We start from the raw sequence: 72,089 nt of genomic DNA, 5'->3' as shown, positions 1-72,089 counted from the left end.
CTGTGTCCCTGACCCAATTTGCTTTTTCGTTAATCACTTGAATGATTGTGTCTTTTGCATTATCTTGCATTTGCTGCTTGACTATTTCTTTGAAAGCAATTTCTTTATTTTCAATATTTTCTTTCCACTTCTTAATTTCCTGGATACTGTCCCCACCTAAGTTTTCTTCGATCTTTTGTGTCAATTCTTGTAATTTGTTGTTCACTTCCTGCTTTAGATTTTCGCTATTGTTATTATCATTAGTTTTCTTCTTTTCATTATCATTCTTCAGTTCATTTATGTCTCTTTTCATTTCTTTAATTTCGTTTGTAAGGTCCAAGTTAGTTTTTCTTAGGTCAGAAATTTCAAGATTAGCCTTAGTTATACAATCTATTAACCCAATGACCTCTTTTCTTAAGTCCATGATTTCATTTTCCCACCGAGTCCTATTTTTGCTCATCTCTCTCTCTCTCTCTAATAATCTACTTAAGTTCTTTCTTTCGTACTTACCAAACCCTATGAAGTCATTGTCGTAACACGTGTTTAGTTGTTTGTTTACATCGCGGTTCAGTGGATTGCCGCCAGATGGCTCTGATTCGCAACTGGCTTTCGAGTCGTTTTCATTCATTTTTGCTAATTTCGAGTTAATACAATTAACTAGCACTGCAGAGATACCATTTCGGGCACTCACGTTCACTCCCCACCCCTACAATACAAACCAGGTTTTCCTTTTTCGTCGTAAATCCTCTTCTTCTTGGTTGCGCGACGACAGCGACGACGGGCGGTGTTGCTTCGACGAGTGTGTGCTAGTGTCCTTGTGCTAATTTACTTCTGTGCTAGTGTATTTATGTGCTAGTGTGTACCAAGTGTTGCCCTGGCTGTTCAACTTATACATGGATGGGGTGGTGCTAGAGGTGAATGCAAGGGCAGTGGGCCAGGGATTGGAGATGGTTAAAGAAAATGGAGAAAAGTGGGAGATAAGCCAGCTGTTTGCTGATGACACTGCGCTTGTAGCAGGATCAGAGGAGGAATTGTGGAAGTTAGTGGCAGAGTTTGGGAAAGTATGCAAAAGAAGGAAGTTGAAGATAAATGTGGGTAAAAGTAAGGTAATGAGATGTCCAATGGGAGAAAGTGGCAGCAGACTGGAAGTGAGCATTAAGGGAGAGCGACTGGAGGAAGTGGATAGTTTTAGATACTTGGGTGCAAATGTGGCAGGAAAAGGTGGAGTGAAGGTGGAATGTAAGTTGGGAGAAGTGATAGTCCAAGAGCTGGGGGCCATTTATTTTCTGGAGAGTACCAAATTTCTTATGGGTGTTTTTGGAAAGGGTCTACCTTAGGACATCTGAAAATGCGGTTCTTAGATTTGGCCAGTGGTGGGTCTGGGTTTTATTAACCCTTTATGCTCGAAAATGGACTTGCCAAATGTACCGAAAAAATGGGGGTAGGGGATACGAAAAGGGCCCTTACACAATTACCTCCTGGTGGTATGGTAACAAACTATATATCAAATTAAAGGTCTTTAAATGCTCTTTAAGATGATATATGACATATGCAAATTAAGTCCATATCTGGGTCACCAGGGGTCAAAAGGCTATGGACAATGCTCAAAGTCCGTCAATTTGGAATGGTTTCATATTTTGGCTAATTATCAGCCCCAGATCAGTAAATAGCCACTAGCTACACTTGAAATGTGAATATTAGATATCTAGGCAGTTTTTAAAACTGATATGATGCCAATAATGCCAATATATGCAATGCAATAGGGCTTTGTATTGATCACTTAATTTCAGCGTCACCACATCAAGTTCAACATTTCGCCACCAGATGGCTATATATGGGTCATGCAATTAATTACCACACAGCAGAATCAATTGAGACTGAAGTTGCCGCTAAATTTGTAGAAGAGGGGCAGCTCCTGCCTGATATGCTGCTACCTCAACAGGGTTTATCCACTGGCTTTGCCTGGGATAATTATGACGAACTGACAGAAACACTGTCTGGGAAAGATACCCTCCATGATACGGTGGGTATCTGTTACCAAAACAGGCCTGTATCTCTTCCATCCTCACAAACCATACCCACTGTGAGCTCAACTCGAGGTGTCAAAAGGAGGCGACAGTTTGAAGCTCCTGAGCGACACATTGTGCCCTACAAAAGACGACCATCGCTCTCTAAGTTCAGCTTTGAGCTTTACTCAAGAGACCCACCAGCTAGCCTTGAGACAGCAAGGAAAATGGACCTCATCTGGATAATCTTTTGCCATTTGACCAAAACTTCCATGTGGCGTGGATGGAATTCACAGGTCACTAAAGACAGTCTTCCACTGCAGCAAATTGGTTATATGGAGAATATTGAACTCCCTCCCACCAGGTTGGATGTGGTCAAAGAAACCTTAGTCAGGTCTCAGAAGGTTGCCTCTGATTGTGGTGAGACATACGCAATCGTCACATATGATCTTGCTATAGCAAAGCCAGCACTTCAGATTCAAGCTCAAGAATCTCCAGCATTCGACAATGTTTTTGTCTGCTTTGGCACTTTTCATATTGCAATGGCATTTTTCAGTGCCATAGGTTATATTTTGGAGTCTTCTGGTTGCACTGAGGTTTTGTGTTCAGCTGATGTCTTGGCACATGGTTCTGTGCGTGGCTTCCTTGGAGGAAAGCATTACAATAGGTGTAAGCGGATCCACCCTCTCTTTGCAGCTGCCATGCAGATTCTGCACTTCAGGCAGTTTCTCGAGTCTTCTGATGGAATTCCTGAGGATTGCATTGCCCTGCTTAACTCATTCAGAACGTCACCTTCAGCTAGTAGTCTCTCCACTCTTCTGGAGTCTGAACCAATTTGTGGTCTTCTTGCGAGGTATGACAAGTATTGTGAAGAGACGCGTCGGGGAGATCATGGGGTTACAGCTAAGTTTTGGTTCATGTACATAGACCTAGTGCACATCTTTCTGCTGTTTGACAGGGCCTGCCGAACAAATGATGTAGCCCTCTTCATCTATGCTTTGGGGTTAATGTGTCCAATGTTTTTCTCAACCCACAAGCCTAACTATGCTCGTTGGATGTCACTTTACTATTTGAATCTTCTCAACATGGAGACAACACATCCTGGAATCACTGCTAGTTTTGAGGGAGGAACACTCTCGGTTCGAAGGTCTAGGCACCCCTTCTCTAGAAGCGCTGTTGACATCACACTGGAACAAACAATAAACCGTGATGCAGCATCTAGGCATGGTGGTATTGCTTCTTTCACGCAAAATGTCAGTGCCCGCAAGAGGTGGACAGTAACAAGATCTTTCAGAGGGGCAGTCGTAAGCTGTCTGCTGGAGAAAGCAGGTATCATCCTGACTGATGATTCCGTGCAAGAGATGAAGCCATCCAGGATCAATAGGGATGATGGTGACCTTAGAAACACAATTCACCAAATAGAAGACACCCTGAACCCTTTCAGCATTGATGACGATTCCCTCTACTGTCTCAGTACAGGGAAAGCAGCCTCCAACAGTGTAAAAGATGATCTTCTTCACTGCGTTGACAAGGGAACCGCCTTGCACAATGAGTTTGTTGATGCCTGCAAAACAGATGGTGGGCGATTTGAACGCCCCATAAAACGCCAAAAGGTGAAAAACTTCAGCCAAGATGCCGTCAAATTCAAAGTGACCACCAAGGACAAACAAATCAAAGAAGCCAAGTGTACACGCGATCTTTTTGGACGTATGTTGTACCTGGCAGTTTCTCAGAAACTCAACCTTGCCTATGTCCTTTCTTACCCCCTGACCCCTGTTCCACTGTCTTTGTGCCATATCACGAGCGATATGAACAAGACATCCAAGAGCAATCTCTGGGCGAAGCTAGAGGCAACCGGGACATCAGATGCTACACCACCAGATGAACCTGATGCGTATATAATAGACTTCATGTTTTGGCTGAGAACCCTTAGCATGCCACCAACCTTTGCAGGTATGGCCAGGACAATTCTGCAACAAGCCTGCAAAAATGCAGCTGTGGTGCATATTGTGGCTGACACGTACCCCGAGGGTCCTAACATCAAAGATGTTGAACATGATTTGCGGGAAGAAAATGCGTCACCTAGTTGTTCTTCATATTGCATAGGGCCATCTCAAAAGAGACCAGCTGACCTGAAAAGTGCTTGGCGTTCTCCTCAATTCAAGAAAGGCCTCTTCATCTTTTTGAGAGACGAATGGATGTCTCAGGCGTATGCACCAATCATTGCAGGGCATCAGCTCTACTTTGCCCTTGAGAATGAGTGTTACCTATACACATCTGATGGGAAAGTCATAAGTAGGACCCAAGTGCGCCCACTTGAGAGTGGTCACACTGAAGCTGACACCCAAGTTATATTTCATGCCCAATTTGTTGCACAAGTACATGACAAGCCCCCTGTGATTGTCATTCGCAGTGATGACACAGACGTCTTCATTCTTCTTGTTTACCATTGCAGGTTCATCTCGTTTCACCTTTTGATGGACGCAGGAGTGGACTCTAAGAATACTAGGCGGATGATAGATGTGTCACATCTTGCAAACATACTCACATCTAGAGTATGCGATACCCTCCCCAGCTTCCACGCGCTGACGGGGTGTGATTATACTGCATCCTTCATGAGAAAGGCAAAATGGAGACCATTTGAAATAACGAAAAAGAGTGAAAAATTCACTGCTGCTATTAGCAAACTTGGGGAAACTGATGTGATTGACCAAGATGTCTCAGCAGTTGTAGAAGAGTACCTGTGCTCAGTATATGGGGCTCGTAACGTCAGTGGTGTCAATGAAGCAAGGCTTCAACTATTCAATAAATTGTATGCACCTAAACGTACCAATGACCCCCTTGAGAAGCTTAAAACTAGCGATCCTTGCTGCATGCCACCTTGTGAGAAGGTTCTTCAGCAAAAGCTCCGAAGAACCAATTTTGTAGCGTTTGTCTGGAAGAATGCTAGAGAGGCTAAACCAGTGGCATTTGGTCCTGAGGGCCATGGATGGGAAGTTGAGAAAGGCAGAATGAAACTTCTGTGGTTTTCAGGTCCAAGTGTCCCGGCAAACATAGAAATTGAAAGTTCTGACTTGCTATCGGAGGAAGATAATGAAGAGGAAATTGACATCCAGGAGTCATATTCCTCCGACGAAGAAGAAGACCCGGACTTTTAGGTAGCTGCTAACATTCTTGCAGAATCATAATGTAGCAGTGCCAACCTGACAAAAATATGTTCATGAAACTCAGGCTTATACATTGTCAATGACTGCTGTTTGGATAGATTTTCTTTATTGAATTCATTTATACAGGATACATGTAGTGTAGAACATGTTTAGGTCTGGGTTTGTGATGGCAAATAAATAATATTCATCAAAAATAAAGCTTATTTGCATGAAAAAAATGTTTCCCTAACGTATAGCCATCTGGTGGCGAAATGTTGAACTTGATGTGGTGGCGCTGAAATTAAGTGATCAATACAAGGCCCTATTACATTGCATATATTGGCATTATTGGCATCATATCAGTATTAAAAACTGCCTAGATATCTAATATTCACATTTCAAGTGTAGCTAGTGGCTATTTACTGATCTGGGGCTGATAATTAGCCAACATATGGAACCATTTCAAATTGACGGACTTTGATCATTGTCCATGACCTTTTGACCCCTGGTGACCCAGATATGGACTTAATTTGCATATGTTGTATATCATCTTAAAGAGCATTTAAAGACCTTTAATTTGATATATAGTTTGTTACCATACCACCAGGAGGTAATTGTGTAAGGGCCCTTTTCGTATCCCCCTACCCCCATTTTTTCGGTACATTTGGCAAGTCCATTTTCGAGCATAAAGGGTTAATAAAACCCAGACCCACCACTGGCCAAATCTAAGAACCGCATTTTCAGATGTCCTAAGGTAGACCCTCTCCAAAAACACCCATAAGAAATTTGGTACTCTCCAGAAAATAAATGGCCCCCAGCTCTTGGACTATGAGTAAATGCCTTGGTGGATTAAAAAGTGTAATGAGAAATAGACATTTGGGAATGGATGCTAAGATGAGACTGTATGAAGGAGTGATTGTGCTGACAGCACTGTACAGGGCAGAGACATGGAACATAAGAGAGGAGTTTGAATGTGTTTGAGATGAAATGTCCAAGAAGTATGATAGGGGTTACTAGGTTGAATAGTGAGAAATGAGGAAGTGAGGAGAACAGGGGTGGAAAGGGAGCTAGGAGATAGAGTTGATGAAAGAGTATTGTGATGGTTTGGACACATGGAAAGAATGAGTGAAGAAAGATTAGTAAAAGAAGTGTGGAAGGCAGAGGTGGAAGGAGTGAATATGAGGAGGCGAGCTAGGATGAGATGGATGGATAGATGGGGTAAAAGGGGCATTGGGAACGAGGGGAATGACTGTTGAGGAAGGATGGGAGAGGACAGAGGATAAGAGTGAATGGAGAAGGGTTGTGTATGGATGATGCTGCGGTGCATGAAGGGGAGTGGGTGGGGGATGGGGGTGAGGGAGTATGTACGAGAAATAAATTGATGCAGCCTGAAGGGATTTCTCCCAGTCTTCTCCTTTTCTGCACAAGGGGACAGAGAGGGGGGGTCATCAAATTAATGAGGCGGCCTTGCTGTGGATGTGTTGTGTCTTGTGTAAGGGGGAAAAAAGCCTTTGGTATATGTGTACTAGTGTGCTAATGTACTAGTGGTAGTATATTAATGTACTTGTGTATTAGTGTAGTACACTATTTGAGTGCATTTGTAAAATACCAGTAGAGTACTAGTACTAGCATGCTAGTATTAGTAAATTTGTGTACTAGTGAGCTACTGCTAGTGTAGTATTAATATTATCATAGTACTGGTGTGCTAGTACTAGTGTATTAATACTAGTGTAGTACATGTATTAGTGTACTAGTAGTATACTAGTGTATTAGTAGTCTGCTAGTACTATTGTACTTCGACTTACCATCTGACCAACAGGTCAAGCTTCCTCTGCATGAGGGCTTTGATGGCCGTAGTCTGCCGACACAGGCGGATAGATAGATAGTCTTTATTTGGCAAAGAATCAATATACATAAAGTGCAGACAATGACAAGAACACATACAGGCACTCCTCGTTTAACGACCTACTCGGTTAACGACAACGTGGAGTAACGACGGGCTTTATGACAGACCAATATTCGTTTAACGTAAATCTCCCGAAGTTACGACGTCGTGTACGATAATTAAGTTGGCTGAGGCAAATTTGTATGATGTTATAAATGAACTTGTACTGTGGATATTAGCTGTGAGGTAAAGTGTTCTGAAGCTTAGGTCTACATTACCATCCTGCAAGCTGGAAAAACTACCTGGGGTACAATATATACCGGTAGTGGTAAATTTTTAGTTTCGACCAAGAGCGCAATATAGCAATAGAAAATTAATTATTAATTTTGTAAATTATAATGTATCAACGTAATATGCAATTTTGTGAGCGGAAATAAAAAAAAAGGTGTTAAAACAAATTTCGTAAGTAACGAAGTCATGTCGGATGAATGGTTTGTTATGATAGATGCCGATGTCGAGGAAATGAAAGGATGATAAATTTGCCTAACCTAACCTGTTTGATAAATCATTACCTGCAAATTAAATGTCATCCAGCTCATCCTCGTTGTCGTCGTCGTAAGAGACGTTGGCAGACGACAAGATGGCATCCCGATCCTATGCTACCGACTTCGTTCATTAGCATATTTTCTTGTAACATGGTATTTTTTACTTTCATTTCCGCCCACAAAATTGCATATTACATTGATACATTTTAATTTACAAAATTAATAATTAATTTTCTATTTCTATATTGCGCCCATGGTTGAAACTAAAAAAAATACCCCGGTATTCAATATGGAATGTCAGCATACGCGGATTTGGTCATATACGGTAATTTTGGGAACATAACCACTGTAAATAAACAGTAAATAAAGCTTTAATGTACTGTATAAAAGAGGGAAATACACGAAAATAAAGATACATGTATTACTGGACATGGTACATACAGTACATGTACGTATATACACTTTCGCTTAACGACCAATTCGGTTAACGACGGTGCGCTGGTCCCAATTGTCGTCGTTAAACGAGGAGTGGTTGTAATTTGAAATAATAATTGAAAATTGCCGAGGATACCACAAAAAAGCATGTATGTTAAAAAAATCACACGGCACCATGCAACCACAATGTTCCTGAACACCGCCTGTTTTTGGTTGTTTTTCTTTCTTTGTAAATAAAAAGTCACTTGTTCAAAGTGAGAAAGCACTATGACATCTCACTACTAAGCAAATCCTGTAGCCTGTGGAATGAAAATGGGAGAGAAAAAAAAAAGGACGGACGCTAACATGCACCATATCACCGGTTGGCAATTTTCAAATGTCACAATTCGAGAGTTCTGCATACACAATACACGGAAAACATGAAATATCCCACCGCTGCCACCAAATGTTCTGGGTGGCTAAATGAATGCGCGAATAAATTGTCAGTTTATATTTGGATATACACTATCAACAAACGCGTGCACTTGCTACAAGATGTCTTCGAAAACTGATGCACCAAGCTTACCTTGCGCGCGAAAAATGTGCATCGCATTTGCGATATCTCACACAAATAAATTCCATACATAATATAAATATTACAACAAATAATAAAATAATACAATATAATTTTACTACACATCATGCCAACACATTGTGGTCCTCATTAGATTGTTATTCTACACTAAGTCACACACGTAGGGGGTTAAGGGGATCAGAGACAATCATGAGTAATACCAGTCAGTACACATATGAGACATAAACATTGTTATAGTTTTGCTAATATTACTAAAATGTTCGTAACACATAGGATATTGAGACCAAAAATTGAGCACCATCACAATAAGGAATATTGCATTAAGCAAAGGAACAACAAAATAATGTTAAATTGTAACAAAACAGTATGAGTGAGTACCATATCAGAGTAGTGCCATTAATGATATACTACATTATTCTACAGCTGCATCAACATGTTGTTATAGTGAATGCTACATTGCAGCTAGGGTCACCTATTAATTCTAAAATCTTGTCTGTATCTCAGGAAGGAGTGGGCAATTAGTATGAGCACTAGGAAGTAGTACATTATAACCTGAAGCACCAGAAGTAGGGTACAGGGGACCAGTACTCGTATGAATAAAACAACAAGGAGAACGAGGAAAAAGTCCAATTACCTCGTTGCCTGGTGCCCTGATTCACCAGACTTGTATTATGGTCAAATCATAACTGTTCTCGGACCCTACCTGAGACATATACCGTACTATGACTAGCAAAACAAAGGTGGAAACCAATTTGTAACATCATTGTTGTACTAAACTAAACTTCTGAAGGACAAAAAAAAAGGGGGGGGGGAGGTCAGAACAGTTATGAGTGAACGCAGATTTGGATGGTATTACTCATGGAGTCAGGTATCCCTCACTAAGCTAGTAGTACATAAAATATCTACTCTTGGTTATTGGAAGTAGCGAGGGAGCCATTGTTGAGGATCAAGAGAATATGAAACCATTATACTGGAGACTTTTTTTTCTAATTTCTGCCTTTGCCAAGATAAGAAGGAGGGAGGGAGGAAGGGGGGTGGATGAGAGTGGAGTATGTGGGGATGGAATGGGTGGAAGTGAATTTTATGCCTTTGTTTTTTTGCCGCCTCCCTTGTAAGGGGGAAAAAGCTTTGGCATATATTTTTATGTACGTTCAATTTTTTTTATTTATTTTTTTTTTAATCAATAGAAGGCAATCTTTTTTGCTCTATTGGCTGCAAGTCAATCTAGGTTCCACTGGTGGACTATGTGTTGCGATGTAGTTAGTAAGGCTCCTTTTCTGGGATTGACAAGGCAACAGCTGTTCATTACACATGAGCTGTAATGCCAACAGATGCAAAGAAGCACATTGACGAGCTTTAGATAAACAGGACACTGGCAGCATCTATCGTAAGAGTGAGAGGGCAATCAAACCAGTTGCATTTATATATATCAAATGATGTTCATACATGGCCCCTATCCTGCACTTGCCAATGCCTACAGGATCAAGTTGCCTTCATCTTAGGGGGGAATGATAAAATAGGATGAGAGAGAGTCCACATGTACATGACTATTTACAAATACAAAAGGTCACCCACCCCCCTAGCCTCTCTTTTTCCCTACTTGCATCAACTACAATATGAAAGTCCCAATTCCACTGGCACACATTTTACAATTCAATCTTTCCCATTCTTGGGGGGTGGGCAGAGGGGAGGGGGGAAGGGGCACAACACTTATCATCAAATGTTTGACACCTACAACACAGCCCACCCACTTCCTCTTCAGGTTTGCTGCAGCTGCCCTGACATATGCAGTGACAACTAAGAAGCCAACTGTAGGAGGCAGACAGCTGGCCTCTGGAGATGGGTAACGCGCCTACACCATCGGTTTGGCATCATCAAATTTGAACCAGTACCCGCACTCGCAGCGTTTGGCCTCTCCCGTGTGCAGCCACATCCAGTTGACGCAGGTCGCATCCTCCTCACAGATGCAGCCCACCAGTCGCAAGGCATAGAAGGAGGGCACCATTGTTTGGTTGGAGGAATCGCCACTCACACACTTGTACACACGCATATCGAAGGGGTTCTGCTGCCGGATATGAAAGGCAGCATTAGTTCCAAAAGGAGAATCCCCACCATTAGTAGTACAGTGAGTCCTCCTTATACGGTAATTCTTTATCCGATAAATTCACAATTACGGTATTTGGTAATTACTACCCTCGATGCTATTTACGATAAGAAAAATTCACAGATATGGTATCCACTAGATATTTTGAAGAGGAAAGAGCAGTGAGAAGGTAGGTCTGCCATATCCTGTTATTACATGTTATAATGGGTTCAGTATGCAGTAATTTAAATTTGTGGTAAGTTTTTCAGGAACGCATATGTACCATATAATGAGGACTTACTGTACAATATTGTGGACATGTGGCCCTGCTACAAAATAAAGTGTTAAAGGGTATGAAGATGGTAGGCTGAAACATTTGTATTAAAAATTAAATTTTATTTATTCTTTCATATACCATGGGCTTTCCCCCCTCTTACCAGGGAGGTTGCCAAAGTCAAAAGTCGTATACCTACTCCCATCCATTCCACTTCCTCTCATCTTAGCCCACTGCCCTGGGTCAGTGGTCTAGGCAGCAAGACACTACAAGGCCAGGTCACTTGTTCAGTGACCTCCCCTCATGCAGAAAAGGGGAAGCTAGGGAGAATTCCCTTCCAGCTGTGTCAAGATATCATTCACACACACAACTACTTCTTAATGCCCCCATCCCCCACCACCTCCCTTCCTTCCTTGTATCACAGTATCATCCACACACAGCCATTTTCCACTCGCCCCTATCTCCTTGATCCTTGTTCAAGGAAGGACATTGCACAAAGTCAAATCTATACATCTACACACCAAGGGCTTTATCTCACTTACATGGGAGGTAGCATAGTCAAAAGACATATTCACACCCACTCCCAACCATTCCCTTCCTATCCAACATCCTTCTCTTTCTCTCATCTTTGGGTCTCATGGATGAGAGAGAGAGAGAGAGAGATAAGGAGAAATCCCTTTGGAATGCCTTGATTGAGAGGACTTACTAAAGTGGGACAGAGGAAAAACAAGAGGAAATGCAATGAAACTCAAAAAAGATAACTACAGAAGAGACCTGAAAAAGTACAGCTTCCCACACAGAGTGATAGATATATGGAACAAACTGGATAAAGAAATAGTGTGTGCTAACACAATACAAGAAAACAAACTTGATCTTGCAAGATACAAAAATGGGTCACCACGAGCACAGCTCCCCTTCCCGTATAATACAACTAGGTAAATACACTATAACTTTCCACTCCCCCAATCCTTTCTTGTTCAATAGACGTAGAATAGATGCAGGGGGATATAACTTCACGCTGGAGGGAAGGGGTTTTTGCAACCTACACCCCATGTCACAACCACCAAACTTGCTTGCTGTGTGGGTTACCTTGCAAATGTGGCCCTAGAACACATCAATTCAGACTCAGGTGACCCTCCAGTGGGCTCTCTGCATATGGGATGATGGAGTACTGGCAAGGTCGGGAGGTTTACAATAGATGCAGTGGCACTCGGAGGCAAGAGGACCAGGTTGTGGCAAAATCAGTTGTGAAGGTTACACCTACTATTATTAGCTGGGCTGCAATGGGGGCCCACCTCACTGGAGTAGCTGTAGGCATATCTGACTTACCATAGGTTCCTATTACCAGCCACTTTGGACAGGAGTTCCTGCTTCTCCAACCCAGTAGCATGCTCTAAAGAGTCGGCCATAACTGCAAAAGAGGACACACTCAGTACAGCAAAGAGGTAGCACAAACTATGGCTGAATCTTGGAGAAAGAAGACAGACAGAAAAGGAAAATAATGATATGAACAAAAACAAATTAAAACTAATGCCCATTCATCTTCCAGCAAGAGTTTTTACATTACAATCAATTAACCCATTACCCCTGATCTCTTGGAGAAAACCTGTGGGCCTGACATCCTCCTCCAGGCAGGTTCACAAGTCACACAGGGACGATATAGTATGTTGTTAATGTGGGGCATTGTAGTATTGTGTGTCCTCTGTGTTGGGGGGCATCATGGGGAGTTTGAATCTGTAGCCAGGCCTTTTATGAGTTCTATATTACATTCAAAAGTAATGGAGCTATTCTCCAAATGACAATCACTGTCATTCTAAGATAGAGCCCATTTGTAGCTGTAGCAGTGACTCTGAATTCTGTGAACTGGTTTGATCATGTTTTCTGTGTTTTATTTCTCAGAGTGAAAGAGGAGTAACACAACAGTGATTTTATAATGCATGTAGTGTGATGTATTGTACATTAGGCATCCATTGCTGCATGCAATAATTTGCCCTTTATTAAAGAGGTTAATCAGAGATTATTCCTGACTAGCTCTGCTGATAATCTGTGAAACTAGTCTGAAATAACCTCACATTAAGATGATTACATTTCCTCTTCACATTTATGTCAACCTATCAGAATGTCTAACACATGTGTGCATGCCCAGACACACACATATACACACTACCCTCATATTAATGGATCCCAATGCAACAGATCCTCGATTTAGTGAACAAATTATTCCGTCCTTTAGAGGTGAATGATGGACCAATAATCCGATGCTGCCTACAGTTGTCTGATACAAGACAAGTCCAGGCCACCAACACCAGGCCTGTTGTGTGTGTTACAACTAATCAATAATACAATATTACTACATCCTTTTCAGGTAGAGTCAAAGAAATTAATAAATGTATACTGTACCAAATTACCAACAATGGTCATTTGTCTGTTATTTACCAATTATCTCCGTTCTGCTTACATTTGACAGGAATGGACCACTCTGCATGCATTTGTCCATTAAATGGAGGGTCAAGTGTATATAATTGATTGAATCAATGGTACTTGCCCCCCCCCCCACTATTCCAAAAGAGCATATGTTAGGAGGCACATACCCCATAGCAGCAGCCAAAAATGTCATCTCTGCATTGTGTGTTTTGAGGGAACATTGGGGCAACAGGTAACAGTCACTCACTGCTGGTAATCAGAGAGGAGTGCAGCTAGGGTGGGTCCCTCCTTCGGTAACAGTGCATTACCCACAGCTAGGAGGAAAAGAAGTACCAATGGTGGTATGTCACCACTGCCTTCCTCCACAACCAGGTCACAACTGCATTGTACACAGATGATTCAAGTGGATTTTGTATCAGTGACAATGAGAAAATAAAGCAGGAAGTATTACTGACGGAGTGGAAAGTCAGCTGCAAAGATTCTACCTCAAATTCCCTGCCTCGTACTGACAGCAGTAACACCTTCATTTGAAACTTGCGGGGCAACAGCAGATGTTATTCAGCAGATACAGTAAATACTTGATATAACACTCTTTGGAGTGAAACACTATACCTGATGGTACCTTTTGCTGCCATCCAACGTATGGATATGGATTCCTTGTCAGTCTTTTTATTTCTTTTTTTTTCCAAAGGGAGATCTGTAAACCCATCCATGCAGGGTTGTGGAGTGACTCAAACCCTCCTACTCCGACTCTACTCGTATTTTTGGCACTACCGACTCCGACTCCTCTTCGTGTAATTAACTGATTATAGCCTACATATTTTATAAAGCCTATACAACACACATTCACTCCAATCTTGAGTAGACTTATATCATTATAACTGGTTTATATCAAATATTAAACATATATGTTATAGTGTGGCTTTCCTATGTTTGACCTCTTCATTAATACTTTATAAGTGAAGTAGAGACAAAATTTTTGAAAGGATATTGAAGAGAATTCAGTAAAAAAAAAAAAAAAAAAAAAAAAAAATTATACTGTCAAGCCATGTCCACACAGTCGAGCAATGTCCGTCGGGCACGAAGGCTTTGCCCTTGTACGAGCAGTTTCAGCAGGCAAACCATCAAACTGTCCACTCCCTGCGCCAATAGAGGACAGTGGATGGAGGTCTTCTGAAACTGCCAAACACATGAGGTAAGGTGCAGGCAGATCCACTGACGACCACGTTATTAGTACACCATGTCCACACCGAGTATTAGTGCATATTGGTCATGACAAGACACTATAACTTTGATTGATATATAAAACACATGAATGTCTGTGGAATGTAAGGTGTTTTGATTACAGAAATAGAGACAAACATGCTGCAGCAATAAGGGATATAGCACATACAATAAGCAGGAGTGTTTATGATGTAAAAAAGAAATTGGATTCCCTCAGAAACCAACATCGGCGAGAATTGAGGCTAATGTGCACATCAAAGAAATCTGGAGCTGGGTCAGATGAAATTCATACACCCAAGTTGTGGTGCTTTGACATATTGTCATTCCTGAACGATGGTGATTCTGTGCGGCCAGCTGTGTCAAATATGTCAAGCACCACTAGCAATCAGACTACAGAAACAGTATCCGAGGATGTTTCTGATTCTGAGGTACGTATGTACTTACTATTCTCACTCTCTCTCTCTCTCTAAGTATATAACTAATTTTCAATCATATGCTTCACATAAGGGTAATGAAATCCAACAATTACTTTCAGACAGCCTGTATAGGTATATTACAAAATCAGCCAGTTTTACCATGTAAAATAGGTGTCTTGAGTTAAGGGAGACTGCAATGGTTCACGTTAAACAAGCATTTCATAGTCCCACTCTTTTAATGTGTATTCGGTGTCTGAATTAATTTTCATCATAAGGTACAAAATCACAGTATGAACAATAGTCCCATCAACAATAATTCCTGATACATAATTCGTATGTAAATGTGATAGAGGGAGTGTTGATAACAAAAGTGATGGTGGACAACGAGGGGATGAGGGAAAAGTGTGACAGGGCATAGAGGCCGAGGTGGTGAGTGCGGGGAAGGAGGGTTATCTGGGGGAATGGGGAGGGGCACCTACACAATTACACATTTGCCATTCTATACTGCCATTGCACAGCACCCTCTGCATTGAAGTAGTTCATGTACTGGGTACAGATATTGTTGCCAATAGTGGTAGATCCCAAACCACATCGTTGCAACTCCAACAACTGCGGTGCTCCGCGCCAGTCACCAGGAATTATTATTCCCCTACGAAAATCCTCTGAGTCCACAGCTCCCTGAGGTGTGTATTGGCTACCAAAATCCCATCTGAGGTAGTTATGCAGTGCTGTGCATGCAAGGACAACTTTTTCAATTTTCCCATAGGATAGACTAATTGGCAATAAAAACACCCTAAACCTATTAGTGAGAATGCCAAATGCATTCTCAACAGTGCGCCTAGCCCTGGAAAGTCTATAAGAAAAAATTCTTTCCTCTCATGTTTGGTTTTGGTGTGGAAAGGGTTTCATTATATGCCTCTGCAGTTGGAAAGCAGCATCGTCTGCCACAAATACATAAGGTAAGATTCTGTCACTCCTCGGAACATGTTTGTCCGTCGGTAGGCCTGCAGTGTTGTTTACAATACGATGGCAGAGATCATTGTTGTTCCACACTCCACCATCTGAAACTCTCCCATTTGCACCAATGTCTACATAGATAAATTCCAGACTAGCATCACATACTGCAAGTGAGACGATGCTGTGGGTACCCTTATAGTTGAAAAAATACGACCCGCTGTCTTGTGGAGGCCTTATCGATATATGTTTCCCGTCTATGGCTCCTAGACAGTTGGATGGAGGATTTATGGAGTTTTTGGCTCGAAGGCCAAGCGCCGGAGCCGGTAGGCCATTCAGCGCATATTTATCTTTTAGTTTAAAAAATAAAATAAAAATAAAGTTCAAGTAAAACAATTAAAACAATAGACATTCACGAACACACTTCAACAACACACACTCACAAGCATTCACACACAATTTTAAATTTCATAAAATAAATTTATGTCTTTTAAAAACTTTAAAATGTTCTTCACACAAGCTTCCTCCCCTAAAATTTCTTTAAAAGATAAATCTGTTAAGAAATTTGCCCTGTGCTTATTAGAGAATGCAGGGCACTGAACTAAAATGTGTCTTATTGTCAAAACTACTTGGCAAGTGGGACATTGGGGGGCCAGCCTTTCTGCCCCACTTGCCATTAAAATTTTATGTGTAATGTAGGAATGGCCAATTCTCAGTCTTGTCAAGACAATGCTTGACCTTCTGTCCAAAGGAGGACACTTCCAAGGGTTCACTAAGGGATGAATTTCTTTTAATTTATAACTGCCGTCCAGCCTTGTCCATTGCTCTTGCCACCTCTTCATTGTATAACAATGGATCACTTGTTTCAAGTCCGTATGTGGGACTTTTCGGTCTGCTATATGGGTGAGCCTAGTGGCGGCTTTGGCTGCAGCATCGGCCTTTTCATTTCCAGTGACACCCACATGGGACGGCACCCAGCAAAAGTTTACTTTTATCTTCTTTCTGTTGTTTATGAGAATCAGCCATTCCTGTATTTCTTGCACTAAAAAATTATGAGGCAACAAATTATTTACAGAGGATAGAACGCTCATGGAATCCGTAAAAATAACAACGTTCCTACCACTCGGAACAGAATTAAAAACAAACATCAGGGTGTTGCTGACTGCCAGCAGTTCAGCAGTAAAAACAGAGCTAAAATCAGTCAACTTTCTCTTTAAAACTGTGCTATCAGTTACAACAGCACAACCAACACCGTCTTGGGATTTTGATCCATCTGTATATATAAAAATTGCATCAGCATGTACTGATAAATGTTCTAAAAATTCATTTTTTAGCTCTACAGCAGTTCTGTTTTTCTTCTTTTTAAGAGGACATATTTCAATGGGGCATCGGTTCCAAGGAGGGAATTTGGGAGGCGTGATCTCAGCAATTGTGTTAGGAACAAGTCCTACCTTCCCTGTCCCAACTTCACATCTCACTTCTAAAGGTTTCGGCAGAGTACTTTTCCTTGGAGCTCTGTCTACCGGCTGCTTTACAAATTTGAAATTTGGATTCTGTTTGGATGTCAAGACACGAGATATATATCTAAGGCTTAATTCCTCCCTGCGAATATACAGGGGAGGAATTCCTGCGTCCACATACAAGCTATCCACTGGAGATGTTCTATAGGCTCCTGAACAGATCCGTAAAGCCATATTGTGGACTATATCAAGCTTCTTCAGTGAACTTTTACATGCCAATCCATAAATTTGACATCCGTAATCCATTTTGCCAAGGCACAATGTTTGGTAAAGCCTTATTAAAGTAACACGATCTGCTCCCCAGTTGAAACTAGACACTACTTTTAGTATATTAAGTCGCTGTTTGACAGTGTATACAACCTCGTTTATGTGATTTGTGAATGTCAACCTTTATCCAATACCAGACCCAAGTATTTTACTTCATCTTCATACGGTAATATGACACCCTCTAAGAATAGTGTTGGTATTTCTTCCTTGCGTCTTAGTCTGGAAAACCTTATGGCTTTGGTTTTTTCAGCAGAGAATCTGAAGCCCCTGCAATTAGCCCATGCTGTTGCTAAGTTAATAACCTCTTGAATCTTTTGGCCCGTTTCTAATGTTGTCGATTTGCTGCACACAATAGCGAAGTCATCAGCATAAGCCAATCCATGAACTCCTGTGGGAACTTGTTCTAATAAACTATTAATGGCTATGCTGAACAGTGTAGGACTCAGAACACTTCCTTGGGGAATCCCTTCCTCTTGAAGGTATGCACAAGAGAAAGAAGAGCCCACTCGGACTTTTAGATAACGGTCAGATAAGAAGTCCTTTAAACAATTGAACATATTACCCCCGATACCCCACTCTGCAACTTGCTTCAGAATGCCTCCCCGCCAGGTAGTATCGTAAGCATTTTTCAGGTCAAAAAACACACCAATGCTCGAGTTCTCAATTGCAAAGGCATTCTCAATCTCACGAGTGATAAAAAGTAAGGGGTCCAGAGTGCACTTATTTCTTCTAAATCCAAACTGTCTGTTAGATAGCAGATTTTTAGATTCCAAAAACCAAATTAAACGCGTATTAACCATTCTTTCATAGATCTTACAAATGCAGCTTGTGAGAGCAATAGGTCTGTAACTTTGTGGGTCATGAGGGTCTTTTCTTGCCTTTAAGATTCCTATGATGATTGAAGTCTTCCAAGATTTAGGAGAAGATCCAGAAGACCAAAATTTGTTCAGCACATTTAAAAGGAATTTCTTCGACGATATGGATAAGTGTCCAACCATGGAATAAAGAATGTTATCCTCTCCAGGAGAGGTTGGGGAGGATAGAGATAAAGCATGATCTATTTCATCCAAGGTGAAGAGAAGATTATATGCCTCCGAGTTCGTATTGGTAGGAGGAATAATCGTGGTCTTGGCTCTAATTCTTCTTATCTGAATAATGTAGTGGGTTTGAAATATCAGCATAATGTCTTCCAAAAGCCTCTGCTACTTTTCTTGTATCTGATATAAAACAGTCATTTATCTTCAGAATGGGTAAGGGAGATGGAGTAAACTTTCCTTGTAATTTTCGAATCCTATTCCATACTAAGGTAGGGGAAGAGTCATATTTCGATTCGCTAATATATTTAATGAAGGATTCCCTCCTTGCTTTCTTGAAGATTTTCTTCTGCTTTGCTCGAGCTCTTCTGTATGTTATCTTATTGACTAAACAAGGGTATCTCCGATATCTCTTATAACAAGTTCTTGTAATCTTTCTGCTTATAGCACATTCATCGCTCCACCAGGGGACTACTGGGCGTTGAGGTTTACCAGCTGTCCTAGGAATGGAAGAGAAACCACCAGAGAGTATCATGTCTACCAGGTAGTCATATGCATCACAGTTACTACCAAAATCACTAGTCTTATAATTAATCTCTGTGGATCTCCTAAATAATTCCCAATTAGCCTCTCCTGTCTTCCATTTAGGTAAGCAAGAGGAGGGAGTGTTCTTTAAATATCTAATATGGATAGGCCAGTGGTCGCTACCATGTAATTCTTCATCTACTGACCAACTGTAATCTAATCTTAAGGATGATGAATAAATAGTTAGGTCTATAGCAGAACTTGAGTTGTGAAAGACATCAAACCTAGTTTTGGAACAGTCATTCATCAAAATGACATCGTTATTATCAAAAAATTCTTCAATTATATTGCCCCAGGGGTCACACCTTGATTCACTCCATAGAGGATGCTTGGCGTTAAAGTCACCCATTAGAATAAAAGGCTCAGGGAGCTGGTCAACCAAAGATTGTAGGTCATTTAACTCAAACTGACGGGGGTGCTTATATATGTCTACGAGTCGATGTTCCAGTTCAGGTTCCAAATATAAAGAACATAAAGTGATCCATTTAGTGGTAAAGATTTGTACTGCACAAGCCTGCAACACTGAATGTAGCTGGACACTTCTGTGGTTTACACATTTCTTAACAATGATACCAGTACCTCCATGGGCACGGCCCCCAATCATAGGAGGAGATCTGTAAAATTTATAATTAAGTCCAACATTAGGGGATAAATTGCTAAGCATAGTTTCTTGCAGACAAAAAACAGACACATCATGTTCTTTAAAGAGAATCCCAACCTGCTCTCGATGAGAATTAAAACCTTGCATATTCCATTGAATTATGGACATTATACTGTTTTCTTTTTCTTTTTTGGGTCTACTGGTCTGGTAAGAGAAGTCTGGGAGAGAGAGGGTTTACAAGGTGGGTTCTTTTCTAATTTCTTTGCTTTCGCGGGTGGCATCCTCCTCTCTGACGATGGTCCGACCGACAATGTAGAGTCTGGGTTATTAGTTTCTTTCTTAGATTGCTTATCGCGATTTGGGGAAGGGAATGGAGATGAGGGTGAACTGTGGAGTCTTTTACTGCGCACAGCTTCAGACTCCATTGCTTCACTTCTGTGTGCCTCAACCGAGTGAGGCACAACAGTCCGTGATCCCTTTATTGGGGAGCCCCTCGAGTTTGGAAGTTTGACTGATTGAGAGGAGGCTTTATTAGGGGAACCCTGTGGGGTCCCAGCAATGAGAACTTTAGGTGCCCCTCTAGATGGGGCAGGAGGTATTCCCTCAACTGGGGATGGGAGAACCTCCGCAGAGTAGGGTTGACGAGTACTACAATTTCCAACTTGTGGGGAAGACCGATTTGGTCTAGTAGTGACTCTTTCACACTGAGGCTTGGGTTCAGCATTTCCTTGATCCTCATTGCTTCTGTGCACCTCAACCGAGTGAGGCACACTAGTCAGCAATCCCTCTACTGGGGAATCCCCCAAGTCTGGAAGAGAGATTGCCTGAGAGGAGGCTTCATTAGAAGAAGCCTGTGAGGTTTCTACAATAGAAACCTTAGGTGCCCCTCAGATGGGGCATGGGACACCCCTTCAACAAGGGGTGAGGAAACCTCTGCACAGGAGGCTTCAGAAGTACTAGAAATTCCTCCTTGAGAAGAAGAAAGACCATTAGGTTTCATAGTTACACTTTTACAGTGAGGCTTGGGTTCAGTGTTAACAAAACCATTCATATTGGCATTTTTATTTCCATTGCCTTCTATTGTAGGCTGATCCACTTTACTATTTGTTTTAACAACATTACTGTATCTTTTGGAATTACTTAATAGTCTTTTAGCATATCCTATGCTTATATGTACTGCATGAGCTTTTAGTAGTATTTCCTGTTCCTTCTTATAAATTATACAGTTCTTATTTCTGGCATCATGCTCTTCTTTACAATTTATACAAACTGTTGGGCAGGAACAATCCCCATGTTCAGGCTAAGCACATATCAAACACATTTTGTCCCTTGCACATCTGCGGGAAGGATCCCAGTAAACATGGTTAAAATGGGCCATTTCTAGTTTCCTTGCGGCATGTTAAGGCAGTTCGGGTTCTGTTTTGCCTTAAGCTAACCGTAACGGGGCCAGTTAAATGCTGCCATTTTATAACCGACTTTAAATTGTACCGTTATCATACCGGAATGCTACCGTTTAATCATAACGTACAAATGGGCCAGTTCTGGCCCGGTTAAGATAGATTGCAGTGTTTATAACGTTACATCTCGCACCATTCCATCTACGGAGATAACGTCCGAGCCTTTGAAGCATGCTCCAAAGAGTTCCGATCTCACATTTTGAATCCAAAGAAACTACAAGAGCGGAGTGTTTTTTCACTGGCTGATATATTTTTCATTTTGCTGTGTCGATTCCACTTTTTATTACCAGGTAACAAAGCAATGACATAACGTATACATTATAGCCTAGTGATTACACTTCAGTGGCAGCAGTTTGTTTGGTAATGATTTTATAGCGGGTCTGTTGCATTAAATTTCCTTGGGTGAGCGATAATGTGTAAGTCTGGCACTTTATCAGTTTATCAGACACTGGGCCTATAACGTTGTAAGCTATCAACGCCAGCTTAAGTAAATTTTATTTTAATTCCTGAATTTTGAAATTAGGTTAAGCAATATTATCATGTATAGGCCTAACAGTTATTAAAAACTAAAAAAAAAACAATTCTACACCTACACTAGAATAATTCTATTACTAATATTACTAAACTAGTAGGCCTATAGTCAAAACATCTCAACCACAGCCTTTTTTATATCAGTTGTGGGCTCTATTTGATACTACTTGTTACTGTTACTAATACTAGTGAGTTGTGTTGGGTAAGGCTAGAGCTCTACTTATAAATTTTTTGTTTGGTATAATCACTGAAGCATATCTGAGTTATTTGTTTATTGTGCTGTATAGAGCTGTATAAAATAATTCAAGTATTAAACAATTTAGTATTCAATATTTTTAAAAATTAGCAATGTCAATTTGGACAAAACGTCAAAAAATAAAAAATTATGTAAATCATCATTTAGAAAATATTATGAAGAAGTCTTCAGAAAATGTGGATATTGTTGATTCTAGTCATAACCAAAATGTTAACATTGTGAAAGTAGCACATAGTTTGCCATCTAGTTCTACTTATGTACAAAATACAGTTAAATATAAAGATAGTAATGAGGTACATCAAACTTCACAAGAGTCTTATAAAGAAATGGTTGGCTTTGAAATTGAGGAAGACAATACTATCCTGCATGATAGTGATTGTCATAATAATTATGATTCTTCTGACTATGATTATGTATCATCCGATAATGATGGAAATGGTGACTCACAGACTTTTCAAAATGAGTTGATGGATTTATTGTCCAGATGGGCAGTACAGTTTAATGTAACTCATATTGCACTAAAAGAACTACTTAAAATTTTGAGTCTAGTACTACCATACCTCCCTAAAGATCCAAGAACACTAATTAAAATAGGGAAGATTGATAAAATTGTGCAAATATATGGTGGTGAGTATTATCATTTTGGTGTTGCTATTGGTATATTAAATCAGCTGACATACCGTAGTTATTTACTGGAGCAAGTCGAACTAAAGTTACAAATAAACATTGATGGTCTACCACTGTTTAAAAGTGCCAAAACTCAGTTTTGGCCTATTCTGGGGTTAATTCCAGGAACAGCAAAATCACAAACTTTTGCTATTGGTATATTTTGTGGTGATTCAAAGCCAGGTAGTGTTGAAGAATTTCTTTCTTATTTCATTGATGAAATGATAGAGTTAAAGGTAAATGGAATAAAATATGAAGATAAGACCTATCAGGTAGTTATAAAGGCTTTTGTTTGTGATGCTCCAGCACGATCCTTTATCAAATGTATTAAAGGGCAATACCCCGTCTGGGGTATTGGCTGCTTGTTATTGTGGCAAAATAGCATGCAGTTGATACTTTAGTGTCTATATGGGGTGCCCCTATGGACCAGAGCCACACATCATTTTGTCTATGATAGAAGAAATTCTGTTCATAGAGAAATGATGACACTTTTATACTACGACTGTCCCTCCGTTATGCTGTCCCCCAACCCCTTGTTGCTGTCCTGTACCATTTCTCTGAGTATTCTCTTTCTGTGATGGGGGAATTCCCTGTGGTGGGGGAAAAGAATGCTGCCACCAAGTATCCCACTTGGATCGTAAGAGGCGAGAAGAAAGGGACGGGGAGAGGGACTAGGCATCCTTCTCCTTGTAGTCCCACGGGGCATATAACCTAAAAAGAAAAGTGAAGGCATAAGGGGTGCTGGAGGGCCTCGGGCCAGCATCCTAAGGTTTGGGTCTTTTAATGTGCGTGGATGTGGTACAGATGAGAGTAAAAGGGAAGAGATAGGTAGTATGTTTGTGAGAAGAAAGATGGATGTGTTGGCTTTGAGTGAGACTAAGTTGAAAGGGAAGGGTGAGTGTAAGTTTGGGAGTGTAAGTGGGAGGTTATCAGGAGTGAAGAGAGGGTGAGGGAGGGAAGGGGTGGCTATTCTAGTAAGTGAGGAGATAGGTAAACAGGTAGTGGAGTGGAAGGAGGTTTCCTCAAGGATAATGTGGATGAAGGTGAAACTGGGAAAGGAGATGTGGGTCTTTGTAAGTGCATATGGGCCGGGCAGTGAGAAGAGCGTGGAAGAAAGGGAGGCCTTTTGGATAGATTTAAATGAGTGCATAGAGGGTTTAGGAAGAAATGTCAATGTAATAGTACTGGGAGACCTTAATGCTAGGGTGGGAAATGGTCCAATCGATGGAGTGGTTGGGAAGTGTGGAGTTCCAGGAAAGAATCGTAGTGGAGAGTTGATGGTGGAAATGTGTCTAGAGAGTTGATGATAGCAAATACAGTGTTTCGGAACAAAGTCAAGCATAAGTACACATGGGAGAGGGTGGTGGAGGGAAGGGTGGTAGATAGAACGCTAATGGATTATGTAGTGGTAAATAGGATTATGATAGGAAGAGTTAAGGATGTACATGTGCTAAGGGTAGAGGGTGGGGGAATATCAGATCATTTTTTGGAAGGTAAGCTGAGATTGGAGGATAGATGGAGAAAGAGGAAAGGGACAAAAGGTAGGGAGGTTCTTAGAGTGAACTCCTTGAATGAAAAGGAAAAGGAGAAGGAGTACGAAAAGAAGCTGAAGGAGGAGTGGGAGGGAGTAAAGGATGGAGCAGAGATGGGTGTGGAGGAGGAATGGGGATGGTTCAAGGAGGGAGTCTTAAAGTGTGCAAGGATGGTGTGTGGAACAAGAAGGACAGGGGGAAATAGAAGAAAGGGTAGTGAATGGTGCGATGAGGAAACGAAGAAGGTTGTAGAAGAGAAGAAGCGAGCATTCACAGATTGGTTACAAAAGAGGACGGGGGAGTCATATGAGACGTACAAAGAAAAGAAAAGAGAAGTAAAGCAAAAGGTAAAGGAGGCAAAGAGGAGAGCAGATGTGAAATGGGGAAGGAGTATGACAGAAAATTTTGAAAGTAATAAAAAGATGTTTTGGAAAGAAATTAAGAAAGGAAGAGGAGGCGAATCAAGTAGGGAAGAAAAGGTAAAAGGTACAGATGGAGAGATGATAATGGAAGAGATGGCAGTAAGGGGAAGATGGGCTGAATATTTTAGGGAGTTGCTAAATGTGAAGGAGGATAGGGAAGGAAAGATAGCTGCAGTGGGAAATGCGAAGAAAATGAGAGTGATGAGTGAGGAGAATGGAGGAGAAATAAGGAAGGATGAGGTGAAGGCAGTTGTAAAGATGATGAAAGCAGGTAAGGCACCTGGTCTGGATGGATGCCATGCAGAATGTCTGAAAAAGGGAGGTTCAGTGATGGTGGACTGGTTGGTGAGGTTATTTAATGTTTGCTGGAGAGGGGGTAGAGTGCCGGAGGACTGGAGAAGTGCCTGTATAGTTCCTCTTTTCAAGGGAAAAGGGGACAAGTGTGAATGTAGTAGTTTCAGAGGGATTAGCCTGTTAAGTGTAGTAGGGAAGGCTTATGGGAGGATCTTAATTGAGAGGATTAGGAGAGGAACAGAAGGAGTAATTGATGAGGAACAGTGTGGATTTAGGACAGGTAGAGGTTGTGTAGATCAGATCTTTGTGGTAAGACAGATATGTGAGAAAGCTATAGGAAAGGGGAAGGATGTTTTTTGGGCTTTTATGGATCTGGAAAAGGCTTATGATAGGGTAGACAGAAAGGCACTGTGGGAGGTTATGCAGATTTATGGGATAGGAGGAAAGCTTCTGGGAGCTGTCAAGAGTTTTTATGAGAGTAGTAGAGCTTGTGTCAGGATTAGAAATAGAGAGAGTGAGTGGTTTGAAGTAAAGGTGGGACTTCGTCAAGGATGCGTTATGTCGCCCTGGCTGTTCAACTTATACATGGATGGGGTGGTGCGAGAGGTGAATGCTAGGGTAGTGGGTCAGGGATTGGAGATGGTTAAAGAAAATGGAGAAAAGTGGGAGGTGAGCCAGCTGTTGTTTGCAGACGACACTGCGCTTGTGGCAGGGTCAGAGGAGGGATTGAGGAAGCTGGTGGCAGAGTTTGGGAGAGTATGTGATAGAAGAAAGCTAAAGATAAATGTGGGTAAAAGTAAGGTGATGAGATGTACAAGGGGTGAAAGTGGCAGTAGACTGGAAGTGAACATTAAGGGAGAGCGACTGGAGGAAGTGGATAGTTTTAGATACTTGGGTGCAAGTGTAGCAGGAAAAGGTGGAGTGAAGGTGGAGGTAGAATGTAGATTGAAAGAAGCGAGTAAATGCCTTGGTGGATTAAAGAGTGTAATGAGGAATAGACATTTGGGAATGGATGCGAAGAGGAGACTGTATGAAGGAGTGATTGTGCCAACAGCACTGTATGGGGCAGAAACGTGGAACATAAGAGAAGAAGAGAGAAGGAGTTTGAATGTGTTTGAGATGAGGTGTCTGAGAAGTATGGTGGGGGTTACTAGGCTAGAGTGAGAAATGAGGAGGTGAGGAGGAGAACAGGGGTGAAAAAGGATTTGGGAGATAGGGTTGATGAAAGAATATTAAGATGGTTTGGACACATGGAAAGAATGAGTGAAGAAAGACTAGTAAAAGAGGTATGGTAGGCAGATGTGGAGGGAGTGAACATGAGGGGATGTCCTAGGATGAGGTGGATGGATGGGGTGAAGGGGGCTTTGGGGAAGAGGGGAATGTCTGTTGAGGAAGGAAGGGAGAGGACAGAAGACAGAGGTGAGTGGAGAATGGTTGTATATGGATGATGTTGTGATTGCATGAGGAGGAATGGGCAGGGGGGGTGGGGGGTGGGGTAGTATGTGCGAGTAAATTTTGACGCAGCCCGAAGGGATTTCTCCCCGTCCTCTCCTTATATGCAAGGGGGGACGGAGAGGGGGGGTCGCCGATTAAATGAAGCGGCCTTGCTGTGGATGTGCTGTGTCTTGCGACACTGCTTCTGACCCAGGGCGGTGGGCAGGGTGCAGGGATGACCCGTCATCCAGGAGGTGCTCAGATGAGAGGGAGGGTGGGAGGGGTGTGGAGTGTATTTAGGGATGAAATGGGTGGGAGTTTTTATGCCTTTCCCTTTTTGGCTACCTCCCTTGGAAGGGGGAAAAAGCCTTGGTATATGTATGTATGTATTAAAGGGCACACTGGCTATGCTGGATGTGAAAAGTGTGACCAGTCTGGTGTTTTTGAGAAGAAAATAACATTTCCTGATACTAATGCACAGTTGCGCACTGACATAGCATTTGATGAAATGCATGATAGAGACCACCACAAAGGAGAATCCCCTCTTAAAAGATTAGGTGTTGGTCTTGTGTCTCAAGTGCCTTTGGATTACATGCACCTTGTGTGTTTAGGAGTAATGAAGAAGCTGATTTGGCTTTGGTTGAAAGGACCACTGACTGTAAGAATAGGGAGACAAGTTAAAGATAGTATATCTGAAAGACTTCAAAGTTTAAGACAATTTATCCCTCGAGAATTTTCAAGAAAACCTCGTGGCTTAGATTATATTGATCGATGAAAAGCTACTGAATATAGATTGTTTCTGTTATATACAGGCTTGGTTTCATTAATTGACAGACTTCCTCTAGAAATATATCATGATTTCATGCTTCTATCTGCTGCTGTTCATATTTTAGCCAATCCCAAGCTAGCTTCAACTCATTGTGATTATGCACAGCAGCTTCTATTGTCATTTATTCAGCATTTCATGAGATTGTATGGTTCAGAGTTTGTGACCTATAATGTACATTCTCTAATGCATCTTCCTGATGATGTAAAGTTGCATGGACCTCTAGATTCATTTTCATCCTTCCCTTTCGAGAATTTTCTTGGAGCTTTGAAGAGAATGTTAAGAAAACCTAGTGGTGCATTACCCCAAATAATTAGGAGATTAACAGAAATTTCAAATATAATGCAGCCTCAGGTTGCTGCACATTTTCATCCTAAAGGCCAACATTATGAAGGACCTGTCCCAGCTCAGTATCTACTTTCAAAATATAAACAGTATACTGAATTTCATAATGGGAAATTTGTCATAAGTAGAAAAACAGGCAACAACTGTTTTCAAATTCAAGGCACAGTATGTTTGGTTCAAAATATTTTTAGCCAAAATGATGAAATTTTTGTAGTGTATAAACGTTTCATGACTCAAGGTTTATTATTTGATTATCCAGTAGAATCTTCAAAATTGAATATTCATGCTGTTTCTAATTTACAGTGAATTGTTAGTAGCAAATGTTAAAGTCATATCAGGCAAGTATGTCTTACTGCCCAATTGTGCCAACTTTGCTGCAATTCCTCTAATACATTCATTTTAGCTGTCATTTTTATCTTTTATGTAAAATTACATTAGAACATTTACCTAGTTGTATTTTGCGGGAAGGGGAGCTATGCTCATGATGTCCCGCCTTTGTATCTCGCAGTGTCTAGTTTGTTTTTAAACTCATGAATGGTTTTTACGCATACTATTTCATTGTCCAGTTTGTTCCAAGTGTCCAAAACTCTATGAGGAAAACTGTTTTTCTTCAGTTCTCTTCTATAGCTATGTTTTTTTATTTTCTTTCCATGTCCTCTTGTGTTTCTTTTGTCCCAGTTAAGTAAGTTCTCTCTATCGAGTACCTCTGTGCCTCTCATGATTCTGTAGATGGTCAATAGGTCACCTCTCTCTCTTCTTTGCTCCAGTGTCGGTAACTCCAGTTTAGCCAATCTCTCCTCGTATGATAGGTTTGCAAGTGCAGGTGCCATTTTTGTAGCTGCTCTTTGGATTCTTTCTATTTTCTTTATATTCTTTTTGGTACTGGGGGACCACAATGTCGCCGCATACTCTAATCTAGGCCTTATCAATGTAACCAATATTTTTTTTATCATGTCTTCGTCCAAGTATGTAAACGCCACTTTTATTGATCTTAGCAAGTTGTAAGTCTCCCCGACAATTTTGTTAATCTGTATGTCATAGGACAAGTCGTTCATGATAATTACTCCCAAATCTTTTTCGGATCCTACTTTCTTTACTTCTTTGGTTCCAATTATATATTTTCCTGATATTCTGTTTTTGCTTTTTCCAAACTCCATTATGCTACACTTCTTAGTATTAAAGTCCACTTCCCATTTCTGACTCCAGTTCCATACCCTATTTAGGTCTTCTTGCAGTGCTTCACAGTCCTCATCAGTTTCTATTTTCCTTAGCAGTTTGGCGTCATCGGCAAAGAAGCTCATGTAGCAGTTCACGTCCTCGTCCATGTCATTCATATAGATAGCAAACATTATTGGTGCCAGTACAGATCCTTGCGGTACTCCACTGATCACCTCTTTCCAATCTGAATATTTTTCTCTGAAAATTACTCTCATCTTTCTACCAGTCAGAAAGTCCTCTATCCATTTTAGTAGGTTTCCTTGTATTCCTCCTATGTGTTCCAGTTTTTTTAGTAGTTTTCTGTGTGGTACTTTGTCAAAGGCTTTTTGCAAGTCTAGGAATGCACAATCAGCCCATCCATTTCTTTCTTGCACTATGTCTATTAGTCTTGAGTAAAAGCATATTAAGTTTGTGGAGAATGATCTTCCTTGTCTGAATCCAAATTGTCTTGGGTTTAATATGTCATTGTCTTCCAGATGTTTTACCCATCTATTCTTGATTATTTTCTCACAAATTTTGGCTATGGTGCTTGTTAGTGATACTGGCCTATAGTTGGTGGGTTCTTCTTTGTTTCCTCCTTTGTATATTGGTACAATGTTAGCGTTTTTCCAGTCCTCGGGTATCTTTCCTTCTTTGAGTGAGCTGTTTATTAAGATGTGTATTTTGTCTGTTAGTTCTTCTTTGCACTCCTTTAGAATCCAATTTGCAATACCATCCGGGCCATGTGATTTTCTGACATCCAGCCTTGATAGATGTTCTGATATTTCCTTTAGTGATGCTGTAAACTCATTCATGAGGGGAGATTTCTTGTTTTTATCTATGTCACAATTTGGTATTTTCTCTCTGGTGAAAACAGATTTAAAGTGATTGTTCATGACTTCGGCCATCTCTAAATCTTCTGTGTATTCTATGTTGCCTTGGCATAGTTTCACCATTTCCTGTTTGTTTTTAAGTTTACCATTCACATACCGATAGAATAGTTTGGGTTGCTCTTTGCATTTGTCTATAATATCCTTCTCATGGTTCCTTTTTTCCTCTCTTCTCACATTAACATACTCATTTCTACAGTTAACATAAATTTGCCATTTGCTTTGTTTTTTGTCTTTTCTGAAATTGGGATTTTGTCTTAATTTATATATTCTTTGTTTCATGAGATAGTATTAAGATTTATATGAATATATATGGTGTTATACCATTTGGCTGAATCATTTTACCAAAGGTTGGGATAATGCATATCAGGTATTACTAAAAATTATAAAATAGTCATGTTTTGAGAATGTCTGAAACCCACTTTTCGACCTACCAGTGAACTGTAACTGTCAAATGCCAATATAATACTATGGATTAATATAGTATTTTTTGCCCTATTACCCCTCAAGCCTGTATTTACCTTATATTTAGCTTGAGCCCAAACAATTAATCTACATCATTCTATATATTTTGAGAATATAGTAATAATTAAAGGTATTAAACTGTGTTTAGAAAGACAAAAATATATGTACTATTAGTGGGTATTTTAACTTTAAATGGAAGTGTTCAGTGCAAATGCAGTAGAAAATATCCAAATGTTAGATACACAGTTTTACCAGTAATGTTTATTGTTAAAAGTAAAAGTAAGTTTTCACTCGGTGATGCCTAGAAACATTATCATTTTAAAAATAGATAGGGTTGTTGTTTCAAATAAATGATTTCACGTAATACACAATTTAACCAAATGTCAATGCCTAAAACAAGGTTAAACTAAACTCTCTTGTAAAATATAAGCTATGAATATAATTATTTGTTTTCTGAACATGGTTAGAACTTATCTGCAGTCAGATATTTCTGTCATTATTGATTTTATGATACTATATCATATATTTTGATTTATTAATAATACTATTTGCTGCCACTTGAAATTTTCTCTATGCTGTAAACAATACCTATGCCTAAGCTAATGTTAGCCTTTAATTGCCACAGAATGTATGTTATTGTCGCATTCACCAATAATAATACTGTTGAGATGGTCCCCAGTGGATGGATCCTGGGGCAGGATGAGACCTGGTGGCCAAAGAGTAAATCATTGACAGCAATTACAAAGATGATAAAAGATAGGGTGGTGCCAGACCACACATGGGAGAGGCATAAGATGCGTGTCATCTGTGCGGCAGGTATGTAATATCTGATCATTCTTGAAATGACATAATTAAATTTGTGACATATGGGCTGATTAACTCTTAATATATCCCCTCTCTGATTTTCCTTGGTACATTCAAGTTAAGTTTTTGTAATTGTAGTTGCTGTCGATTCTGTAATTGAGTATAAAACTTATTTTTAGACATTTTAAATGCTGAAGATATATCATATGTAAATTGATAAATAAATTCAGTCAGTTAAAATGATAAGAAATAATTGTTTCCCCCCATAATTATATCTCTTGATGAGACTTGAAGGTAAATATTCTTTGGTGGTAAATGACTTTTGTTAGAATACATTCATTTGCAAAGATTTCATTTGATCTAATTCTAATAATAAAGTGTCCACTAAACTTTTGATTGTTTTTTTTTTTTACTTTACAGCTATTTTCCTTATTATATCACCCCTTTGAATTCAGTTCATTTGCTGATTTTTTCTTTTGTTCTTAAAACTGCTGATAGTAAGTTACAAAGAATCTGTGTTCATTTTTTGGGTTATGGTATCTTTTAATTTGAAATATTCTCAGGTTTTGTAATTGATAAGGCAGTTAAAAAACATGTGCCTCTTTATCACATTGGCTTTGAACAATTTTGAAATAATTCCCTAGAATTCTCCTATAATCTTAAATTATTTTTCTCCAATAAAACTCATATGAGGTTTTTGGTATTTTTTGCCCTCCAGATACATATGAAGATGGAAGACGGAAAGCAAGGGAGGCTGAAGAGACAGATAACCCTGTCAGCCAAGGTGAAGAGGAGCTTGGACGAGGAGCAAGAAGGTATAAATTGGTTTCATGTACTTTTAGCTTATCAGGTATAGCTGGCAGATAGCTGCGATCTGCAACTCCAAGCAAAAATATGATTATTTACATAATAGAGTGAAGGAGAAGTGTGAGGGGAGATAAATTGACAAAACCATAACCAAAAAGAGATATTACAATCTATTATTTAATCAATGTGAATTACATAAAGAACTGAGATGGAGCAATAACTATATATAATAGGCAGATTTGATGTACAAAACAGGACATCCTCAAAAAGGGTAATAAATGAATGAAAAGTTTCTGTCCTGATTTATCTTGTGCCGGCTTTTCTGGATAATATACATATTATCAGAAATATTTTGGTTGAAACCCTTATATATTGTAAGTATATTATCCTAATTTTGCAGGATAATGAAGCTGTTATTTTTTTTATTTGTGAGTATAAATTAGTGGGAGGTGATTGGTGCTTTAATTGGTGATGGGTAACTTTTGTATTGCTTGTAAAATCCTTTGCTTATATCTGACCTTAAATAATTCCTTATATTTAGTAGTTGGTTATATTACTCCGTATACAAGAGATATATAATGGGATAATATTCGGATTTTATTGTTGTGTTCTTGTAGTAGGTAAGGTGTACTTAGTTACTGTGATTGTGGACCAAAATATTCAGTAGAATTACATTGATTTTAATTTGCTTTTCATAGGTATACATTTTTCATTTATTATTGACTTCATTCATTGTATGAATTTTAGAACTTGTGTGCCCATATTTTTGGTGCATACCCAGCTTCATTACTTATTTCAGATGTGATTTTCCTTATTGGATATTAATGTAGAAACGTTTTTTGTGTGTATTGTTTAGGAATGGTGAAAATCATGTTCTTTATTATAGGGGTGATTTGAATTTTTTGCAGGATTAGATCAAGATACCCTCCTAGTAGCGACGAGGAAGAGGACTATGTTCCAAAAGCAAAAAGAAAGTTGGCCAAAGCACCTGCAATCCAAAAGATGCCATCAGTTGTGTCAGTGAACATTGCGCAATTCGACACGTTTGACGATGCAGCGGGTGTGTCTGACATATTAATTGATACATCCAGCCTAGCTCCAACCAGTACCCCAATTAGAGTGTCAACAGCACCCGTTTCAACAGCACCCATTAGCTCAGGTATCATGTTCGACAATGCAGGGGGTGTGTCTGACATATTAATTCATACATCCAGCCTAGCTCCAACCAGTACCCCAATTAGAGCGTCAACAGCACCCGTTAACTCAGGTATCTGTTTATCTGTTAAACCTATTTCAGTCAATTTCTATCGAAAAAATAATATATTCAAAATTTCTTGCTTTGTCTTAAAAAATTATTCTTAGCACTAGTTCTGGTGGTAACTTTTACTGGTTTGAAGCTATGCCAGTTATTAACTTTTCCAAATAATATACATACATATACCAAGGCTTTTTCCCCCTTTAAGGGGGGGTAGCCAAAAAAGAACAAGGCATAAAATCATTCCCACCCTTTCCATCCCCACACCCGACTCCCCTCCACCCTCCCTCCCATCTTAGCCCTCCTGGATGATTATAGATGATAATATAGATTCTAATGGATGATAATATAGATTCTATGGATGATAATATAGATTCTACTTAATTTCAATTAAGGGCTGCTTATCATTTCTGTCATATGAATGATTGAATGTACTTCTCATTCTCAAAAGTTGTGAAATAATTTATTTTTATGCTAACCGGATGAGCTTAGTACAATGTTAATATTTTTTTGTGTAAGATGCAAGATAATTTTAAAAATAAAAAGTTTATGGTATTCATTTTGCGTATTTTACCCTTTTTGCAGCGCAAGATGTAGAGTTTCTTACCATTTTAATGGAATTGAAACATGATCTGAGGTGAGAGCCTGCAGGGCAGAGCTGAAGAAGCTCAATAAAACAAGCGGAAAGGTTGATGACGCTAAGCTTCCAATGCAGTTGCCACTCACCCCCTTAGAGGAGTTTGCCGTATTCAAGGGCTGATTAAATGAAGATAAAAAACACCAAAAGATATTGGTAAGAACGTTTTTTCAATGTGCGCTAGCTTTTCTGAAATTATCTAGATTAATATGCGACAAAAAAGGAGTACCACTCAGATGCATTTAATCGTTTGCCAATTACTTCTGTTAGAAAATTATGATGACTCTGTCCAAATATTGTATTTACCAACGTTTCTTATATTGTCTAGTGTCTGTAGAACGTACCTTATTTATTGTCATGTTTTACACGAGTACATACAATAGCATTTTAAGGATTGTTACTGGTAATTCTGACCCAACTACGATTGTGTCATTTTAGAGGGCACATTTTGTTGCTGCAGTTATTTTGTAGTAGGCGTCTCTTTGTTTTTAATTTATTATTGCTATTCGACTTTTAAATACTTTTTTTAGGCCCCATCCTGCTCCCTAACCCGGCTTCTTTTTCTAATAATTGTCTCTGCTTAAGTTTGTCATTCATAGTTCATTTCTGTGTAATACCTCTTCTACTTCAGTAGAACAAGCTCTGCTTGATTGGAGGCTTTGACCTACGGGACTGCGTCAGGAGGATGGGCTCTTCGCTACTAAGCCACCTGCTCCAGGTCAAATTCAACTGGATTGGAACGAAGGGCTGGAAGAGCAAGGATGATGCGGAGGCAAAACGGGGTTTTAAATCCACAACGCTGTCTACAGTCTGGATTGGTATGTTTTATCTTTGGTCTAAGAGAACTATTTTTTAATGAATATTGATATCGAAATACTGGTGATATGTATGGGGAATGAATAGCATCATTTTCGTTAATAATTTTTTATTCTTATTTACAGTTTGAGATTGTTGAAAGTGCATCAGATGCCCCTTGTTATATTAAACGAATAACCCGGGTATATGGGGGCCATTGGGGGGTTGTTTTTAATAATGTCAAGATTCTATATATCGACCCTATTTTGGTTTACTTGTTAGGGTGCTGAAATATGGTTTTGGGCACAATGATCACTAACGTAATTTATTGAAGTTATTAGCTATAGGTGTTTACACTGTCTATTTCACATGTTTCTGCATGATTGTTTTTTTTGTTATATCCCTTTTGTCTTACTTTAGTAGGCATTTAAATAAATAAACGTCGAATTGGATCTATTTCTAATACTATGCATTTCTTGTAAGCTTGTTAGCAAGCAGTACTTACTGAAACCTAATCTTAGTACAAAAAAATTATAATTCCCCGTAAACGTTTTGAACTTTTATGTAGATCGAAGTCTATTTCTTTTTCAGCTTTCTTCACTCGTTTTAAGGAAAAATACTAACTTAGAGGTTCTGAATGTCTTATCAATTCTATTTGTTGAACTGATTTTTAAATATCTATTAACATAGTTAATTCTTTCCACTTTTCAGGTGCTATCCTCCGTTTAACTTGCATTGAAGGTGCTGTGCAAGCCCATGTAGAGCGGGAAATCATGATTTATCTGAGAAATGCCTCAGACAGATGTGGAGGCAGAAAAAGGAGGAAGCAGGACTCTGCTACATCCGTTTGATAATAGAAGTCTTAATTGGTCTTAGTTTAAAATAAGTATAATGCCATTAAGTCAGACCCAGTCGACACCTAGAAGTCAGATAACGTACAACATACATAGTTCTTCTGTATAATTGCAAATAAAATAATATTTGTTACATTAATATTTCTTGTTATTGTGTATTCACCTGGTCTTTCACCTGGTCTTTGGATCACGTGTTGGACTCGTGATCGACAGCTATTACTATATATTAGACATTTGTGAAAATGACAATTGGTTCTAATGCATTTGCCTAATTCCAAACACTAAATTAAAATGTGAATGTAGTAGTTTCAGAGGGATTAGCTTGTTGAGTGTAGTTGGGAAGGCTTATGGGAGGATCTTGGTTGAGAGGATTAGGAGAGGAATAGAAGGAGTAATTGGTGAGGAACAGTGTGGATTTAGGACAGGTAGAGGTTGTGTAGATCAGATCTTTGTGGTAAGACAGACATGTGAGAAAGCTATAGGAAAGGGGAAGGATGTTTTTTGGGCTTTTATGGATCTGGAAAAGGCTTATGATAGGGTAGACAGAAAGGCACTGTGGGAGGTTATGAAGATATACGGGATAGGAGGAAAGCTTTTGGGAGCTCTCAAGAGTTTTTATGAGAATAGTAGAGCTTGTGTCAGGATTGGAAATAGAGAGAGTGAGTGGTTCGAGGTAAAGGTGGGACTTCGTCAAGGATGCGTTATGTCACCCTGGCTGTTCAACTCATACATGGATGGGGTGGTGCGAGAGGTAAATGCAAGGGTAGTGGGCAAGGGATTGGAGATGGTTAAAGAAAATGGAGAAAAGTGGGAGGTGAGCCAGCTGTTGTTTGCGGATGACACTGCGCTTGTGGCAGGATCGGAGGAGGGATTGAGGAAGTTGGTGGCAGAGTTTGGGAGAGTATGTGATAGAAGAAAGCTGAAGATAAATGTGGGTAAAAGTAAGGTGATGAGATGTACAAGGGGTGAAAGTGGCAGTAGACTGGAAGTGAGCATTAAGGGAGAGCGACTGGAGGAAGTGGATAGTTTTAGATACTTGGGTGCAAATGTGGCAGGGAGAGGTGGAGTGAAAGTGGAGGTAGAATGTAGATTGAGAGAAGCGAGTAAATGCCTTGGTGGATTAAAGAGTGTGATGAGGAATAGACATTTGGGAATGGATGCTAAGAGGAGACTGTATGAAGGAGTGATTGTGCCAACAGTACTGTATGGGGTACAAACATGGAACATAAGAGAAGAAGAGAGAAGGAGTTTGAATGTGTTTGAGATGAGGTGTCTGAGAAGTATGATGGGGGTTACTAGGCTAGATAGAGTGAGAAATGAGGAGGTGAGGAGGAGAACGGGGGTAGAAAGGGAGTTGGGAGATAGGGTTGATGAAAGAGTATTAGGATGGTTTGGACACATGGAAAGAATGAGTGAAGAAAGACTAGTAAAAGAGGTGTGGAAGGCAGAATGTGGAGGGAGTGAACATGAGGGGGCGTCCTAGGATGAGGTGGATGGATGGGGTGAAGGGGGCTTTGGGGAAGAGGGGAATGTTTGTTGAGGAAGGACGGGAGAGGACAGAAGACAAGGGTGAATGGAGAGTGGTTGTATATGGATGATGTTGTGTTAGCATGAGGTGGAATGGGTGGGTGGATGGGGGGTGAGGTAGTGTGTGTGAGCAAAATTTGACGCAGCCCGAAGGGATTTCTCCCCGTCCTCTCATTTTATGCAATGGGGGGACGGAGAGGGGGGGTCGCCGATTTAATGAAGCGGCCTTGCTGTGGATGTGCTGTGTCTTGCGACACTGCTTCTGACCCAGGGCAGGGGACAAGGTGCAGGGATGACCCCTCATTCAGGAGGTGCTAAGATAAGAGGGAGGGTGGAGGGGTGTGGAGTGTATTCAGGGATGGAATGGGTGGGAATGATTTTATGCCTTTTTCTTTTTGGCTACCCCCCTTGTAAGGGGGAAAAAGCCTTGGTATATGTATGTATGTAAATTAAAATGATCACATGTAAAATGAAATTCTGCCGAAATATATGACCAATTTAACGGGTGTTGAGAATTTGTTTCCAAATTTGTGTATGTCTAGGATATATGCGATATGCGAAATATCAAAATGTAAGCTTATTAATATCAGAGACAAACGCCATGTTTACTATGTCTGTTTATAACGGACTGAGTTTTAGACAAAGGCTGTATAAACATTGACTAATCATTTGTGTGTGTGTTAGTCGCTGATAATTATAGTTTGTACATTCAATTTTGGCATCGTGTATATATAGTTATTCAACAATTTTAGCAAATTTAGAAAATATGATTTCTCAGCACCGGTGATATTTGTGGTTAACCGTGAATGAGCCATTGCCGGGGGGGATAACATTTGCCATAACTGGGCCGTATCTGTATATAAATGGCTGCGTTAAGGGAATCCCAAAAAGGCCCAGAACCGGCGCGTTGTGGCCCAGTTACGGCTGCCGTAACCGGCCTGTTATTGGACTTGAACCGGCTCCATTAAGGAAAACCTGAAAGGGGCCAGAACTGGTCCCTTTGTTGACCAATGACGGCAGCCATAACCGGCCCGTTTAAAAGCCTGTGTGCAAACACTGCCGATGCCATTAAGGTTCCAAAACGGTACCGTTACAGCATAATGGCAAGCCTGAATAGGCCCACTTTTGGCTAAGAGGGAAACCAGAAATGGGCATAAAGCGGGCCATTTCGGGCATGTTTACTGGGATGTTATTTGTCTCTGGGGTATAGCAAACCCCACAACACCATTCATGGCATTATCTATTGAGAGGTACATTATTCTTATTATTGTTTATTTTACTTATCTATCAATATATTTGAAAGGTTGATAATTTCTCACATAAAATTGTATATTACTGTCAATTGTTCAAACATTTTTTTGTTAGTCTATGGTTTTGAGCAACATATAAAAAGTAAGAAAATGATGTTCTTTTATTACAGATTCACAATGGACTATGAAAGACAAATGGAAAAACAGAGAGAAATGGTTGAGAGAGAACTAGATATAGAAGACACAGGATCATTTCTTGATGAAGAGCCAGATGAAGAGGAATCTGAAGAGGAAGAAGACGGAGTGGCTCAGGAAGAAACAGTAGATGAAGAAGAAACAGCCGATGAAGAGGGAAGTGCTGAAGCAGATGATGTGTTGCAGATTTTACCTGACGAAGATGCAGACGAATCTAATGATGAAGATGAGCAGCAAGCAACCAGATATGCAGAAAAACAGTTTGTTGGCAAAAATAAAACTCTGGAAAGAAGTTCCTCCACGTCATCAACGGCGTACACGTGCACATAACATATATCAGGGTTCACCAGGACCAAAAGGAGCAGCAAAACATGTACATGCTGTAAAAGACTGCCAGTCTTTGTTCGTCACTCAAGAACTTCTGAATGAATTAGTTGTCTGCACTAATATATACATTGACAGTAAGCAAGGAAAATATAAAGATAAGTCAAAAGAGAAACATACTGATGAAAGGGAGATGAAAGCTGCAATAGGACTTATTTATCTGTTAGGAGTTTTTAGAGCTAACCGAATGAATATTGAAGATGCTTGGGCAACCGATGGTACAGGAATTGAAATTTTTCTGACAACTATGTCTTTGCAGTGATTTCGTTTCTTGCTGAGGTCTATGAGGTTTGATGACTTACACACTCAGGCTGAAAGAAGGCTAAAAGATAAGTTTGCACCCTTTAGAAAGTTCTTTGAATTTTTTTTTGATAATTGTATCTCCAATCATAATGTCTCCGAGTATGCAACAGTTGATGAAATGTTGGCTGCCTTTAGAGGGAACTGTTCATTTAGGATGTACATGCCAAGTAAGCCAGCCAAATAAGGCATAAAAATATTTATTCAGGCAGATGCTAAAACTTTCTATGTGTCACGTATAGAGGTCTATTTGGGGAAACAAGCAGAGGGCCCCTTTGTAGTCAATAATTCAGGAGCAGCAGGGGTAAAATGGTTGGTGTCTCATATAAATGGGTCTGGAAGAAATATCACAATGGATAATTGGTTTACCAGTTACAGACTTGCAGTTGATCTTTTGAAGAATTATAGATTAACATTAGTTGGCACTCTGAGGAAGAATAAGCCAGAACTTCCCCCTCAGTCTGTTGCCACAAAAGGCAGAACTGAATACACAAGTTTGTTTGGTTTCCACAAGGATGTTACACTGACCTCATATGTTCCCAAGAAAGGTAAAAATGTTGTCTTACTGAGCACAATGCATCATGACGCTCCAATTGATGAGAGCACTAAAGAAAAAAAGAAACCAGAGATTATTACCTTTTATAACAGTACTAAAGGAGCGGTAGACACTGTGGATCAGTTGTGTTCCATCTACAATGTTTCCAGAAATACTCGGCGTTTGCTAGTTGTAGTTTTCTACACCATACTCAATATTGCAGGAATAAATGCATACAATATATTCATGGCCAACTCTTAAACAGCTATTAGGTGCCAAAAGTTTCTAAAGGAATTGGGACTCAAGTTGGTGGAGGACCACATTCATCATCATAAGACAAACCCATATTTGAGGAAAGACTTGAAAAGGAAGATTCATCATATCTCGGCATCAAAGGAATTGCCTCCAAAACGTCATCATGAAGAATCCATTCAAAGATGCTCATTGTGCCCAAGGTCAAAAGATCGCAAGACAAGAAATTGCTGCCAGAAGTGTTACAAACCCATCTGCTTGGAACATACTATGCACATTTGTGTTGACTGCTCTGCTCAGAGTGATGAGGATGATAGTGCAAACAATGAGGAAGATTAAACAGTACCATATTTTTCAGACCATAAGGCGTACCCGTAAATTGCTATTCCCTGTCCTTACATAAGGCGCCTGACAATAAGGCGCACCTGGTCTCGTCATCAGATAATCATGCATATGTGAGTGCATTCAGAACTAAACATTTTTGTTGTTGAACGAGATAAATCGGTTGGGATTTAGCACAATTACAAAAATAAATGATATATTTTTTTATTTTGGTCAGTGAAATCAGACCACCTCCATGGACGGTCTGCCCTGCCAATACCCCTAAAAAACAACATAAACACATTAAAGGAATTGTGGGGAGTAAAACTAACATTAGCAGTTTTATTCCTGGAATTCTCTATTCACTTAAAAACACAAGATTTATTACAAATGATGGTAAATTTTTAGTTTTGACCATGGACGCAATATAGCAATAGAAAATTAATTATCAATTTTGTAAATTATAATGTATCAACGTAATATGCAATTTTGTGAGTGGAAATTAAAAACAAAAAAGGTGCTAAAACAGATTTCATAAGTAACAAAGTCATGTCAGACGAATGCTACGCCATGTTTGTTATGATAGATGCTGACGTCGAAGAAATGAAAGGATGATAAATTCGTCTAACCTAACCTAACCTGTGTTTAATAAATCATTACCTGCAAATTAAATGTCATCCGGCTCGTCCTCGTTGTCATCGTCGTGAGAGACGTTGGCGGGCTTTTCAACCACTCTCTCAGCTTGTGGGGTATACAAAGTTCTTGCAGCTTGAAGGAATGCATGTATCTCCGCTCCATAACATTCCTTCAAGAAAATGTACCTGCCGAGGTACTGTCGGAAGTACCGAGGCCGTCAATTGACAGACGACAAGATGGTGTCCCGATCCTATGCTACTGACTTTGTTCATTAGCATAATTGCTTGTAGCAAGGTATTTTTATTTTCATTTCCACCCACAAAATTGCATATTACATTGATACATTTTAATTTACAAAATTAATACTGTACTTAATTTTCTGTTGCTATATTGCGCCCATATGGAGAAAAGTGGGAGGTGAGCCAGTTGTTGTTTGCGGACGACACTGCGCTTGTGGCAGGATTGGAGGAAGGATTGAGGAAGCTGGTGACAGAGTTTGGGAGAGTATGTGATAGAAGAAAGCTGAAGATAAATGTGGGTAAAAGTAAGGTGATGAGATGTACAAGGGGTGAAAGTGGCAGCAGACTGGAAGTGAGCATTAAGGGAGAGCAACTGGAGGAAGTGGATAGTTTCAGATACTTGGGTGCAAATGTGGCAGGAAAAGGTGAAGTGAAGGTCGAGGTAGAATGTAGATTGAGAGAAGCGAGTAAATGCCTTGGTGGATTAAAGAGTGTAATGAGGAATAGAAATTTGGGAATGGATGCTAAGAGGGGACTGTATGAAGGAGTGATAGTGCCAACAGCACTGTATGGAGCAGAAACATGGAACATAAGAGAGGAAGAGAGAAGGAGTTTGAATGTGTTTGAGATGAAGTGTCTGAGAAGTATGATGGGGGTTACTAGGCTAGATAGAGAGAGAAATGAGGAGGTGAGGAGGAGAACAGGGGTGGAAAGGGAGTTAGGAGATAGGGTTGATGAAAGAGTATTAGGATGGTTTGGACACATGGAAAGAATGAGTGAAGAAAGACTAATAAAAGAGGTATGGAAGGCAGATGTGGAGGGAGTGAACATGAGGGGACGTCCTAGGATGAGATGGATGGATGGGGTGAAGGGGGCTTTGGGGAAGAGGGGAATGTCTGTTGAGGAAGGACGGGAGAGGACAGAAGACAGGGGTGAATGGAGAATGGTTGTATATGGAAGATGTGATGCATGAGGTGGAATGGACGGGGGGATGGGGGGTGAGGTAGTATGTGTGAGCAAAATTTTGACGCAGCTCGAAGGGATTTCTCCCCGTCCTCTCCTTTATATGGGGGGACGGAGAGAGGGGGTCGCCGATTTAATGAAGCGGCCTTGCTGTGGATGTGCTGTGTTTTGCGACACTGCTTCTGACCCAGGGCAGTGGACAAGGTGCAGGGATGACCCGTCATCTAGGAGGTGCTAAGATGGGAGATAGGGTGGAGGGGTGTGGAGTGTTTTCAGGGATGGAATGGGTGGGAATGATTTTATGCCTTTTCCTTTTTGGCTACCTCCCTAGTAAGGGGAAAAAAGCCTTGGTATATGTATGTATGTATATTGCACCCATGGATTTTTTCTATTTCCTTTATACAGTATTCTTTTTGGTACTGGGGGACCACAATGTCGCCGCATACTCTAGTCTAGGCCTTATCAATGTAACCAATATTTTTTTTTATCATGTCTTCGTCCAAGTATGCAAATGCCACTTTTATTGATCTTAGCAAGTTGTAAGTCTCCCCGGCAATTTTGTTAATCTGTTTATCATAGGACAAGTCGTTTGTGATAATTACTCCCAAGTATTTTTCGGATCCTACTTTCTTTACTTCCTTGGTTCCAATTGTATATTTTCCTGATATTCTGTTTTTGCTTTTTCCAAACTCCATTATGCTACACTTCTTAGTATTAAAGTCCACTTCCCATTTCTGACTCCAGTTCCATACCCTATTCAGGTCTTCTTGCAGTGCTTCACAGTCCTTATCAGTTTCTACTTTCCTTAACAGTTTGGCGTCGTCAGCAAAGAAGCTCATGTAACAGTTCACGTCTTCGTCCATGTCATTCATATAGATAGCAAACATTATTGGTGCCAGTACAGATCCTTGCGGTACTCCACTGATCACCTCTTTCCAATCTGAATATTTTTCTTTGAGCACTACTCTCATCTTTCTACCAGTCAGGAAGTCCTCCATCCATTTTAGTAGGTTCCCTTGTATTCCTCCTATGTGTTCCAGTTTTTTAGTAATTTTCTGTGTGGTACTTTGTCAAAGGCTTTTTGAAAGTCTAGGAATGCACAATCAGCCCATCCATTTCTTTCTTGCACTATATCTATTAGCCTTGGGTAGAAGCATATTAAGTTTGTGGTGCATGATCTTCCTTGTCTGAACCCGAATTGTCTTGGGTTTAATATGTTGTTGTCTTCCAGATGTTTTACCCATTTATTCTTGATGATTTTCTCACAAATTTTGGCTATAGTGCTTGTTAGTGATACTGGCCTATAGTTGGTGGGTTCTTCCTTGTTTCCTCCTTTATATATTGGTACAATGTTAGCATTTTTCCAGTCATTAGGTATCTTTCCTTCTTTGAGTGAGCTATTTATTATGATGTGTATTTTGTCTGTTAGTTCTTCTTTGCATTCCTTTAGAATCCAATTTAAAATACCATCCGGGCCATGTGATTTTCTGACGTCCAGTTTCGATAGATGTTCTGATATTTCTTTTTGTGATATTGTGAACTCACTCATGTGGGGAGATTGCTTGTTATTATCTACGTCCTAGTTTTGTATTTTCTCTCTGGTGACTTCGGCCATCTCTAATTCTTCTGTGTATTCTATATTTCCTTGGCGTAGTTTCACCATTTCCTGTTTGGTTTTAAGTTTACCATTCACATACCAATAGAATAGCTTGGGTTGATCTTTGCATTTATCTATAATATCCTTCTCACGGTTCCTTTTTTTCTCTCTTCTCAAGTTAACATACTCATTTCTATAGTTTATGTAAATTTGACATTTGCTTTGTTTTTTGTCTTTTCTCCACTTTTTCCAAGCTTTATCCCTTCTGTCTTTTGCTTCACTGCATCTTTTGTTGAACCAACATTTAATGTACTCTCACTCTCACTTTTGTCTTGGTACATGTCTGTTTACCCCTTCATTGTAATTATCCATCAATATATTCCATTTCTCTTCCACTGTTGTCTCTTCCATATAGAGTTTTTCCCAGTTTTCATTCCAGAAGAATGTCTTTAGTTTTGCAAAGTCTGTTTTGTTGTACATCAATCTTCCTTTCCTATGCTTTTCGTTCCTCTCCATGTCTATTTCTTCCTTTAGTACAGTTTCGATGAGTACATGGTCACTCTTTCCAATTGGTGTCTTGTACTGGACTTTGTCCACTATTTCAGGTTCTGTTGTAAATATTAAATCTAGTTTTGATGGCTCTTCATTGTTTCTGTACCTTGTGTTTTCATTGACCCATTGGGTCATTGTGTACTCCATGGTCATGTCTAGCAGTACGTTGCCCCACAAGTCATCTCCTCCTCGCACTGTCATGTTGTCCCAACAAATTTCTTTGCAATTGAAGTCCCCCATAATTACCAGGTTACCCTTACCCATTAGTATCTCATTTAGTGATTTTCTTGTATCTTTTAGCATTTTTGTATGTTCGTTCTCTTTCCAAGCATTCGTTTTTGGGGGTACATAGGTCACCACAATCTTTCTACTTTTCATATTCTTGCCTTCGACTTTTATCATGATCAGTTCAACATTACCTTTGCCCTCTGCAATTTTTGTCACGTTTAGGTCTTTCTTGGCCAAGAACATGATTCCCCCTCCCTGTTTCTTATCCCTGTTTTTTATCCAGTAATTATATAGGCCTTCTCCTATAACAATGGATGGTATTTCACTTCTTAGTTTAGTCTCTACAATTCCCATTGTGTCTGGTTTTTCTTCTAACAGATAATCATTGAGTTCGTTCAGACCTGAAATTAATCCATCAATGTTAGTATAGGCCACTTTTAGTTTTCTTCCTTCTCCATTATTTTTTCTGTCCTAGGTTTTTTCGTTTTGATGTGCCATTGTCTCAATCTCATGTCGATTACTCTCCAATGGAATTCTTTGCATTCTGTCTCCATTCTCATCAAGTTTTTTTCCTTTGCTTCTTCTCTTAGTGACTTTTCTTTTTCTAATTCCTTAGTACTCATTTCTCTTTTTATCCATATCTTATTGTATTTTTCACTCTTTGCCAAGTTGCCTACTTTTTCAAATATGTCTTCTACTACCATCTGTGACCATAATTTTATCTTTAGAGGTCGATTTCTATTCTTAGAATAACGACCGATTCTATACGTCTCTTCCAGGTCTGTGCTTGCATCTCTTTCTCCTCCCTGAATTTCATTTAGGATTTCTACTGCAGTCTCTTTTTCTCTCATGTACCTCGCCAATCCCTGTTTTTCTTTTAGTCCATAAACCACAATACATTTTTTCCTATCTACTGTATCCCTGACCCAGTTAGCTTTTTCGTTAATCACTTGGATAATTGTGTCTTTTGCATTATCCTGCATTTGCTGCTTGACTATTTCTTTAAAAGCAATTTCCTTGTTTTTGATGTTTTCCTTCCACTTAATTTTCTGAATACTTTCCTCACCTAGGTTCTCTTCGATCTTTTGTGTCAATTCTTGTAATTTATTGTTCACTACTATCTTTAAATTTTCGCTGCTGTTATTTTCATTAGTTTTCTTCTTTTCGTTATCATTCTTCAACTCATTTAAATCCCTTTTCATTTCTTTAATCTCGTTTGTAAGATCCAAGTTGGTTTTTCTTAGGTCAGAAATTTCGTGATTCGCCTGTGCTAAGCAGTCTATTAATCCTATGATATCTTTCCTTAAGTCCATAATTTCATTTTCCCACTGAATCCTATTTTTGCTCATATCTCTCTCTATCTCTAATAATCGACTTAAGTTCCTGCTTTCATACTTAAATCCTGGAAAATCTTTTCCATCGCACGTGTTAGTACAAGGTTTGTTTACGTCGCAGTTCGATTGACTGACGCCAGATGGCTCTGGTTCGTGACTGGCTTTCGAGTCTTTATTTTCATTCATTTTCGCTAATTCCATGTTAATACAATTGACTAGCACTGCAGAGATATCATTTCGGACACTCACGATCACTCCCCACCCCTACAATACAAACCAGGTTTCCTTTATCGTCGTAAATCCTCTTCTTCTTGGTCACGCGACGACGACGGAGGTGTTTGCGTGTTTGTGCCGATTCATTAAATATTTTAGTTAACATACATATACTAAGGCTTTTTCCCCCTTTCAAGGGAAGTAGCCAAAAAGGAAAAGGCATAACATCACTCCCAACCATTCCATCCCTGAATACACTCCACACCCCTCCACCCTCCCTCTTATCTTGGAGCCTCCTGGATGACGGGTCATCCCTGCACCTTGTCCACTGCCCTGGGTCAGAAGCAGTGTCACAAGACGCAGCACATCCACAGCAAGGCTGCTTCATTAAGGGGGTACGCGACACCTGGGGGGGTGAATTTGGTCAAGATATGGCATTTTTCAAAACTGTGTTCAAAATGTTCGTATACCACTTAGAAATAAATCCCGACAAATAATTTTCCAGCCGCGCGCAATTTAAAGGTCCTGGGTGAGGTTTAAAGGGACAGATTTAAAGGCGCAACCCACACTAGAGGGAGGCGTGCCACTTAGGACCTTCAGGCGCAGCGAATAACGTTGAAATTTGATTGAATTTACACTCACCCAGTGTATCAACAGCCAATACGATTGTGGAGGGGAAGGGAGGAAGGCGGAGGGAGAATATTTTGCCAACTTTGTGCGAAACTAAGCGTTAGTTCCCGGCTAGCTCTGAAAAGGAAGTACGCATGTCTCATGAGCTCTCATTGCAATCTATTACTTTAGCTAGTACATATTACTCTTTAGTACAGTCATCATGGGTAGCAAAAAGAACAAAAGAACATCACAATGACAAAAAACAGCAGTTAAAGATGGCAAGCAGTCAAAGACGACTAAAGATCTCACCACCTCTCACTCCACCACCGCCCTCACCTGCACCTCTGTGACGGTGACAGAGGTAAAGGACAACATTAGACAAAACAATTCAAAGAGGAAGATTAAATCCAAAGAAGAAAGCAAGAGGAAAAAGATCAAGGCTATACAGGAAGAAGAAAGAAGAAGGGACATCATATGATGCTGGAGGGGGTGCCCTACCAACATAGATTGGCGAGGGGAATCTGATGAGGAAAGAGAAGGCGCCCACTACTGGAAAATAAACCTCTTTCCAATGATTTAGATACCCTGAAGACCCCCAGCAGAGAGGTTTCATATGAAGAAACCGCCAAAGGTGCAAAAAAGCAAATTATATGATGTTGTCGTCTGTGCGTCATCACTACTGTGACATACTTATACTTTAGTTTTTCAGTATTTAAAGTACTTATAATTAAAATATGTTGATAATTTTTACTGTACTTACTTATTATATAATAAGAATTAAGCCATGAAAAAATCAGTCAAATTGGTGAAACTATAAGCAAGTTACAGATATATTCATATTTCAAGTTGCCATATCTCCGTTCGATATTTTTCTACTTTTTTTAATCATAAAAAATCTAATATACATTAAATTTAGATGAAACTTACAGGGAATATTACTTTTAGTAACTGCTAGGGCCGATCGTTCGAATATTTTGAATAGGATGAAAGAGTTTGGAGTAATAATGGAAACAAGAGCAAAAAAATTGTATTTTTCACGATTTTTGCCAGACATTAAAATTGAAATGCCTGTATGCAAAAGTATAAAGGAAATTGTTCAATTACTCAATGACCGGCCCTAGGTGTGCCTACTGACTAATCATAGCCAAAATATAAAACAAATTGGTCCACGTATTATGGTGCTGTGCACTTTTAAATGTCGCTACTGGTATACGTACATGTGTACATGTGTACATACATCATTCTGCTTCACCTAAAATGTAGGCAATATGGATACCTATTTACCTGAGAAGTTTCAGCTCTTTACTCTAAATATTTTAGAAAATGACCTCCAGTTGTCGCGTACCCCCTTAAATCGGCGACCCCCCAGCCTCTCCATCCCCCCATGTATAAAAGGAGAGGACGGGGAGAAATCCCTTCAGACTGTGTCAAATTTTGCTCACACACACTACCTCATCCCCCATCCCCACCCATTCCACCTCATGCATCACAACATCATCCATATACAGCCATTCTCCATTCACCCCTGTCTTCTGTTCTCTTGTCCTTCCTCAACAGACATTCCCCTTTTCCCCAAAGCCCCCTTCACCCCATCCATCCATCTCATCCTAGGACGTCCCCTCATGTTCACTCCCTCCACATCTGCCTTCCATACCTCTTTTACTAGTCTTTCTTCACTCATTCTTTCCATGTGTCCAAACCATCCTAATACTCTTTCATCAACCCTATCTCCAAACTCCATTTCCACCCCTGTTCTCTTCCTCACCTCCTCATTTCTCTCTCTATCAAGCCTAGTAACCCCCATCATACTTCTCAGACACCTCATCTCAAACACATTCAAACTCCTTCTCTCTTCTTCTCTTATGTTCCATGTTTCTGCCCCATACAGTACTGTTGGCACAATCACTCCTTCATACAGTCTCAGCATCCATTCCCAAATGTCTATTCCTCATTACACTCTTTAATCCACCAAGGCATTTACTCGCTTCTCTCAATCTACATTCTACCTCCACCTACACTCTACCTTTTCCTGCCACATTTGCACCCAAGTATCTACAACTATCTACTTCCTCCAGTCGCTCTCCCTTAATGCTCACTTCCAGTCTACTGCCACTTTCACCCCTTGTACATCTCATCACCTTACCGCTTACCCACATTTATCTTCAGCTTTCTTCTATCACACACTCTCCCAAACTCTGTCACCAACTTCCTCAGTCCCTCCTCCGATCCTGCCACAAGTGCAGTGTCGTCAGCAAACAACAGCTGGCTCACCTCCCACTTTTCTTCATTTTCATTAACCATCTCCAATCCCTGACCCACTACCCTTGCATTTACCTCTCGCACTACCCCATCCATGTATAATTTGAACAGCCAGGGCGACATAACACATCCCTGATGAAGTCCCACCTTTACCTAGAACCACTCACTCTCTCCATTTCTAATCCTGACACAAGCTCTACTACTCTCATAAAAACTCTTGACAGCTCCTTGAAGCTTTCCTCCTATCCCGTATATCCGCAAAACCTCCCACAGTGCCTTTCTGTCTACCCTGTTGTAAGCCTCTTCCAGATCTATAAAAGCCCAAAAAACATCCTTCCCCTTTCCTATAGCTTTCTCACATATCTCTTACCACAAAAATCTGATCTGCACAACCTCTACCCGTCCTAAATCCACACTGTTCCTCACCAATTACTTCCTCTGTTCCTCCTAATCCTCTCAATCAAGATCCTCCCATAAGCCTTCCCAACTACACAAACAAGCTAATCCCTCTGAAACTACTACATTCACACTTGTCCCCTTTTCCCTTGTAAAGTGGAACTATACAGGCACTCCTCCAGTCCTCTGGCACTCTACCCTCTTTCCAGCAGACATTAAATAACCTCACCAGCCAGTCCACCATCAGTGTACCTACTTTTTTTAGTTAACTGGTCGCAGATTTCAAAATTTACACTCCTTAAGCATTCTCGGAAAAACTTCGTCTGGACCCAGGGATTTTGTGGCTTTAAGCCTTTCAATCTGCTTGACTACTTCTACTTTACTAATGCTACTATTAGATAGACTACTTTCTTCATCCCTACTGAAAATCGGATCGCAGTCAGGTACTTTATCTAACCTCTCATTAGTAAACACAGAGCAAATATTTGTTAAACTCCTCACTCATTTTTTCCTCCGATTCTGTCATGACATTTTCATAATTTTTAATTGGTCCTATTCTTTCTTTATTTTTTGTTCTATAGAGATGAAAGAAACCCTTTGGGTTGGATCTTGCTTGACTGGCAACCTTAATTTCATAATTACGTTTTGCTGTATGTGTATTCTTTTTAACCCACACTGCCATTTCGTTATATCTTGATCCAAGATGCATTTCCCCATTTTTTTTTTTTTATATAAAGTCCTCTTTTCATTCCAATCTCATGTTTCAATCTGTCAACCATCCATTTGGGAGTATTACTATTTTTCTGTATTGACTTCAGGGGGATAAATGTATTTTGTGCAGTAATAATTAAATAATTTAGATTGCAATACATTTCATCCAAATTGCTGACATGTCTGTTGAGCCTCGGCCCCCAAGTGACCTGACCCAAGGTATGCATATTACCCTCCGTGACCCGACCCCTGGTCATGTACCGAGACCTAACCGTGCAGATAATGCCCGAAACGTCCGTAACGCCTATATGACATTTCATATTCAATTTCAAATAGGTTTTTATACTGTCAAAGTTTGCTCTCCTGAAGTCTAGTACTTGGACATTGTTCGTGCTTTTTAATTCTTCCCAAATAATATTAAATCTTATTTCTTGATGATCTCTAGAGCCTAGAGCCCTAGACTATCTCCCACTTTTATGTTACTCATTAGGTGCTCATTATTAGTTAAAAGTAAGTCCAGAGTATTTTCTCCCCTCATAGGATCAGTAATTATTTGTTTTAGGAAATTATCCAACACCACATATAAGAACAGTTTCCTTTCCTGATCTCCTACTAAAAGTTTCCCAGTCAATTTTTCTATAATCAAAGTCTTCTATGATCACAATATTTTTGTACTAGGATGCTCTGCAAATTTCATGAATCAGGGGGTCAGTCTGCTCAATGCTGAGGTTAGGCCCATAAAAGACGCCAATGATAACTTTCTTATTCTTGCCTATAATCTCTACCCAAATAGATTCTGTACAGTCCTCTACCTTAATCGAATTGTTGATACATACATATACCAAGGCTTTTTCCCCCTTACAAGGGGGGTAGCCAAAAAGAAAAGGCATAAAATCATTCCCACCCATTTCATCCCTAAATACATTCCACTCTCCCTCTAATCTTAGCACCTCCTAGATGACGGGTCATCCCTGCACCTTGTCCACTGCCCTGGGTCAGAGGCAGTGTTGCAATTCACAGCATATCCACAGCAAGGCTGCTTCATTAAATCGGCGACCCCCTCTCTCCGTCCCCCCAATGCATAAAAGGAGAAGACAGGGAGAAATCCCTTCGGGCTGTGTCAAATTTTGCTCACACATACTACCTCACCCCCCATCCCCCTGCCCATTCCACCTCATGCATCACAACATCATCCATATACAACCATTCTCCATTCACCCCTGTCTTCTGTCCTCTCCCGTCCTTCCTCAACAGACATTCCCCTCTTCCCCAAAGCATCCTTCACCCCATCCATCCATCTAGTCCTAGGACATCCCCTCATGTTCACTCCCTCCGCATCTGCCTTCCATACCTCTTTTACTAGTCTTTCTTCATTCATTCTTTCCATGTGTCCAAACCATCCTAATACTCTTTCATCAACCCTATCTCCCAACTCCCTTTCCACCCCTATTTTCCTACTCACCTCCTCATTTCTCACTCTATTTAGCCTAGTAACCCCTATCATACTTCTCAGACACCTCATCTCAAACACACTCAAACTCCTTCTCTCTTCCTCTCTTATGTTCCACGTTTCTGCTTCATACAGTGCTGTTGGCACAATCACTCCTTCATACAGTCTCCTCTTAGCATCCATTCCCAGATGTCTATTCCTCATTAAACTTTTTAATCCACCAAGGCATTTACTTGCTTCTCTCAATCTACATTCTACCTCCACTCCACCTTTTCCTACCATATTTGCACCCATGTATCTAAAACTATCCACTTCCTCCAGTTACTCTCCCTTAATGCTCACTTCCAGTCTGCTGCCACTTTCACCCCTTGTACATCTCATCACCTTACTTTTACCCACATTTATCCTCTGATCCTGCCACAAGTGCAGTGTCATCAGCAAACAACAGCCGGCTCACCTCCCACTTTTCTCAATTTTCTTTAACCATCTCCAATCCCTATCCCACCACCATTGCATTTACCTCTCGCACTACCCCATCCATGTATAAGTTGAACAGTCAGGGTGACATAACGCATCCCTGATGAAGTCCCACCTTTACCTAGAACCACTCACTCTCTCCATTTCTAATCCTGACACATGCTCTACTACTCTCATAAAAACTCTTGACAGCTCCTAGAAGCTTTCCTCCTATCCCGAATATCTGCAGAACCTCCCACAATGCCTTCCTGTCTACCCTGACTTAAGCCTTTTCCAGATCCATAAATGCTCAAAAAACATCCTTCCCCTTTCCTATAGCTTTCTCACATATCTGTCTTACCACGAAAATCTGATCTACACAACCTCTACCCGTCCTAAATCCACACTGTTCCTCACCAATTACTCCCTCTGTTCCTCTCCTAATCCTCTCAATCAAGATCCTCCCATAAGCCTTTCCAACTACATTTAACAAGCTAATCCCTCTGAAACTACTACACTCACACTTGTCCCCTTTTCCCTTGTAAAGTGGAACTATACAGGCACTTCTCTAGTCCTCCGGCACTCTACCCTCCAGCAAACATTAAATAACCTCACCAACCAGTCCACCATCACTGTACCTTCTTTTTTTAGACATTCTGCATGGCATCCTTCCACACCAGGTGCCTTACCTGCTTTCATCATTTTAACAACTGCCTTCATTTCATCCTTCCTTATTTCTCCTCCATTATCCTCACTCATCACGGTCATTTTCTTAGCACTTCCCACTGCAACTATCTTTCCCTCCCTATCCTCCTTCACATTTAGCAACTCCCTAAAATATTCTGCCCATCTTCCCCTTAATGCCTTCTCTTCCATTATCATCTCTCCATCTGCACCTTTTACCTTTTCTTCTCTACTTGATTCACCTCCTCTTCCTCACTTAATTTTTTTCCAAAACATTTTTTTATTACTTTCAAAATTTTCTGTCATACGCTTACCCCATTTCACGTCTGCTCTCCTCTTTGCCTCTTAGCTTTACTTCTCTTCTCTTCACTTTGTACCTTTCATATGATTCCCTCATCCTAATTTATAACCAATCTATGAGAGCCTGCTTCTTCTCTTCTACACCCTTCTTTGCTTTCTCATCCCACCACTCACTACCCATCCTTCTATTTCCTCCCGCCCTCCTTGTTCCACACACCATCTTTGCATACCTTATGACTCTCTCCTTGAACCATCCCCATTCTTCCTCCACTGCTAGTTCTACTCTCTCCTTTACTCCCTCCCACTCCTCTCTCAGCTTCTTCTACTACTCCTTCTCCTTTTCTTTCTCATTTAAGCAGTTCACTCTAAATACCTCCCTACCCTCTACCCTTTCCCTCTTTCTCCACCTATTCTCCACTCTCAACTTACCTTCCATCCAAAAAATGATCTGATGTTCCCCTACTCTCTCCCCTTAGAACATGTACATCCTTAACTCTTCCTACTATACTCCTGGTTACCACTATATAACCCATTAATTCTCTACCACCTTTCCATCCACCACCCTTCGACCATGTGTACTTATGCTCAACTTTCTTACTAAACACTGTATTTGCTATCATCAACTCTCTTTTGAGACACATCTCTACCATTAACTCTCCACTATGATTTTTTCCTGGAACTACATACTTCCCAATCACTCCATCTATTGGTTTATTTCCTACTCTAGCATTAAGGTCTCCCAATACCGCTATATTAACATTTCTCCCCAATCCCTCTATGCACTCATTTAATTTCATTCAAAATGCCTCCCTTTCCTCTACACTTTTCTCACTACCAGCCCCAGACGCACTTACAAAAACCCACATATCCCTTCCCAGCTTCACCTCCATCTACATTAATCTTGATGAATCCTCCTTCCACTCCACTACACGCTTACCTATTTCTTCACTTATTAGTATAGCCACCCCTTCTCTCCCTCGTCCATCTCTTCACTCCTGAGAACCTCCCAACTACATTCCCAAACTCACACTCACCCCTCCCTTTCAACTTAGTTTCACTCAATGCCAACACATCCATCTTTCTTCACACAAACATACTGCCTATCTCTTCCCTTGTACTCTCATTTGTACCACATTCACGCACATTATAACCTTAGGGCACTGGTTAGAAAACTCCTAGACCCTCTTATGCCTTTACTTTTTTCTAGGGATGTCCCCTTTGGGGCTACAGATAGCAGGATTCCTAGTCCTATCCCCATCCCATTTTTGTCTCCTCATACAACTCAAGTGTGAAGACTTGGTGGCAGCATTCTTTTTCCCCACCACAGGGTAGGTGAAAAAAAGGAAATGAATATTCAGAGAAATGGTATAGGACAGTAACAAAGGGTGGGGGGGACAGCCTAATGGAGGGACAGTCGCAGTATAATAAGTGTCATCATTTTCCTATGAATAGAGACTTCCTCTAACACAGACAAATTGATGTGTGGCTCTGGTCAGTAGGGGCGCCCCATATAGACCCTAAAGTATCAACTGCATGCTACTTTGCCACAATAACATGCAGCCAATACCCCGGAGCATCGACAAAGATGGCACCAATACTCTCCAAATTGACATATGATCAAAGATTGTCCAAATTGGGACTACCAACTCTGGAACAAAGAAGAGAAAGAGGATATCTACTGTAGCAACTATTTATAGAATCATGAGAGGAATGGAAGTCCTTTTGATTTATTAAAGTGGGACAAGAGAAAAACAAAAGGACATGAAAAGAAACTCAAAAAGGATAGTTATGGATAATATCTGAAAAAGAATAGCTTCCCACACAGAGTGGTGGATATCTGGAATAAATTAGATAAGGCAGTGTGTGCAAATACTATTCAAGAATTTAAAAACAAATTTGATGCTGAAAGATACAATGGCAGGTCACTACGGGTATAGCTCCCTTTCCATATAATACAGCTAGGTAAACAACCACCCACACCCCATCCCTCCCCATTTCTCCTCTATTTTCTTTACTCATCACTCATTTTCTTAGTGCTTTCCACTGCAACCACCCCTCTCTCCCCATCCTCCTTCACATTTAGTAACTCCCTTAACTACTCTGCCCATCTTCTGCTTACTGCAATCTCCTACACCATACTCTCCATCTGCACCCTTCACCCTTTCTCACTTGATTCACCTCTTTTCTCTTTATTTCCAAAATATTTTTTTATTACTTTCAAAATTTTCTCTCATACTCTTACCCCATTTCACATCTGCTCTCCTCTTTGCCTCTTTTATCTCATGCTTTACTTCTCTTTCCTTTTCTTTGTACCTCTCATATGATACCCTTGTCCTATTTTGTAACCAATCTGTGAAAACTCACTTCTCTTCTAGAACCTTCTTTGCATCCTCATCCCACCACTCACTACCCTTTCTTCTATTTCCTCCCATCCTCCTTGTTCCACACACAGTTTTTGCACGCCATGCAACTCCCTCCTTGTACCATCCCCATTCCTCCTCCACTAGTACATACATACAAAGGATTACAAAGGCGGAGCATGCCGACAGGAGACCTTTTGGTCCATATCTAGGTCGGATACATACATATACCAAGGCTTTTTCCCCCTTACAAGGGGGGTAGCCAAAAAGGAAAAGGCATAAAATCACTCCCACCCATTCCATCCCTGAATACACTCCACACCCCTCCACCCTCCCTCTTATCTTAGCACCTCCTGGATGACGGGTCATCCCTGCACCTTGTCCACTGCCCTGGGTCAGAAGCAGTGTCACAAGACACAGCACATCCACAGCAAAGCCGCTTCATTAAATCGGCGACCCCCCCTCTCCGTCCCCCCAATGCATAAAAGGAGAAGGGGCTGCATCAAATTTTGCTCACACATACTACCTCATCCCCCATCCCCCCGCCCATTCCACCTCATTTATCACAACATCATCCATATACAACCATTCTCCATTCACCCGTCTTCCATCCTCTCCCGTCCTTCCTCAACAGACATTCCCCTCTTCCCCAAAGCACCCTTCACCCCATCCATCCACCTCATCCTAAGACGTCCCCTCATGTTCACTCCCTCCACATCTGCCTTCCATACCTCTTTTACTAGTCTTTCTTCATTCATTCTTTCCATGTGTCCAAACCATCCTAATGCTCTTTCATCAATCCTATTTTCAAACTCTCTTTCCACCCCCCTCTTCTCCTCACCTTCTCATTTCTCACTCTATCTAGCCTAGTAACCCCCATCATACTTCTCAGACACCTCATCTCAAACACATTCAAACTCCTTCTCTCTTCCTCTCTTATGTTCCATGTTTCTGCCCCATACAGTGCTATTGGCACAATCACTCCCGATCATGTTCACCGTATACATCAATGACATGAATGAAGGCATGGAGTGCTCTATGAATTTTTTTTGCAGATGATGCAAAATTACTTAAGAAGGTAAAAACAGAAGAGGACTGCAACTCATTGCAACAAGATCTGGACACAATATGGAATTGGACTCAAAAGTGGGAAGTGAAATTTAATATAAAAAAATGCAGTATAATGGAATCTGGAAAGAGTAAAAACAGAATATCAAAAGATTAAAGAATTGGAGAAGAAAAAAGAAAAAAAGAAAACTCTGAAAAAGATCTTGGAGTGATGATTGGAAAGGACATGAAACCTGATAATCATATGAATAAAATATTCGGAGAAACCTAAAATTTATTGAGGTCAATCAAAGTGGCATTTACTTATATGGATGAAGAAATGATAAAGAAAATACTAACTACACTAATAAGACCAATACTTGAGTACCCAGCATCACTATGGACACCCAGTACCAAAAAGAATATTAAGAAACTAGAAAGATTACAAAGAGCGACAACCAAACTAGCACTGAATCTCGCCGAACTAACATATGAGCAAAGACTATCCAAACTGAACCTACCAACTCTGGAACAAAGAAGAGAAAGAGGAGATTTGCTGACTATCTATAGAATAATGAAAGGAATGGAAGTTTTAGACAGAAATGACTTGTAAGTGTGGGACAACGGTAAAACGAGAGGACACGAAAAAAACTGAAAAAAGAGTTATAGAAAAAACTTGAAAAGGAACAGTTTCCCACACAGAGTGATTAATACATGGAACAAATTAGACAACAAAACAGTATGTGCAAACATTTTAAAAGATTTTAAGATAAAACATGATGCGGAGAGATACAAAGACGGGTCATCACGAGCATAGCTCCCTTCCAGGTATATTACAACTAGGTAAATACAATCTCCTCTTAGCATCCATTCCCATATGTCTATTTCTCATTACACTCTTCAATCCACCAAGGCATTTACTCGCTTCTCTCAATCTACATTCTACCTCCACCTTCACTCCACCTTTTCCTGCCACATTTGCACCCAAGTATCTAAAACTATCCACTTCCTCCAGTCGCTCTCCCTTAATGCTCACTTCCAGTCTACTGCCACTTTCACCCCTTGTACATCTCATCACCTTACTTTTACCCACATTTATCTTTAGCTTTCTTCTATCACATACTCTCCAAAACTCTGTCACCAACTTCCTCAGTCCCTCCTCCGATGCTGCCACAAGTGCAATGTCATCAGCAAACAACAGCTGGCTCACCTCCCACTTTTCTCCATTTTCTTTAACCATCTCCAATCCCTGACCCACTACCCTTGAATTTACCTCTCGCACTACCCCATCCATGTATAAGTTGAACAACCAGGGCGACATAACGCATCCTTGACCAAGTCCCACCTTTACCTCGAACCACTCACTCTCTCCACTTCTAATTCTGACACAAGCTCTACTACTCTCATAAAAACTCTTGACAGCTCCTAGAAGCTTTCCTCCTATCCCATATATCTGCATAACCTCCCACAGTGCCTTTCTGTCTACCCTATCGTAAGCCTTTTCCAGATCCATAAATGCCCAAAAAACATCCTTCCCCTTTCCTATAGCTTTCTCACATATTTGTCTTACCACAAAGATCTGATCTACACAACCTCTACCCGTCCTATATCCACACTGTTCCTCACCAATTACTCCCTCTGTTCCTCTCCTAATCCTCTCAATCAAGATCCTCCCATAAGCCTTCCCAACTACACTTAACAAGCTAATCCCTCTGAAACTACTACATTCACACTTGTCCCCTTTTCCCTTGTAAAGTGGAACTATTCAGGCACTCCTTCAGTTCTCCGGCACTCTACCCTTTCTCCAGCAAACATTAAATAACCTCACCAACCAGTCCACCATCACTGTACCTCCTTTTTTTAGACATTCTGCATGGCATCCATCCACACCAGGTGCCTTACCTGCTTTCATCATCTTAACAACTGCCTTCACTTCATCCTTCCTTATTTCTCCTCCATTTTCCTCACTTATCACTCTCATTTTCTTAGCATTTCCCACTGCAACTATCTTTCCTTCCCTATCCTCCTTCACATTTAGCAACTCCCTAAAATATTCTGCCCATCTTCCCCTTACTGTCTTCTCTTCCATTATCATCTCTCCATCTGCACCTTTTACCTTTTCTTCTCTACTTGATTCGCCTCCTTTTCCTCTCTTAATTTCTTTCCAAAACATCTTTTTATTACTTTCAGAATTTTCTGTCATACTCTTACCCCACTTCCCATCTGCTCTCCTCTTTGCCTCCTTTACCTTTTGCTTTACTTCTCTTTTCTTTGTACTTCTCATATGACTCCCTCGCCCTATTTTGTAACCAATCTGTGAAAGCTCGCTTCTTCTCTTCTACAACCTTCTTTGTTTCCTCATCCCACCATTCACTACCCTTTCTTCTATTTCCTCCTGTCCTTCTTGTTCCACACACCATCCTTGCACACTTTATGACTCCCTCCTTGAACCATCCCCATTCCTCCTCCACACCTAGCTCTACTCTATCCTTCACTCCCTCCCACTCCTCTCTCAGCTTCTTCTTGTACTCCTTCTCTTTTTCCTTTAACAAGTTCACTCTAAGAACCTCCCTACCTTTGGTCCCTTTCCTCTTTCTCCATCTATCCTCCACTCTCAACTTACCTTCCACCAAAAAATGATCTGATATTCCCCCACCCTGTCTCCTTAGCACATGTTCATCATAACTCTTCCTATCATAGTCCTATTTACCACTACATATTCCATCAACGCTCTATCTACCACTCTTCCATCCACCACCCTCTCCCATGTGTACTTATGCTTGACTTTCTTCCGAAATACTGTATTTGCTATCATCAACTCTCTTTTTAGACACATTTCCACCATCAACTCTCCACTACGATTCTTTCCTGGAACTCCACATTTCCCAACCACTCCATCAATTGGATCATTTCCTACCCTAGCATTAAGGTCTCCCAGTACTATTACATTGACATTTCTCCCTAAATCCTCTATGCACTCATTTAATTCTGTCCAAAAGGCCTCACTTTCTTCTACACTCTTCTCACTGCCAGGCCCATATGCACTAGTGAGGTTGTTTAATGTGTCTCTAAGGGAGGGTAGAGTGCCAGAGGACTGGAGGAGTGCCTATATATATCTGCTTTACAAGGGAAAAGGGGACAAATGTGAGTAGTAGTTTCAGAGGAATCATTTTGTCGAGTGTAGTTGAGAAGACTACACTAGTTGAGTGTAGTTGAGAAGACTACACTAGTTGAGAGGGTTTTGAGAGGTTTAGGAGAGGAACATAGGAAGTAATTGTTGAGGAACAGTGTGGGTTTAGGAAAGGTAGGGGTTGCGTGGATTAGATATTTGTGGTAAGGCAGATATATGAGAAACCTTTAACAAAATGTAAGGATCTTTTCTGGGCCTTTAAGGATCAGAAAAAGGTTTATGACAGAATAGAGAGGCATTATGAGAGGTTTTGCATATATGGATTGGAGGAAGCTGTCAAGGGCATTCAAGAGATTCTGTGAGAGTTGTAGAGCCTTTGTTAGAATTAGAAATGGAAAGAGTTAGTGGTTAGAGGTAAAGGTGGGACTGCGACAGGGATGCGTCATGTTGGTATGGCTGTTAAATGTGTACATGAATGGGATGGTGCAGAAGGTAAATGCGAGGGTAATGGGCAGGGGACTGGAGGTGGTTAAAAAAATGGAGAAAATTGAGAGGTGAGTCAGTTGCTCTTTGAGGACACTGCACTTGTGGTTTGGTGAGAGGGGGATTAAGATTGTTAGTGATGGAGTATGCAATAGGAGAAAATTTGAAGGTAAATATGGGTAAAAGTAAAGTGATGAGATGTACAAGGAGACAGGATGGCAGTAAGTTGGAAGTAAGTCTTAAAGGAGAGTGGCTGGAGGTAGTTGGGGTCACATGTGGTAGGATTGGGGGAAGTGGAGGTGGAGATAATCCCTTGGGGGATTAAAAAGTGTCATGAGAAATAGGCACCTGGGAATGGATGCAGAGGAGATTATATGAAGTGGTGATTGTGCCAATGGCACTGTCTGGGGCAGAGTCCTGCAATTTAAGGCAGAGAGGGAAAGTTTAAATGTGAGATGAAATGTCTAAAAAGTATGGTAGGAGTTACAACATTGGTTGGAGTGAGAAACAAGCTGAGGAGGGGTGCAGGAACAGAAAAGAAGATGGCAGATAAGGCTGATGAAAGAGTACTGGGATGGTTTGGATATAGGGAAAGAATGAGTGAAGATATATAAATAAAAGAGATGTGTTAGGCAGAGGTGGCTGGAGTGAACTTAAGGATGAGATGGATATTTGGGGTGAAAGAGGTAGTGAGCAATGTGGGAATGTCTGCTGGGCAAGGAAGGGAGAAGGCAGGAGATAGGGGTGAGTGGAGAATGGCTGTGTAGAAATGTCTACATGTCATATAATGTCCAATCATTGCACACCAGAAACTTTAGGAACAGTACCACAGGGATCAGTTCTATCTCCCACATTCTTTAATCTTTACATATACAATATACCTACACCCAACACCTCAGAAATGAACATTTCTTCTTATACAGTTGACATAACTATTACATGCATACACCATGATGCAAGGATGGGAGCAGGTGGGGGATAGAGGGATGGAGTTGTTAAGTGTGAATGATGTTTTGATGCAGCCCAGAGGAATTTCTCCGTCTTCTCTTTTTTCCGCATGAGGTGACAAAGAGGGGAGGTTGCTAACTGGAATGGCCTTGCTGTAGATGTACTGTGTCTTGTTACATTGCTTCTGAACCAGGGCAGTAGGCAAAATACAGGGCTGACTCATCTAATATATCCTAACTTAAACCTAACATAACCATTTCATAGAAAAAATAGATCTTTGAAATGCAAAAACAAAAGAAGTGAGAAAAGTGTTTGTGTGATACTGGAATAATACAAACAACAAGATAACCTACATATGATGGGGATGAGTATGGCTAGAGTGAAGCATAACTGGCACCTACCTAGCTGCAGAACAGGGTCACTGCTGGCACCTTGCTGCAGAACAGGGTCACTGCTGGAGCCTGGCTGTAGAACAGGGGTACTAGTACTGCTATCCCTTGCTGCTGTCACCTGCAATATTTCTTGTTTGTCACATACCTAACATACTGCTTAATGGCAATACACACACATGCAGAGATGAAAAGAGAAACTATGAAAAAGAAATAATAGAAAAATGCAAAGAACAACCTCAACTATTTTACAGATATGTGAATGGTAAACTAAATAACAAACAAGAAATAGAAAAGCTGTGCCAGGGAAATTATGAATATACAGAAGAACAAGATATGGCAGAAATTATGAGCAATCATTTCAAATTGGAACATATAGGGGGGATACAAGGGAACCTACTAAAATGGATGGAGGACTTCCTGATTGGTAGAAAGATGAGAGTAGTACTCAGAGAAAAATATTCACTTAATGTTTGCTATTTATGTGAATGAGATGAATGATGATGTGAAAGGTTACAAGAGCTTCTTTGCAGATGATGCCAAACTGTTAAGGTAAGTAAAAACTGAAAAGTATTGCGAATCACTGCAGGAAGACCTGAATAAGGTATGGAACTGGAGTCAGAAATGGAAAGTGGTCTTTATTAACAAGTGTAGCATAATGGAGTTTGGAAAAAGCAAAAATAGAATATCAGGACAATATAAAATTGGAACCAAGGAGGTAAAGAAGGAGAGATCCGAAAAAGAGTTGGGTGTAATTACATCAAACAACTTGTCCTATGATAAAAAGATAAAACAAAATTGTCGTAGAATCCCACAACTTGCTAAGATCAATAAAAGTGGCATTTACGTATCTGGACAAAGAAATGATTAAAAAAATATTGGTCACATTGATAAGGCCTAGACTAGAATATGCAGCGACATTGTGGTCACCCAGTACCAAAAAGAATATAAAGAAAATAGAAAGAATCCAGAGAGCAGCCACAAAAATGGCACCTGCACTTGCAAACTTGTCATATGAGGAGAGATTGGCTAAACTGGTGTTACCAACTCTGGAGCAAAGAAGAAAGAGAGGTGACCTACTGACCATCTACAGAATCATGAAGGGCACAGAAATACTCGATAGAGAGGACTTGTTAATCTGGGACATGAGAAGCACAAGAGGACATGGAAAGAAAATAAAAAAACATAGCTACAGAAGAAATCTGAAGAAAAAGTTTTCCACATGGAGTGGTGGACACTTGGAACAAGCTGGACAATGAAATAGTGTGCACAAAAACCATTCATGAGTTTAAGAGCAAACTAGACACTGCAAGATACAAAGATGGGACACTACGAGCATAGCTCCCCTTCCCGCAAAATACAACTAGGTAAATACAGCTATGTAAATACTAGGTAAATTGAGAACTCACCTAACTGTGAGGGAATAGAGAGACAGAAATCCTTCCCAATGAAAGAAATAACTGTAACACAGAAAGAAATCAGCCACCAAATAAAAAACCTTTATGTCAGAAAATTGCATGGTCTGGATGATATTGCAAATTGGATACTGAAAGAATGCATAGAGGAGTTAACAGATGAAATATACAACATAATCAAATGCTTGCCCAAAGAAGGAAAGGTACCACAAGACTGGAAATATGCAAATATTGTAACAATATATAAAGGAGGAAACAAGGAAAATCCAACTAACTACAGACTGGTCAAAAATATGTGAAAAAGTTATGAAAAGTAGATGGGTCAAACATCTGGAAGAAAAAACTATACTCAATCCAAATCAATTTGGATTTAAACAAGGAAGATCATGTACAGCAAACCTTATCTGCTTCTATTCTAGACTAATAGAAATAATACAAGAGACGGATGAATGGGCAGACTGTGCCTATCACCTACAAAAAGCATTTAATAAGGTACCACACAAGAAATTAATAAGAAAAATAGAATCAGAAGGTGGCATCGGAGGAAAATTATTGGAGTGGATGGAGGACTTCCTGACTGGTAGAAAAATAAGGGTAGTAATTAGAGTGTGGTAATTGTTATTGGGAATCTTTAGTGCTTACCTTTGTTCGGGAAACTTTCCCTCAAAGTGTTTATTTCTTTCGATTCAAGAGCCGAGCCTGTCCTGAAACTTTGAACCATGCCTATCGTAACTTTAAATAAGATACAATTTAACTCCCCTCCTCTTTATTTATTTGTTAAATCTATGTAATAAATTTTGGTTTGATAAATCAGGGATTAACTAAGAAATTACTTAAAGTGAATATTAACCCATGGCCTTTTGAGCTCGTTTCAAACTCGTAAGAGTCCCTCCGAATACAGTCCGCACTAATGGCGAGACAGACCTCCCAGAGCTCTGGTTCCAGACGGACCTCTAACTTAGAAACCTCTTGGCAAGGGACCTTATATCTTTGGAGTTTTTTTTAGGCTTCCAAGATCTTCAAATTTCAAGATACCACCATTTGAGAAACCAACCTGGTAGACAACAGTGACCGGTAAGTTCTCAAACATATTCTTGTATTTATTAAACCTCAATTTTCATAGGTTTAACCTTCTCAAACATTGTCAAAACTTCTCAAATGTCATGAAATTATCTTTCTCAAACTTGATGAAATTAATCTTTACAAACATTGGTTGGATTAATCTTCTCAATGTTTGAATTTAACTTGTTAATAATTTTTTGTAGTCGATTTTAACTTTTAATTTAATTCCCCCTTTGTCGTAAACTACAATCTAGCACTTTATTATTTAAAGTTACGATAAGTGGTTGACAGGGAGATAGCGTTGATGAAAGAGTATTAGGATGGTTTGGACACATGGAAAGAATGAGTGAAGAAAGACTAGTAAAAGAGGTATGGAAGGCAGATGTGGAGGGAGTGAACATGAGGGGACGTCCTAGGATGAGGTGGATGGATGGGGTGAAGGGGGCTTTGGGGAAGAAGGGAATGTTTGTTGAGGAAGGACAGGAGAGGACAGAAGACAGGGGGTGAATGGAGAATGGTTGTATATGGATGATGTTGTGATGCATGAGGTGGAATGGGCGGGGGGATGGGGGGTGACGTAGTAAGTGTGAACAAAATTTGATGCAGCCCGAAGGGATTTCTCCCCGTCTTCTCCTTTTATGCATGGGGGGACGGAGAGGGGGGGGGGTCGCCGATTTAATGAAGCGGCTTTGCTGTGGATGTGCTGTGTCTTGCGATGCTGCTTCTGGCCCAGGGCAGTGGACAAGGTGCAGGGATGACCCGTCATCCAGAAGGTGCTATGATAAGAGGGGGAGTGGAGGGGTGTGGAGTGTATTCAGAGATGGAATGGGTGGGAATGATTTTATGCCTTTTCCTTTTTTGGCTACCCCCCCTTGTAAGGGGGAAAAAGCCTTGGTATATGTATGTATGATAAGTGGTTACAAAAGCCAGCTTCCTGATATTCTCTCATTTTGAGAGTTTGTTTGGACTTTGGTTATTTCCTCATTTGAGGACCTTGCTTTCCCCTTGATGGAAGGTAACCGGCACTAAGGGGGCACAAATTATTCCCATATTTTTTTTTACAAGGTTTATCGAATTGTTCTATAGAATTTGGTGGCCTCTATTCTTTCTAATCTTCGTTTCCTTTGCTTTGTCTGTTCTTTTCCATTTACTTTCATAAAAGGGGACAAGTGTGAATGTAGTAGTTTCAGAGGGATTAGCTTTTTAAGTGTAGTTGGGAAGGCTTATGGGAGGATCTTGATTGAGAGGATTAGGAGAGGAACTGAAGGAGTAATTGGTGAGAAACAGTGTGGATTTAGGACAGGTAGAGGTTGTGTAGATCAGATCTTTGTGGTAAGACAGATATGTGAGAAAGCTATAGGAAAGGGGAAGGACGTTTTTTGGGCTTTTATGGATCTGGAAAAGGCTTATGATAGGGTAGACAGAAAGGCACTGTGGGAGGTTATGCAGATATACGGGATAGGAGGAAAGCTTCTGGGAGCTGTCAAGAGTTTTTATGAGAGTAGTAGAGCTTGTGTCAGGATTAGAAATGGAGAGAGTGAGTGGTTTGAGGTAAAGGTGGGACTTGGTCAAGGATGCGTTATGTCGCCCTGGTTGTTCAACTTATACATGGATGGGGTAGTGAGAGAGGTAAATGCAAGGGTAGTGGGTCAGGGATTGGAGATAGTAAAAGAAAATGGAGAAAAGTGGGAGGTGAGCCAGCTGTTGTTTGTGGACGACACCGCGCTTGTGGCAGGATCGGAGGAGGGATTGAGGAAGTTGGTGGCAGAGTTTGGGAGAGTATGTGATAGAAGAAAGTTAAGATAAATGTGGGTAAAAGTAAGGTGATGAGATGTACAAGGGGTGAAAGTAGCAGTAGACTGGAAGTGAGCATTAAGGGAGAGCGACTGGAGGAAGTGGATAGTTTTAGATACTTGGGTGCAAATGTGGCAGGAAAAGGTGGAGTGAAGGTGGAGGTAGAATGTAGATTGAGAGAAGCAAGTAAATGCCTTGGTGGATTAAAGAGTGTAATGAGGAATAGACATTTGGGAATGGATGCTATGAGGAGACTATATGAAGGAGTAATTGTGCCAACAGCACTGTATGGGGTACAAACATGGAACATAAGAGAAGAAGAGAGAAGGAGTTTGAATGTGTTTGAGATGAGGTGTCTGAGAAGTATGATGGGGGTCACCAGGCTAGAGTGAGAAATGAGGAGGTGAGGAGAAGAGGGGGGGTGGAAAGAGAGTTTGGAAATAGGGTTGATGAAAGAATATTAGGATGGTTTGGACACATGGAAAGAATGAGTGAAGAAAGACTAGTAAAAGAGGTATGGAAGGCAGATATGGAGGGAGTGAACATGAGGGGACGTCCTAGGATGAGGTGGATGGATGGGGTGAAGGGGGCTTTGGGGAAGAGGGGAATGTCTGTTGAGGAAGGACAGGAGAGGACAGAAGACGGGTGAATGGAGAATGGTTGTATATGGTTGATGTTGTGATTGCATGAGGTGGAATGGGCAGGGGGTGAGGTAGTAAGTGTGAGCAGAATTTGACACAGCTCGAAGGGATTTCTCCCCGTCTTCTCCGTTATGCAATGGGAGGACGGAGAGGTGGGGGTCGCCGATTTAATGAAGCAGCCTTGCTGTGGATGTGCTGTGTCTAGCAACACTGCTTCTGACCCAGGGCAGTGGACAAGGTGCAGGGATGACCTGTCATCCAGGAGGTGCTGAGATAAGAGGGAGGGTGGAGGGGTGTGGAGTGTATTCAGGGATGGAATGGGTGGAAATGATTTTATGCCTTTTCCTTTTTGGCTACCTCCCTTGTAAGGGGGAAAAAGCCTTGGTATAAGTATGTCTTTAAATTATCTCTTGATGAAATTTCTCCAAGATCTGACTTATTGGTTGGTCTATAAGACAGTTTTCAGTACAACAGTCATACACACTTAAATTGGGGACGAGTCTTTGTTTGGGTGGTTGTTTCAAAATGGCAAACAATGAAAAGTTATTTCCTGAGTCTGAGGACTTAAAAAAAGTCTGAAGGCAAAGAGCCCACAAAAAATGCTTAATCACAAAAGACTTAAAAGCTCTGAAGAATTCTCAACTTGATACTTTATCACTCTCTGTCCTTGATTCCATTTGATCCCAAATTGAAAATTTCCTCATGGAAATTCAAATATTTGACAATGACATTTACTTGTTACTCCCTGAAGAAAGAAAGGATGAGGATATGGAAAATTCCAGGGCTTACTGCCTGTCTATCCTCCTAGAATAATCTCCTTTCAAAGAACAGAGAGAAGGATTAAAGGGAGTCTAAACTTCTAAGGTTGGTGGTTCTAGCAAGGCCAATGAAATTGATTCGGTAAAACTTCCCCCCCTCCTATTGTTCTTCAACATTTTGAGAGCAATTCTCACAATCCCTTTGCCTACTTCAATTTTAAAAAAGGGTTTTCAAAATGCCATTGCTGGCATTCCTAACCTGACTAACAGTCAGAAATCAATTTATTTAAAAGGGTATCTCAGAGGGGATGCTTTTCACTTAGTGAAAAATTTACCAATAGATGATTCTAATTATGACACTGTGTTCCTTCTTCTTGATGATTTGCTTTTTAATAAAGAAGAGATCTTAGACAAGGTGTTAAATTCTATTATTAATGCACCTGCGGTCTCTAAATTGAAGGACCTAGGTTATATTAGGTCTGTAGATTCTCAACTACAAGACCTTAAAGGGATTGGAGTTGACTTTACTAAGGCTGGAAGCAAGGGCCTCTTTTTGATTAGCAAGTTAATTTTGAATAAATTACCCAAATTTTTCTTGAAAGAATTGTCTCAGATGATTAATTCGAATTACCCTAGTTTTAGTTTGAATTAAAATGGGTTCTGATGACCTTAATGTCAAACCCAGACAATGTGATGCTAGCAGCTCCCTTGCCTTCAAGGAAAATTCATTGAAAAAACCTGCTGTTGATTCTAGCAAGGGAGTTAGCCATTCCCTTGCAGTTAATCCAGAGTCCGTTAAGAAGTCAATGTTCAGATGTAGATTTTGCCCTGCTTCTGACCATGCAAACTCAAAGTGCTCTTCCTATATTTCTCTTGAACACAGAAGAGATAGAGAAGCTCAATTAGGACTGTGCAATCAATGTTAGAATCAAGGACATGGCTCTTTGGAATGCCCTGGGTGAAAGGCTGCTCTGCCTTATAAATGTTTTGTGTGTAGCAAATCCAAGCACCATGGAGCCATGTGTCCTATGGCCAACAACTTGCCTCCTTCCAAAGGGAAAATGTTTAATTTCCATGGTTTGTCCGATTCAACTGTTACTTTGGTTTCCCTTCCAGTTAGTAGAGGCAAGAGAACTGCCCATTGTCTTTTCCTATTAGACACTGGAGCCCAGTTTTACTCCGGGATGAATCTGTTTAGTTTGTTTTTAGCAATAGAAGGATTCAAATTGTCCATACTAATTCCTTCTTTATACAGTAGAAGCCCGATTTAACGAATCTCAATTTAGCGGAAGCTCAAATTAGCGAACTGCAAATAGAATGGTCCACTAAGTTGACCATTTTCCGCTAGCTGGCCAGACGCGCATCTACGGAAATAGCTCAATTTAGCGGGAACGGCAAGCTAAGCTGAGCATTTTCCGTCAACTGGCCACATGCGTGTCTCAGAGTCCAATGTTACCAGATGTTACCAGATTGTGGTGGTGGAGTCAAGGAAAAATTTATAATTTAGTACTTTGGAGGTGTATATATATATATATATATATATATATATATATATATATATATATATACGTACTATAATATATATACAATAATATATAATTCAGTATATGTATAAAGTGTAATAGTAGCATAAATATATTCAAGTAGAAATAGACGGTATAATGGGAAAACAAAATAATGAAACAGTAAGTTGATGGGAAAATTCAAAATTAGTACGTGAGAGTAATCACCACGAAAAACACTTCTATAACAATGAACTACGTTTTCTGCAACAACACAACAATAACACTCACTATCCAAAAACCAACTGCCCAGTCCTATTAATTGCTAGAATTAAGTATATCGAACCAAACACAAAGCTATGACTAATATTCCATGAAATTCACAGACAGCTCATATCATTGTTACACCACACACACACACACACACACTTTTGTCGGATGGACGGCGAGGATTGGAGTTCTGAAGAAAAAGTGAAATATTCGTGGACCTCAATGCAAAGTACCTATTGTATTTAGAGGGAAGGGGATAACTTGTGGTGTCGTGGGAAAGTGAGGAAAAAGGAGAAGGGGAGGGATTACTGACGGAAATGGAAGGAAATGAGGAAGGGCAGGACTTGGCCCAAGAGGCCAGACGTCTTGTAAACAAACGAAGGACCAATGATTCTGGTGATGGGATTAACAAAATTGTAAAGATTAGAAATATAGATAAGAGCAGCACAATGGAAGGTGAGGATAATAATTTCCAGGGATTTAATGAGGGTGGGGGGGATACCAACCTCCCCGATTGACAAGACTAGAGTAGAAACTTGATAAGATGGTCGAACATTGGGAAGACAGGTTCGGTAACGTAACCAACATTGCGCAGAGTTGAAAGATTGGAAGAACTAGAGAAGGCGAACAAAAATTTAACTAATGAAATAGAAGAATTAAAAAGACAGTTAAAAGAAGTAAAAGAGGAGAATGAAGAATCAAAAAGGAACAATAAAGACAATAAAGAGGCCATAGCAAAAGAAGCACAGGGTTGGAGAAAAATCCAGGAAAACAGTAAAGTTGCATTTACTGATATAATTAAACAGCAAATGAAAGAACAATCTGAAGACTTAGTTATCAAAGTGATGAGACAGAAGGAGAATATAGTAAGAGACTTAGCCAATAAAAAGAAATGTATAATTATATTAGGAATGGAAGAGAAACATAACCTAGATAGAACTTCAAGAATCAGTGAGGAAAAAGAAAAAGTAAGCAGTTTACTAGAATTAGTTCAGGAAGATGAACCTGAAATAATGAAACAAATCGAAGAGATGTTTACGCTCGGAAAATATGGTACAGATAAGACCAGACTAATTAAGATTAAATTCAGATCACAAACAACAGCAGAGAATATCTTAGCAAAAACAGGGAAGCTAGCAGCAAGTGAACAATATAAAAAGGTATGGATAAAAAGAGAAATGAATAAAGAGGAAAGAGAGGAAGAAAAAATGAAAAGGAAAGAAGCTAAAGAAAAAAACGAGACCAAAATGGAGTCAGAAAAAGAAGAATTCTACTGGAGAGTTGTGAATATAAAATTGAGGAAATGGACCATAACAGAGAGAAACAAAAAAGAAACAGAGAATACAATGGAAATAACAGAAAGTTAGGAGTGTCCTACACAAATATAGATGGATTAGTAACAGGACTGAATGAAATGAACGAGTATCTGAAGGAAAAAGAACCGGACATAATGGGATTTGTAGAGAAAAAATTAAAAGGTCCACTACCACCCAACAGCATAGGCCACAATGCATATCATTATTGAATTAGAAACAGAGAGATAAAACAAGGGGGTGGAGTTATGTTCCTGACTAAGAAGGATATAAATGTGAAGAGTGTCACATATGGAAAGAATAGAGTAGAGATGATTATGATAGAAGTAGAAGACAGAGATAAGAAGAGCAGAAAGTTTGTAATAAACTACGTGCCCCCAAAAACAGCCTCGTGGGAAGAGAGTGAACATAAAAGTATGTTAGAAGACACAAAGATAACATTAAACAAGATCATGGAAGATGGAGGAAGAATAGTTATGATGGGTGACTTTAATTGCAAAGAAATCTGCTGGGAAGAGATGACCGTCAAAGGTGGAGAAGACTCATGGGGAAATGCTCTACTTGAGATGATTATTGACCACACAATGACACAATGGATTCAAGAGAATATAGGTATAGAAATGAAGAACCATTGAGACTAGACCTAATAATCACATCAGAACCTGAAATAGTGGAAAAGATAAAATACCAGGCACCAATAAGTAAAAGTGACCACATATTGATAGAACTACAACTAAATGAGAAAAAATACATGAAAAGAAATTAACAATATAGAAAAGGAAGATTGATGTATGAAAAAACAAATTTTGATAAAATAAGAGAATTCTTTCAAAATGAAAACTGGGAAAGAATACACAAAGAAGATACAACAGTAGAAGAGAAAAAAGAAGATACAACAGTAGAAGAGAAATGGAATATTTTGACAAAAAATTATAAAAAAAAAAAAAAAAAAAGGAATGGAAAAGTATGTCCCAAGACAAAAAAAAAGAAAAAGAATATGTAAAGTGCTGGTACAACAAAAGTTGTAGAGTGTTAAAAGACAAAAGAGACAAAGCTTGGACCAAATGGAAAAAACACAAAAGACCTGAAAAATGGAAAATATACTTGTTATAGAAATGAATATGTACAAGCGTGCAGAGAGGAAAAGAGAAAATATGAAAAAGATGTCATAGAAAAATGTAAAGATCAACCAAAACTATTCTACAGATTTGTAAACAACAAACTGAAAAAACAAACAAAATTTGGAGAAATTAAGACAAGGAGGAGTTGAATACACAGAGGAAATAGAAATGGCGGAAATTATGAACAAGCATTTTAAATCAGTGTTTACAAGGGAGAATATACAACCGGAAGAGATCGAATGGAAAGAGAAAGTCCCCCCTATCAAAGAAATAGAAGTAACAAAGAATGAAATAATGAAACACTTGAGTAATCTTGATGTTAGAAAATCGCATGGACCAGATGAAATAGCAAACTGGATTTTGAAAGAATGCAGAAATGAACTGGCAGACAAAATACATAGCATAATAAATAGTTCCTTGAAAGAAGGAAAAGTTCCAGAAGATTGGAAAAAAGCAAATATAGTACCTATATATAAAGGAGGTAATAAAGAAGACCCTATCAACTATAGACCAGTCTCTATAACAAGTACAATAGTAAAAATTTGTGAAAGAATTATCAAAAGTAAATGGGTAAAATATTGAGAAAAAAACAGCGTGCTAAATCCAAGGCAATTTGGATTCAGACAAGGATGATCATGCATCACTAATTTAATATGTTTCTATTCAAGGCTGATAGATATAATACAAGAGATGGATGGGCTGATTGTGCATTTCTAGACCTAAAAAAAGCTTTTGACAACATACCACATAAGAAGTTGCTTAAGAAATTAGAAACTGAAGGAGGAATACAGGGCAAACTGCTTAAATGGATGGAAGACTTTTTACAAGAAAGAAAAATGAGAATAGTGATAAGAGACAAACACTCAAAATGGGATGATGTTATAAGCAGTGTTCCACAAGGAACAGTTTTGGCCCCAATAATGTTTGCTATATATATTAATGATATGGATGAAGAAACTGAAAGTTATATGAGCTTCTTTGCAGATGATGCAAAACTATTAAAAAAAGTGAACACATAAGAAGATTGTGAGTCACTACAGAGT

General features: G+C 40.0%; 1 protein-coding gene, 1 long non-coding RNA gene and 1 pseudogene across 3 annotated transcripts; 2 read left to right on the top strand and 1 right to left on the bottom strand.

Moving 5' to 3' along the window:
• Positions 1-12,200: 12,200 nt before the first annotated feature.
• Positions 12,201-63,643, bottom strand: LOC143023627 (uncharacterized). The gene is made up of 3 exons (XR_012966186.1): positions 63,228-63,643; positions 61,183-61,291; positions 12,201-12,338 (listed from the first exon to the last, which is right to left on the bottom strand). It is a non-coding gene; the product is annotated as an uncharacterized LOC143023627 (long non-coding RNA).
• Positions 14,878-33,379, top strand: LOC143023625 (uncharacterized). 2 transcript variants are annotated; one of them, XM_076182215.1, is made up of 5 exons: positions 14,883-15,003; positions 19,214-19,310; positions 30,893-31,083; positions 31,790-31,886; positions 32,787-33,379. In XM_076182215.1, the coding sequence occupies exons 2-5, from the start codon at positions 19,273-19,275 to the stop codon at positions 33,238-33,240; spliced, it is 780 nt and encodes a 259-aa protein (XP_076038330.1). In that variant the 5' UTR covers positions 14,883-15,003; positions 19,214-19,272; the 3' UTR covers positions 33,241-33,379. The 2 variants fall into 2 exon arrangements, with proteins under 2 accessions (XP_076038329.1, XP_076038330.1); XM_076182214.1 differs by lacking the exon at positions 19,214-19,310 and having other exon boundaries at positions 14,878-15,003; positions 32,787-33,255.
• Positions 26,839-28,021, top strand: LOC143023624 (uncharacterized; annotated as a pseudogene).
• Positions 63,644-72,089: the final 8,446 nt, after the last annotated feature.

The sequence above is a fragment of the Oratosquilla oratoria genome, unplaced genomic scaffold, assembly GCF_046742065.1.
Source record: "Oratosquilla oratoria isolate Oo_2021 unplaced genomic scaffold, ASM4674206v1 SCAFFOLD52, whole genome shotgun sequence".
Classification (NCBI taxonomy): Eukaryota; Metazoa; Arthropoda; class Malacostraca; order Stomatopoda; family Squillidae; genus Oratosquilla; species Oratosquilla oratoria.
This window is presented reverse-complemented; position numbering and strand designations above follow the sequence as displayed.

What these genes read in the sequence shown, in the direction of transcription:
- LOC143023625 (XM_076182214.1), top strand. Translation starts at nt 14,909, where the DNA reads ATGGTGATTCTGTGCGGCCAGCTGTGTCAAATATGTCAAGCACCACTA. An exon ending in AGGATGTTTCTGATTCTGAG is followed by an intron (nt 15,004 to 30,892) that starts GTACGTATGTAC and finishes TAATTGCCACAG; the next exon opens with AATGTATGTTATTGTCGCAT. An exon ending in GCGTGTCATCTGTGCGGCAG is followed by an intron (nt 31,084 to 31,789) that starts GTATGTAATATC and finishes TTTGCCCTCCAG; the next exon opens with ATACATATGAAGATGGAAGA.